The sequence below is a fragment of the Ammodytes marinus genome, assembly GCF_949987685.1.
Source record: "Ammodytes marinus genome assembly, chromosome: 17".
NCBI lineage: Eukaryota > Metazoa > Chordata > Actinopteri > Uranoscopiformes > Ammodytidae > Ammodytes > Ammodytes marinus.
In genome coordinates, this window is record NC_137221.1 from 6,618,665 (window position 1) to 6,679,612 (window position 60,948).

Consider the following 60,948-nt stretch of genomic DNA (forward strand, 5'->3'; position numbering starts at 1 on the left):
AGTTATTTCCACATGAAAATAAAACCCATAGCCGTGGTCAAGTTCATCTCATGTTTGGGTCAATGCTGCTGCAGTTTTGTAATTTTCCTTTTTAGGCATTTCTCTGTACTCTGACGAAGTTGTGCCAAATACACAGATTCTCTCGCGTCACTGCCCGAGCCTGCTGCACAACATTTCTGCTAAATGAACCTTTATCTCAGACTGAGATGATTACAGACTTTTGGCAAGAACATGTCACTTTGTCAGTTCATTACAATAATACATGACAGTGACAGATTTAGGACGTCAGAGGTTATTGTTTGGTATGTGGGGATGCGTGAGAAAGAGTGTGTGTGTGTTTGTGTGTGTGTGTCTGCACGTGTGTTTGTGCATACAGTAGGTCCCTGTGTGTGGTCGTTTTTTTGGTATAGTATCTCCGCTTACCACGTTGTTGGACCTTTTTTCCATCTCTTGTTAATTGAAGCAAACAAAAGCGTATTTCCTCAATATTGCACATGGCTGTGATAATTAACTATTTAACTTCAGAAATAAATAAAAACAACTCGTTTGATATAAACTCAGACCACATCTTAATTCCTAGAGTGGGGAATTCAGCACCGGATTTGATATAGCTTTAATCTGGCAGTTCAAGAACACACTGATGCACATGTATTTCATATCAAATTAGACATAACAGTTGAAACATTAAAAGTTGTCCAGTATAAACATACAGTAGGGAGAGAATGGATCAAATATGAATAGAACAAATATGTTAAATCTCGCTTTATTCAACATGTAGAATTCTAGATATTTAGTTTTGCACTTCTACAGTATTGTCATATCTATTAATCACATTTCTGGAAAAATTGTAACACAAAAAATTATTATTTTAATGAAAGTAATCAAATGAAAAAGTTCCATTGATATCTATAAGTTAAAATGTTACCCCTATTCACCTGCTGTCTTGCATTAAACAGGTATCTGTCACTGCCAGATGAGGCTGCTAAAGTGGCAGAGTTTTCCTCCCCTCTCTGTATGTCTCTCACTCTCTGCTAATCAGATCTGTGCCTCACCTCATCTGCTTCCTGATGTGATTATGTGTTATAAGCATCGGTCCTTCTGCCTGACTACGCTTCAAAACAAAAGAAGATAGTATTTGTTTAATGGATGTAAAGCTATTCAAAACCTCCCTGCTCTACACAGCTGTTGCGGGAAGACAAACAAATGGTCAATAGTCACACAAGCAATGGTGGACAAAGTACTCAACCCCAGTACCTACAGTATGTCAAGTATCAATACTCCTTGTCAAATATTGACACACATTTATGGAGGTGCTTATGGTGTAAAATAACATCTTAATCATCGTTCCTTGTATAAAATCTCCAATTGTGACAACATTGGAAAACTTAATTTAAAATATTTATATGGAGAGAAAAAATATACTGTAGGTATACTGTACCTCAACGTGCTTTTAATTTTGATGTTGGACAGAAGGTACTTGAAAGCATATGTGTTGTTTTGTTCGAGGTAAAACAGCTGACTTCAAAGCTTTGCTTAGCTTGAAAGTAACGAGTGACGACAAGCTTCCTAGAAATTAGGAATCAAAAGTGCGATGTTCGTCTTCCAAATGTAGTGCAGAGAAATGTCATAATTTAGAGAAAAAAAACAGATACTCAAGTACAATAAAAATACTCCAAAAATGTACTCAAGGAAGTACATTGTCATTACTGTCCACCACTGCACACAGGTAGCCTACACCTGACCTGTGAGACAAAGGAGAAAGAACATGTTAGTTTGAGAGATGACTGTTTTCTTTATTGCTTTGTGGAGAGTGCTTAGGGTGACAAATCTCTAACTTTAGACTCTAGATGAAATCACCGCAGCATGACTGATGATCAGTTGGTATTTTTCTTAATACAGGAAATGATTCGACTCATGAGTGTGATGGTAAATTAACACTGTGACAGTCTTGAGTCCCATCTGTACAGCATCATGTCATGGTACATTAATAGTATATTGATTCATGCATAGTATTGAAAAAAAAACCTTTTATGGTCTTTGGGTCGCGTGTTCTCTCTGTGTTGTTTGGTTAATGTTGTGTAGTAAGTAGGTGGCACAGTAAACATTCCTGACCTTAATGGTGTGTAGACAGTAGCTAGCACAGTAAACTTTCCTGGCTTAACTTTGTGTAGAAAGAAGGTGGCACATGGAACATTCCTGAGCTGCACAGTTTCATTACACACGTTTATTGGCACAAGAATCTACTTGTTTCTGAGGCACCGTATACTTTAGCACCTGAAAACAGTACTCATCAAGTTATTATTACATTTTAGGGGCTATACTGTGGCATTCCCTGTTCAAAACACATGTAAGAATCATGTGCCATATTTTGCACAATTCATAAACAATTTTGTATTTGCACATAAAAGGTGTGGACAAAAATAACACTTGATGTAACAGGTGCCTCACAACTTTCTCTCTCCTCTTCTTTTAAAGTTGGTAGGGAGATGTCCCGAATGAAAGATTCCATTTCTTTCTCGTTTATGGGACCTTCTGTCTGATAAAGCTTTGAATAATATTCTCTGAAAGCTGTATTCATTTGTGTTTGCTCATAGATGGCCTCACTAGTGCATTTACATAATGGAGCTCTGGAAAAAATTAAGAGACCATTCCAAATATTCAGTGTCTCTCGTTTTACTATGTATGGGCATACGTTTAGTGAACATTTGGTTTTATTCTACAAACTACTGACAACATTTCATTTCCATTAAGAAATGTAGAGATGTAGATTTAAGAAAAATCCAGACTGGTCTCTTAATTTTTACCGGAGCTGTATGTGAAATTGACTGACGATTTTGTAGTCGTTTTAACCTTAAGGCTTTTGCCTGCTTTGTCTCCATTTCCAAAGTATGTACGACAAAGTCTAAATAGTGCAAATGCTGTCTCCTCATGTATGATTGATTGTAATTCTACCTTACTGATCATCATTTCATTTTTTAATCTTATATTCTTAGGATCCCGCATATGCTGTGATTCTAATGTCTTAAGCTCTGAAGTTAAACTGTTTTTCTTCATCAGCATTCTTTTCTTCTTGGCTGTGGCATAGCTAATAATAATCCATCCTCTACAGGTAACCTTAAATGCTTCCCATACTATTTGTATTGAGGGCACTGAAGTTAGATTAACCTTAATAAACTCTTTTGTTTTCTCTTTCAACATGAACACAAACTCTTCATCCTTGAGTAAAGAGTTGTTAAATCTCCTGTTCTGAGAGAGAGAGAGAGAGAGAGAGAGAGAGAGAGAGAGAGAGAGAGAGAGAGAGAGAGAGAGGAGGGCTGACAAAGGGGTGGGGTCTGAAATAATAATATTGTGTATTTTGCTGTCAATCACACTCTCTACTATATTTTGAGATAAAAGTAAGTAATCAGTCCTTGAGTAGTAGGCGTGTGAGTTATGAGCATGAGAATAGAATGTATATTCCCAAACAAGGATTCACTACATGCATACGTATGTCAAACATTGCCAGAGATTCAGTTAATTCTTTAAATGCTACCGAGAGTGATCTATCAGATGTGAGTGGGCGGCTAGATCTATCTACTGCAGGATCGCTAACCAGGTTAAAGTCTCCACCCATAAAAATTGGATCGGCAGAAAATTGAGATAAAATCACATTAATCTAGATAGATATTCGGCCTGCCCTCCCTGTATTAGGAGCATATACTGCACATTCACCAAAGTGCACTTTATGTTTTGTAAGAAACCCAAAATAATGATATACCTGCCATCTTTGTCCGCTATTTCTTTGTTGTTGGATTATGTCAAACTTGATTTAAAGGTGGAGTCTGTGAAATCTGGAGAAATCTTGTTTTCAAAATCACTTTTTGTCAAAAATCAGTGAATATCTCCTCACAATCCGCTACCTGTCCGTATACTGTGTCAGTCCAGTGTCAATACACAGCCTAGGCCCTGTAAACAGGCATTTTGTACGGTGGACCCCCTTTGTGTACCCTTTGTTTACAAACCAATTTACAGAAGCTAGGCAGTGTATTAACACTAGATTTTTCTTTTCCAGACCACACACATAGGGACAGGTAGTGGGTCATGAGGGGATATTCATTGATTTTGACAAAAACTGATTTGGACAACATGCGTTCTCCAGAAATGCTTAATCCACCTTTAAGAAATTGGTCATTATGATATTTTTAATTTTATTTATTTTTTCGACAATTGCAAAGACAGTATGCTTGCACGCACTGTAACTTGAAACTGGAAATAACTCTGACTGGCATTGCTTCAGCAGAACATTTGAACCATCACAAAGGTGCAGTGATTCATTAAGAGGTTATTGAGTTGCATTGCACCATAGCGTAACACGATATGTTCCTTGTACATCTTGTACACCCATTGAACAATGTTTATTTGTTTTGTCTTTTATACTGTATGATTTATGGCCACGTTTACAAATATCACATCCACTTTTTATTCATATTCCTACTGTTTTTACATGTTGAGTTTGATATATGATACGCAGACATTAAACATGAGCACCACTTTAACATAATCCACTATAACTATGCAACTGCAAGTAAAGCTGGTCTACAGCACTTGGGCAAAATTAAAAAACTAAAAACTAAAATATTAGCTTCACTTGGCATTACAATGAGATGCAAATCAAAACGACAGCTTGTTTCACAAAATAATACCCTTTTGGACAAAAGCTGTAGTTCCTGGGTGATCGTTCCCAGCCAAAGGCATTAAGAAAAACTATATGAAAATAGCATTCTTTGCACTGATAGTCTCATTTGCTGTTGCATGTCATATATGATCACCAGAGGAAAAATAAGACTGTTTTAGAAATATTCAAAAGGTCCCTCGTAGCCACTGTAATCAAAAGACTGTTGTGTTTGATTTCTCCATGTTAGTGCAAAATGTTCACGGGTCCTGCTGCTCATATTTGCATTTAATCAATGATTAGTTTTATTTTCAAATGACTTTGAGCGGCAGAACAAGTGTCACTGACAAATCGATTTATTTTTATTTTTTAATAAAACTTATTTTCCCTCTTTTTCTCAACCAAAGATGTGATTTACATGTAGCTTCTGTAGGGCGACATGACACTGACAAATTTTTCTGACTCAGTGTTACTCTCTGAAATGATTTCACAACAAATTGAAAGGTAAACCATGGACCATGGAGTTGAGGGGTTGAGCTGATTGGCCCGCTCCTCCCTGCCTCAGGTGAGAGAGGCGGGACCTTGAGTTTATAAAGACTCGGTGCACTTTGCTGCATCACTCACTCAGACAGACGGACGCTGTCTTTATGAGCCACTGAGACGTTTGACTGGCAAACCGCGTTTCAGAGGTGAGCTTTATTCAGATTTTTAAAATCTTTGATTATAAAATATAAGAAAATGTTATTTCTTCACGTTCTTACATATTTTAGTAGTCTACATTTATCCAGAACATGGCTAGAATTCTATGATAAATATATAGAGATTTCGTTTTCCTAAATGGTGTTTTTTCGTTGTTAAATTATCTTCAACTCATGGATTGTAATGATTTTCTTTCAAATCACTTATCCGAGATGTATTTATTTAAAATAGGGACAGTGCATAGGCCTTTTGATCATTTATGCAAATATGCAAGATTATAACCGGTGGCTAATTTACATCTCTAGGCCTATAGCCTAACTCAATTGAATTATCAAAACAATCACAACATGCTGAAGTAGCCTACCTTCTCCCCCCTTATTTGTACTTCACAAACTTATTTAATTTCACAAACCTTGTTCTAACATATCGCTTTGCTGTTAATTGTTCCAGCGTTTCCAGACACCGGGACCGTAGCCCATACGACAGCAGACCGCAGCTGAGGCAGTGACACGCGGGTAAACCTCCAGGATGGAGCCGGCGGTTCTCCTCTTCCTCCTCCCCGCGCTGTGGACCTGCGGTGAGTAGCCTCGGCGACACAGGTGTATTGGCGAAAAGTGATTTCAGTCCAGTTATAGGCTATGTGTAGTAGGCTACAGCTGTTTTATCAGGTTAAAACAGTCATAATGTGCTAATATGCATAACGTTATGTCCGTTGTAATAGCTAAGTTAGGCCTATATGTCTATTTAAAACTTTAACTTTTTTTTGTAACCGCAAAATCACGTTTGCAGTGATGGATCAGTCATGATATTAGGGGAGACAGGGTAAAGTTGAGTAACACTTTTTGCTTCAGCACCTGTAGCCTAACTCACTGGATTTTGTAAAGCTAGATTAGAAAAACGTTTTATAAAAAATATCTACATTTGTTTACTAAAAATGCACCAATTCAAACATCTTAAAGAATGTCATAGACTAGCCTACATGATTTGATCTAGCCTTTAGTTCATGTTTGAAACTGCTGTAATTGACATGATTTATCGATCACTTCTCTATACAATTAAGAAATCAGGCCTATCTCCTTTGAGATCATCCTTATGAACATTATTTTACCAGCATATTGATTTTTTCATTCAAGTCAAATTGGCCTTTATAATATAACCTACCTTTCTCTATACTAAAAGGTTATTTCTGGCTCATCAAGGACTTGAGTACATTCACAACTGTTATATGGGACAGATTACAGCCCACCAAGTCCATCCAACTTGCTGAAATATCTTTTGAAATACCTTTTTTATTTGACTGAAATCACTTTTTGGCAGGCAATCACTTTTGGGCAGCACACACCTGTCACAGAGTGACCCAGTGACCTCATGCGTCACCACTAACCCACTGCCCTGCTCAGGGCCTATAGGCTCTTCTGTTTATTATTGTATCATATGTGTTTCAGGGGCTCAACGCATCAACTCCGTCTCTCCACATCGGGGAAGCTATAATGGAGCCACGCGACTTACCATTTCGGGAAGCGGTAAGACATTGAATTCCTCAGACAGGTTAACTTACAAGTAGTTTTTTTTTTCCAAAATAATGACGATTCAATCTTGTTATAGAACTTTGAATATTGTTTCTAAGTCAGCTAAGACACTTTAATCACAGTATGCGTCATAAACCAATGAAGTATTGGGAAAAAATGTTTTAGTTCGATACTCTATTGCTAAGGAGACGCAACTGAAGGAAATATGTTGAAAAACGTGAGGACATTTCCATTACATTACGTTTTCAGGAATCCTTCTGTAGAACTCATCCTGTCTGTTTGTCGACTACCTTGTCCAGATTTTTTAAATTGAAATGCTAAATATTTAAAAAATAAAAACATTTTTAATAGGTTTTGCCCAGGAAAACCAGTTCCAGCTGAATCCAAAAGACGACTCATTTGGTAACCATGTGACACTGGTGTCCGACAGCCATTCCGTCCCCTGTGACGTGGAGAGAGACTCAACACACGGCGACCAGATCATGTGTTACACCAGGTAGCAACTTAACAGTACTTAAAAAAAATTATCTTATTTTTATTTTTTTCTACTTTTTTTTATTTATGTTCATATTTGTTTATGTCAACACATATGTGTGTGTTTTTTTATCTTTATAAACTGATAAATAAAGAGTTTAAAAAGAAATAATAATAACACTTTAACAGTACATTAATGTAACTGTCTGAAAGAACTAATATAATGTTTTAACCCTAATCCTAACCCTAACCCTTTGTCCATGACAGAGCTATGCCGAATGGTCAGTATGTGGTCCATGTCAGTGTGGATGGTAATCCCATCCCCGACAGCAACATATGCAACGGCCACTACAAACACTACTCCTGCAGCTTCTTTGTAAGTTTGCAGCAATACACAGACACGTGTATTTACAATTTATTTAGTTTGATGCATCTTCATGAACATTTTCATTATAAATACAACCACACATACATACACTATTATGCACACATATTATACATTCATACACACATATGCATACACACGTTTTCCCATACATACTTCCACGTCCAAGTGTGTACACTCTCCAGAACCATCATAAGAATATAATGCAATGGAGAAAATAAATAAATAACGCTAATTATTAAGCATAATATGTGTTAAACCCATGGACATATAAAGAAAAACCCACGGTTCCTGCTGTGCTGTTTGTTACTTATTATGTTTTTACTGTGACTCTCCTCAGACTGTCTGGTGGCGCACGCCGACCATCACCTCCCTTACTCCTCAAAGTGGTCTCCCAGGTAACCAATTATTTTACGTATATATAATGCACTGACTTCACTCCAGAGTCCAGTTTAGCTTCATACCCAGATCAGGACAGGACAGGACAGGAGGGTGTTATTTGTTAAACTAGTGGTTGGTGGCTGGTATTACATGTATAGGTCCCAACCATTTCTTAACTCTGATTTGCTTATGGTGGGCGGCTGTACACTGAAGTGTGGAAACTGGAGAGGGGATTTGCGAAAAGACAAATTTAAATGTAATTGACTAATAAAGTAATTTAACTGAGCTAAGTACACAAACTAAATCCAGTTTTAAATATATATATATTTAACTTGAAAATCCCTGCAGGCACCTTGGTGACAATGCGAGGCATGATCTGGACCGACGTGTATGGAAGCAACACCGACAAGAGCTCCAACGGAAATAACGCCAGATTTCTGAGGTATGAAAATAAGATTTAAATAAACATAGATATACATAACATATATATATATATATATATATTCCAATATTCATATTACTTTAATGTTTTCTCTATCTCGACTAATTTATTTTTGTAAATGAAGGACATTTCTGGCTGTGGCTGCTTCATAACGATATTTTGTCAAATATCCCATATATAGACACTAGTCTGACATATGAGTTAAATTTTCACTGAAATGTATTTACTTGTTTAGGGTCAAATCTAAGAATGATATAGTTACAGAAGATATTTATTTGCTTGCTCGTTAACCACCCGTTTCAAAAAGTAGACTTTTAGATTCACACTCTTGTAATCAGTCAACGAAAATAATCTTGTTGATTACAGATCCTACATGGGAGGGATGCCATGTGAGATGCTGAAACCTGAATCAGATGAACTGTGAGTAGTTTGCCTGGATATAGATTGCATTTTCGAAGTCAAAATTCAATTAAAAACACAGAAAACTGCACTATGCTAATATACTGCTACCACTTATACTACTAATAATAATATCAATTAAAGTTTCAAAATGTCTCAAAGCACCTTCAGCTGAAGAGGATTCTCATAAGCGATTAAGTTGTGTGACATAAGACTGATATAATACTAATAAAAACTGTTGGTAGTTTGTACAGTTGTACATGTGGTAACCATAGGTAAGATATTACCTTATATGCCTGACAACGCCACATCCAATTTGATGGGCAGGAGGAACCCGTTTACATTAGCTATGAGTGTGTCGTTTTTACCGATGTATCTTCCCCTAACATGAACAATGAGATGGAGGTATGAATTGGTGCAAAAATATATCTTATTTATTGAATACTATAGATTAAAACCCTCTTAAGAGAGGGATGCAATAGTAGACGTCTCCGATGACAGCTTACTCTCCTTTTGGTATAAAAAGGTCTGGTCCGCGCGTGCACGCTGAATAGCCACTGTGGAGGACAAAAGAAACGAAAGCAACAAAAGCCAACACCAAACAAAAAGGGAAAACACATGCACTATCTACAAAATATGTAACATAAGAAGTAAATAATAAGAAATGTGCATTTAGCAATACATAAAGTGTCAAACCGTGCAGTCCCACCACAGAAAGCTTAGACATGTGTCGCCACGGGCCCAGCCTTGTACAGAGATCCCTGAAATGTAGAAGGAGAGTAATCTGAGTCACAAAATTCTAGCCATAAGAGCTACTAACGGGTTCTACCAAAATAAAACAAACAAACATAAAGAAAATATAAAAAACAGTAGAAAACAGTGGCTGGCCTGGTCCCTTTTAAAAGAACAAAACAAAGTACAATTAGTTGCCAGCCCGATGATATAATCAGCAAATATTGTCACCATGTAGATTAGCCTACTTTGTATGAGTAGCCTCAACATACACACTAGTCCTGCCTGTGGCCCAGCAATACAGGAAGGAGGGGTGAGGGACTTCCACTCTATGATATAAAAATAATATTATAGAAACCATGGCTAAAAGTAAATAAAATACAATAAAAACATGTGTGCTTAGTTTACCCGTAATGAGGCTTCTTACTGGCCACAGCAACCCTTCGTCACGTTCAGTGACCTGAAACAATACAATAAAAACGGGTGATATAAAACGGACATGAACTAAAAACAATGCAGTAGCGCAACAGGTTATAAAACAGGTGGTTAAAACACTCGGAATTACCTGCCAGAACTGGCCCCAGTTCTCTCCGTTTAAGAGAGGAAACTTATATCGCTAGGCAGCACAGGGGGAGAGCCGAGGTGCACACAGCAAAGTAGCGAGAGGGAGTGTGTTGACACCGGCAAACTTTTATTGCTTCCTGCCTAATTGTGCTCCGGTCATGTGACTTACTTCATGATTCCCACATACAGTTTGTACATATTCAAAGTTTTTATTTTCATATTTCTAAAGATATGAGCTACGACTGAACAATGAACGATCTTATTGGGGATACATGAGCTGCAAACCGACTTCGACTTATGTTGGTAAGATGGTGTTGTTCAGTTGCAACTTCTCTTTATATATGTTTTTTTTAAACTGTACACACGGTCATTTAATATTTATGTTTTGTTTCCAACAGGGCATCAGAACTTGAGTTACATTATTGATAATGACTGGGGAAGGTAAGCACATTGTTGAAAATGTTGATTAAATTCTAATTTCATTTTAACTACAGTTTAAGATTTGCATACAAACACCTTCATGGTCTCAAAAAGATCTGTAACATCTCTTATTGTATAAAAAACTATAACAACCTTTCAAATCTCCAGGAGTTTAGCAGATAAGAAACTGTACAAGGTGTCAGCTTTGGGCAAACTCTCCATGTTTCAGACCTATGCAGGTACGTTAGATAGAAAGACATTTGTTCACAATAACTGTGGCATTTTTCAGAAGTAGCTCTTCTGTAGTATTGATATTCTTATTACAGTGAAATGTTTTGCTTGATCTCTTGTTTTTAGAGGTGACAGGAGTCTCGCCTTCTAAGGGCAGCGTGCTGGGTGGAACCCTGTTGACCGTCCACGGACGTTTCTTCGACCAAACCGACCGCCCGGCGCGAGTTCTCGTTGGAGGTAAATCCTCATTATTTATTGGACTGGAGTCGGCGATTCTGGAGAAAGCTTGTCACTGAAAATCACCGCAAGATCCCTACCTGTGTGAACTGTGTGTAATCTGGTGTTAATACACAGCCTAGGCTCTGTACACTGGTATGCAAACAAAGGGTATGTAAACAAGGGGGCCCACCATTAGCTGGCAACATGTCAGTTTACAGAGCCTAGGCTATGTATTAACAATGGATTTTTTTTCTTCAATAAAACAAACAATACAGACAGCTAGTGTATCATGAGCGTTCTCCAGAATCACTGACAACACCTTTAATTACAGCTCTAGCCAGTATCCAGCACCATGAAAACTTTTCCTGTTATTGTTTTTCACACTTTACAAAGGCTTGAGCATTCGGCGATCAATGTGGTACGTCTTCACACAAAACAGAAACTCTCTGTGCAAAACTAGCATGCGAAGGTGATAATCCCTTTTACAGAATGTGCTCATACTTTAGGACACAACAAACAAAAGGCAACCGCAGAGTTGTCACGCAGCAGACAAAAGAAACCTCCGAAAGCTTAGACACTCAGCAGACCGTGACACACAAGCTCTTATCTTTGGTAACACTGCTTGAGCCATCTATCATGTTGTAAGTTACAGTACACGTTTCACAGTACAGTTTCACAATGCAAAGATGACCCTCACAACAGTATGATACAGATTGCAGAAAATACAGTATGCTATGAAATGACAGTACACACAAAGGCCTAAGATTTAATACATCGATTTATATAATTTAAGAGTTTTTATCTGACCTTCAATTCCACATTGAAATGACTGATAGAGTAGTGTAAATGTAAGCGTCCAGAGAAATCACAGAAAATACATTTACCCACCATTATCATATGACAGAGCTGCTTCCTATATATTTAATTCTTAATCTCTCAACCTCAATACAGTAGGACAAATTAAGAAATTCTACGACAGCAAAGGAAATTAATAAAAAATAAGCATTTTATAGCTAAGTAAAACCTAGTGAACAATATATGTTATGAGGATCTACGTTAGATTTATAGTACCTCATGTAGATGCACAGACAGTATTGCTGTAATTACTCAGAATTCCTCATGGAGGCAACAAAAGTTACGCACTATATCTTTAAGATAAGCTTTATGTTTTTGTGTAAATTGAAAAATGACTATTGTGAGGTTATTGGGACGCGACTTCAGTCACAGAAACTTGATTTCTCCTCAGGCCAGCCTTGTGAAGTCCAGAGTGTGGAAGCTGACAAAATAACGTGCAGGACTGCCAAGAATGAGATGGACAACAACAACACATCAGTCTACCCAGGTGAGAACACCAACACCTTTTCTGCCTCTGCGCTTTTGTTCTTTTGACGCGATATGACCAACGCCTGTCAATGATGCGTCCTGCGGTTTTGCCGTGTCATGATCCGAACTAAAGACATTGACATCCGTTGACATCTTGAAGAGCAGAAGAATTTAAGGCTTCTGTTCTACTTGTCAACACAGCTGTCTCCAAGATTGTGATTTGGTGATTATTTCGATGGACTTTGATGTGCTGTCTGCTGTGAAAAGATAATGTGTCATCTGACAAGAGCGCATATTTGTGATCGTACATCATACAAAGGACCGCTCATATTGCGTTGACGCCAGTTGTCTTGGTTTTTAGAAACAAAACAATAAGACCAAGAGCATACAGTACATTTCCTGCTTTTTGTATCATTTCAACAGTAAGAAGAACGCACGTTTCAGAAAAAGCTCTCCTGAGTGTGTGAACCAAACAGTCACATATTATTCTTATCTTCAGGTTAAAAATTCAAATTTGGGTTTCCGTTTTCATGGAGTACTGTCCAAAAAAAAGTTTTATTTCTCACAGTGCTATTGTTGAATCTTCTCTTCTCAGCCTCTGTCTGAAACGCTCTGTTTAAGAGCCTGTCTCTTTAAGCCCCGCCTTCCAAAAATCCCAGTCTGCTCTGATTGGCCCTACATCTGATAGCCGGGTGTGTCAATAAAATGGTGAAATGTTATGTTTTATAAATTTTGCGAGAACTCGAATGGAACTTCTGGAAGTGCCTTATTATACAACAAATTCTCACTTTTGAGCTGATCCAATATTTGCGGCTTAATTCTCTGCTGGCCTACTCATCGATCAATTGACTTATAATATCCAATCTAATTTTGATACACCGTAATCTAAACTTCCATTTTTTACTCCAGGTGGAAGAGGCTTGAAGATGGAGATGTGGAACGACACTAGACCCAGTTCCCTTGATGAGATCCGCGACTATAACCAAAACACAACGGGATACTTGACCCACTGGATCGGCCACACGCCATTCAAATTTTATGACGAAGTTCATAGGTTCGCTTCACGATTAACAGGCTTCTTCGTCCCTCCATCCAGTTCAAACTACACACTTTACGTCCTGTGTGATGACCGGTGCGATATGTACCTCAGCAACTCCAGCCGTCCAGAAGACAGGGTACGAACGGATAGCTTTAATTCATTTTAGCTTTATTTCAGTGGGGCGACTGTGGCTCAGTTGGTAGAGCGGGTCGGCCGATGATCAAAGGGTTGGAGGTTCGATCCCCGCCCTGCCACCTGTGTCGTAGTTGTTGTGTCCTTGGGAAAGACACTTCACCCACCTTGCCTCGTGTGAATGTCGATAGTTAGCCTGCTATCGGTGTATGAATGTGTGTGTGAATGGTAACGTGGGAAAGGAAAACAGGTCTCCCTTGAAAAAGAGTCTCCGGTCTCAATGGGATTTACCTGTATAAATAAAGGTTAAAAAAAAAAAAAAAAAAAAAAAAAGGGAATAACAACTACTGCTATGACTGAGTCGAAAAAAATCTTAAGAAATCATGTTTCAATTTGTAAAATCGAGATTTAGATTATTTCCTGATAAACAATTCCTCAATTAAATGTCCTATATCTTTCCTACTTATAATATGTTTGTTTTCAAACTCTTTATTCAGGCTAAAGTTGCGTACGTGCCAAGATACACAAGCTCTTTCACATCTTTCGCTTCTCAAAAGACTGAAGAATTGGCTCTGGAGGGAGGAAAACCGTAAGTACCAGGATTATAGCTAGAAGTAACTCTTAATAAACAAACTACAAGTCATTCATTCATAGTAGATCATAGCCTATACATTCATAGGTCTAAAAGCCCTTGACAATTCGTTTTTTTAAACTTTTTTTCTCTTCAGCTACTACTTGGAAATCCTGCATCAAGACTATGGCGGCCCGGGCCATTTCAGCCTGGGCTTGTTCCAGGGCGAGAGCAACTTCACAGAAGACCAAGTGAACGAGGCCGTCAACGAGATTCAAAATATCATCGCTAACTATGATGTGTTCAAAGAGGAACAGGTTCGTAGTTGCTGATGCCATCCTGATGCTAACATGTAGCTTTGTTCCTTTAAAAACAACAGAGAATGTAATCACCTCCCCTTAAAGGAGAGGTCTGACATTTCGGGAAATATGCTCAAGTTTTGCTGAGTAAGATAAAAGGTCCGTAAAAAACATTGAAGCGACAGAGATTGTTAGCTAAAGAAGCATAATAGACTCAAATAAAATTGTACCTCGGAAATCCACTTTAAACATTGAAAGCAGCTAATACCATTTTAGCATCAACTGGTTTCTGTCTTTTATAATTGAGGGCTTTTTGCTATCCTTTTTGCTGGCTTTTTCTAGCTTCACAGCTTTGTTGTTTGGCGTCAAAGACACTATTGAATACAACCACCTTACTGAAATTCAAGCTAATAATGCTAGCATGCTATTCGGCATGCCGCTAATGTTCTCTTAACTCTATTTACCTCACAGCCGCTTTCATGAAGAATGTAGTTAAATCGCTAAATGAGATAGAATTCAATTTAGCAGGTAGACGGAAGATGGTTATTACTATTCCACCTGTTGATTCAGTGCTTCTGAACTTCACCTTTGCTCATTGACACTGTTGCCCAGGTGATAACTTTCGAATCTTGGGCCAGCGACGTCGCCGTAGTCAAAGAGGTCCAGAAGGTTACGGTCAATAGCAGCTGTGCCGACTTCCTTTGTGATACGACCTTCTTCAGTCTGGGCTATGGAGACGCACAGACTGGTAATGTGTTTTACAGTATATTCATTTGCAAAACAAAAAACTTTTGGTGCTTTTTGAATCTTGCACAACAGTTGAGTTAACGGTGGAGTCAGCAATTCTGGTGAATGCTTGTTGTCAAATATCACTTTTTGTCAACATCAGTGAATATCTCCTTCACGATCCGCTGGAATTTTTTTTGTTCAGCACACACACCGTACGGACAGGTAGCAATGGTGTGGAGATATTCACTGATTTTGACAAAAAAAGTGATTTTGACAACAAGCAATCTCCAAAATCGCTGACTGTGATTGCATACATCTAACTATTGGTAGCCACAAACAGAACACCCCCCAACCTGTTGTTTTAATCTTATTTAACTATAGTAAATATTTGCCATTTATTATGTCTGTTCACAACAAACTTTATATTTTTCCTTCTTGCAGGACCAATTGCAGTGAGCGCAGCAGCAGATATCGTGGAAGCAGCTTTGAACAACCTCTGGTCCATCAAACCCGACACAGTCACGGTCACCAAACAGGAAGACAGCGACGGCTCTCACTACATGGTCACATTCAATTCTGACAGAGGTACGCAGAGACAGAGGGGCAGCTAGTCGGGGGAAATTTGGGTCCTGTTGAGTCTTAATTCAAATGCAAACTTAGGTAACATGATCAATAAATTGTCTGTCTATCTATCTATCTATCTATCTATCTATCTATCTATCTATCTATCTATCTATCTATCTATCTATCTATCTATCTATCTATCTATCTATCTATCTATCTATCTATCTATCTATCTATCTATCTATCTATCTATCTATCTATCTATCTATCTATCTATCTATCTATCTATCTATCTATCTATCTATCTATATGTGTACCTGATTGTAAATAACTTAATCATGTATATTATATTGTTTTTGCTGCAGGGGATTTCAAACCTCTTCACTATGAGGATTTCAGCTCCGTCACCAACATCACCGTTACCGAGGTTACAAAGGGGGAAAGCAACATGGCGTCCTTCACTCTGCTCTGGGGTGGGGTCCCTACCAAGCCCATCGCCTACAATGCATCTGTGTCTGAGGTTTGTAGGCCAATCATTTATCTGCCTGTCTTTGTGTTAACTATCAGATTGTATTTAAAGGTTCCTTGGAGCACCTTTAATAATATTACATTTCTTAAAATGTGTTGTCGAATATGATTCATTCAAGTTATTGCAGCCTGTCCTGTGCAAAAAAACAAAAAACAATATTCCGCTTGTGTGTGATTTTGTGAACAGGTGCAGTCGGCTCTTGAGGACATGATGAAAGCAGAGTGTCCCGGTGAGATCCTGACCTCAGAAGGAAGCGATGTGGCGTTCTTCAAAGACTTCGAAGGTGACAATTCTCAGGTCAGTGAAATCATTATTTTTGCACCAATTTTGGCAATAACCGCTGAAAACAAGCTAATTTAGAGCAATGAAACAAGCACCTTTAAATAATAAAAATTATAAAAATTCATACCTTGAAATACTACCAAATTAAAAGCATTGCCGTAATCTTTGTAATCTCACAGTTTTTCTGATTTCTTGCATCCACCAGTACGATACCGCAGACGAAGGGACTCCAGTGAAAAACATGGGTTTCTGCGGCTTGTGGTCGCTGAAGAACGCTATGGTGCTTTTCAAGGAGAGTTACGTCAAAGAGTCCGGTGGCAACTACGGAGCTATTTCATTGGACAAGTATCCTAGGGTAAAACACACACCTGCATTCTTTAGGCCTACTGTTTTTTATTTTAGCATTTTTTTGTTCATAATATAATATACACTGTATATGGACACAATGGACGCAATCAAGAAATAAAATCAAAAAAATTCCTCTCTTGCAGCTTTGCTTTGCATACAAGGGAATGTTGAAGAATGAAGTTGGGATGAAGTTCACTTTCAAAAACATTGACGGCCAAACCAGGACAGAGACGGCAAAGATCAGCACTGTCTTCGCCAACAGCCTCAAGTCAGTAAAGAAAAAAAAGACATTAAGTTATTTTTTATTCGTCATTTGATATGTGTTCTCAACAAAACTGCATCTTATAACTCTGACCATGTCTCAACAGATGGAGTTACAAATGCCTGGACCTGGAGACGCTCCTGCAGACAGATTACGTCGGAAGCAACTACAATCTTCTGGAGTTTTTCCTCTACAAAGACGCAGCCGGGGAAGATTTCTACGTGGATGCCGTTCACATCGGAAAGTCGCCCACTACCAGAAATGAAAACGGTAAAAAAGACGGATAAGTAGCTTTGAGTTTGGTGGAGTAACTTCCTCATTGTGGAGCGTGTAAAAAAACTTTCTATTTATTGAATTTGATATCGATGTGTAACAGTAGAACTGGGGCATATGTTGTTCACTTAAACCAAAAACTTATTGAATTATTGTTTTTCTTTGGTTACATTTTCCACTTTTATTTATTTATTTTTGTTTTACAGAAGTTTCCCTCAAGAGGAGGCCTCCACCTTTCGAGAGCGCCGGTATTTCCTTCGAGACGATCGCTGTCGACAACGACACATCCACCGCTTCAAAGATCAGCTACACCATCGTCGCTACACCAATGGAGTGTGGCTTCGGCTTCCCACTGATAAAAATTGGCTTCATGCAAGTAAGTGATCAACTGAAATTTATGTAACAATAACTGCCCTTTTTTTGACCATTCAAGGTGCACTTTGCAGTTTCAGGGGAAGTTTATTTGTACAGCACAATTCAGACACAAGGCAATTAAAAGTGATTTACAGGGGCATACATTACATCATCACTAGACATTAGAAATAGAATTTTAGAGTTGATAAAAACGAAGAAAATACATCACATGTAGGCAGTTTCAGTTTCAGTAGTGTGAACAGGAAAGTATCCTTTAGCTCAGGGCCATTTGATATGAGGCGCCACAATAATCCCCGTATGTGTTTCATGCCCTGACATGCCCTACACTCATCATTTGCCTAAACAAATTACAATGGTATCCTAGTATTGACCAGATGCTTTACCGGCACGGAAATGAAGTCTCACTGTAGTGTGTGGTGTCTGTTGTGACATGTGTTTCAATTTAATATGACAGTTGATCTGTCGCTACCTTGGCCTGAAATATTATGTAGTTTTAAAAAAAAAAAAATTATACAGTAGATGCCACTACATTTAGAAAAATTAAATTAAATTAAGACAAATATTGGTTGTTTTCTTTACTAAGCTGTTGGATTTATGTTTATTTTCATAGAATTTAGCAGGCTAGTCCAGCCACATACTGTAGGCTATTATATTTTACTGTACAGTATTGTGGTAAATTTCAAGGTGTTTCCGAATAGGGATTTGTGGTTAGAAATAACTCATAAGAGAGCGCCCACACATCTAAACCTATTCTGAGCTGAGTAAGGCAAGACACCAGATTTCACCATCATTTCATAACATTTATTCCGGGACATGATTCATAAATACAGTAGATACACAGCCCTACATGGACCTACACATGTTGCAACACACACTTCCCCAATCAAATAGATACACCACATGCATGACCTGCTACAGCTTTTCTCCTAGCTCAGACTAGTTATAGCCTGTGTGTTCCTTTATGAGTTATTTCTAACAACAATTACTTATCAGAACATTGAAATCTACAACAGTATTTACAGCTGCTAAAGTTAATTTGTTCATATATTATTTTATACCACCAGTTCATACCACTCCTTAAACAAAGACAGACATTTTCATCAAAGATATAGTTATAGAAAAAGTCCAGCCATAAAATATGATGATGTTAATAATAATCGATTGGATTTATATAGCGCTTTTCTAGGCACTCGCTTTACAGGGTTCCAGGTTCCATTCATTTACACACAGTCATACCGGTGGCGGAATCATGGCTGCCAATTTGCGCCTACGGGTCCTCCGACCACCACAAACATAAAGCAGTCATACACATTCACACGAGGCAGGGAGGGTGAAGTGTCTTGCCCAAGGACACAACAACCATGACACAAGTGGCAGAGCGAGAATCGAACTGCCAACCCTTCGATCAATGGCCGACCCGCTCTACCACAGCCACAGTTGAAAGCTACACATCCTATTTAGGATTGTGAGAAGAATATGGGACCATAATGTATTTATCTCCGCTTGTATCTCATAGATGTCCAACAGCAGTGAAGACATGTCTGAGTTCACGATTGGAGCAGCGACCAACGTCACCATCACTCGCCTCCACACAGCCACGCCTCCTCCGACCGGGACCTTCGATGTGGAGATTTACGGAGGCCGGGCTGAAGGTAGTTCACACACTGGGCATGTTGAAGTATTTGCATTGTCACAACTCTCAATGTTACTTGCTCATGATGGCTCAGGATTTTCAGGCCGACTACAACTATTAAGTTTGAAGGAAAACTGTCTAAATTTGAGCTAACTAATTATCTTTTGTTGGGATAACTTATAATTCATATGTATAAAAATTTAAAATGTTGAGCTTTACTTACATCCAACAATAACATTCATGCCAACTGATTCTCTGTCATTCCGATAACAAACAAAACCCAAGTCGATCAAAGTCTAGATTCAAACATTAAACAGAAACACTTTCTGAACAAAGAATAATAAGTTGGCTCAACTTTTACTCTTTGGAAGTCTAAGTATGCCAAACTCAAAAACTTGAAGTTTCACTACAAATACAATGGTAGGTTATCTCAACAGAAGATAATGAGTTGGCTCAAGTGTCGATGGAGCTGAAGGTAGCATGTTGCAGTATTTGCATTGTAACACTGTCACTGGCTGAAGATAGGATCACCCGAAAAGGTTAAACTTCCCCGTTGTGCGCCCGAGATGGAACACTGACTGTTAAATTACCCGTGTGACAGCGTTGCTATTGTACTGATGAGACTTTTCAATACAGACACGACAGCATCAAGTATATGGTATGTAGTGGATCTTTGGGCAGTTTTCAAGGTTCCTTAAATCTCACGCAATCACCGTTCCAATCAGCTACTGCCCTGAAAAAAACACAATGCAAGTAACAATGGCGGTAAAGAAATGGGTTCAGCAATGACTCAGGACTTGACAGCTTGAGATGCGATCAATCATCCAGTCTTCTTAAGAGGAGGACAGGGAATGATGGCGCAAATTTAGTGCTTTAATTTCAGGTGTGGCTTTTTCTCCCAAAATAACACCTAGATACAGTGTCAACCCTGAGGAATTAAACACTTAGTTTATCAACACAGAAGTCATTTAAGGAGAGATATCGCTCATGTGTGTTACTATTTAAAATAATCCAATTGTGCACTTGTAAAAACATTGCATGTCTCATACTTTTACTCCCAATGGAAGAGTGTTAATGAATATAGGTGCTCTCAAAACAAAATTAAAATATCATGGAAAAGTTCATTTTTTGCTGTACTTGATTTTTTTTGAAAGGCATTTTTTGTTATGATTTTGATGATTGCGGCTTACAGCTCATGGAAATCTAAAATTCTGTATCTCAAATATTAGAATTAGACATAAGACAGACAAGATTAAAATGATTTATAATACATAAATGAACTGCATCAATGCGGAGTGGCATGGAGGCCTGTGGGTACTGCTGGAGGCCCAGGTTCTTTTAATAAAATTAACTTTTCCATGATATTCAGAAACATTTTGATGCACCTGTACATTTCTGTGCATCTGTTTTTATCTTATATTATTATATATAATGCATTATTATTATTATTATTATTATTAGTAGTAGTATTATTATTATTATTATTATTATTATTATTATTATTATTATTATTATTATTATTATTATTAGTTGTCTGACACAGCAGTGTTTGTTCTCAGGTCTGTCTGTGGACATCAGTGCAGAGGATATGAAGTTTGCTCTGGAGGGAATCGACGGCATGGGGACGGTGCGCGTCCAACAGCGGGGCGACTGCACTCGCCCCAGGTGGAAGGTGGAGTGGCTCAGTAAGCCTGGAGATCAGCCCACCATACAGGTCAGAAACTATTTATTATGCGTTATTTTATAGTTTTAATATTATATAATATTCTTATATTCTTTATTTTTTAACTTCAAGACATTTCTTTACTCAACAACAAGATACTCATAATAATAAAAACAGCTTCACGGTTTTCACATCTCGTTTCTCTAAAACAAGACATGGCCGATATTTCTCTGATGCCTTTAAGAGCTTAATATCATTTCAAAATGTTTTGATGATTTATTAATCTGGACAAGGTCTGTTATTATCAGCTCTCTAATTTCATTTTATTTCATTCATATTCATATATATTTTATTGAACCAATTCATGTTTATAAAATGAATGTGTGTATTCTTACTTTTTCGGTCAAGTCCTCTAATTTGACCTATCACATCTGTTTCACGTCTGTGGTCTGTTTTAATGATATTTGCAGTAAAGTCAAACATTGAACTAAATGAATAGCAGTAGGAACAGTGGAAGTGCTGCAGCAGTAAAAGCACTAAAAGCTGTAGAATCACGTCGTCCTGATGTTGTACGAGTCTTGTGTGCCAAGCCTTCATGTTCCCACAGGCCTGAAGAGAACAGCGGCTTGTACTTAAGTTTTACTGTAATTGTGATTAATTGTAATTCCAGGTTAACGACTCAAAGGTTGTTGGCAACAACGTGGTTGTCTCTGCCAGTGAAGCTAAAAAGGGCGGACTGCTGAGGCGAGACCTGAATGGAGATTACCTCCGTGTCTTGGAAACCAAACCACAGGTACATGAATGCTTCAAAAAGCCTCTGGCGCATTCGCTCTTGGGTTTAACCATTATCTGTCCGTCAAACGTCTGCTTTGGCCCCTGCTGTGATTGAGTGTTTGCTACTATGATCCTGTCGAGCAGGTCCTATTTTTGTCTGTGGTGTTGCCCAATGTCACGGCTGCATTTGTATATTTCGTGCCTCCAGGCAGCTCTTAGTCTGCATGTTTGCATGCTATTAACTAAATGCTTTGAGTTGGAAGTGATTGACAGCCACTGTTCTCTATTGTTTTATAATTATGACAGCTGTGACAGTTTCTTTTCTTCGTGCTAGTAATTACACCAACCCCCGTGTGTCATTTTGATGTTGGGAGACTTTGTCCTTAACTTGACTTGTTGCTGTTGGCAGGTGGAGGTTTACATCAATGGCATTCCCTCAAAGTGTTCCGGCGACTGTGCGTTCGAATATTCTGATGACACGACGCCAATCGTGACTGGGATCAGCCCGTCTCAAGGTGTGCTCAAAAAATTTATTCAGCATTGTTGGTTATTTATTGATTTTTCGAAATAAAGCCTTCATTCATTCATTGGTCATTTATTGATTTTAAAGGCGTAATATATACAACTGATGTCCGTTATTCTAAAATAAACCAGTTGAAACTAGTGGTGTAGACTAATCAAAACTAGATATAAGATATTTAAGTTTTTAAGCACTAAATAACTGACAATTTTTTTTTAAATGTTTGTGAATTGTCAGCTTTTTTTGAAAAACACATTCAAATGTCAGGTTTCCTGTACATAAATGCTTTATAAAGATGGTGTTAGTTGTGAATGTTGTATTTATTATTAAACATGACTTTTCTTTCAGGTTCTATCGGCTTGGGGACTCTCCTGACTGTCACTGGGACCGGCTTCAGTAGTGAAAACGCCTCCATCTACGTGGGACAGGGCCGCTGCCATGTTGAACAGAGTACCGGTAAGGGAAAGGAGTTTGAAGAAGTCAATTGTGTATGTTGTTGTTAAAATGAAAGGGCTGTTTAACATGATTTTGTAATTGCATTTTTCAGCCACCACACAGGTGTGCAGGTTGGGCAGTGCCACTGCTGGGACCTATCCCGTGTTGGTCAGCTTCCCCTCTCTGGGTGAAGCCGTCTACACAGGCGACAGCGAGAATCAATTCACCATCCAGCTCATCGTTTCATCTTTCTCCCCGCAATCTGGAAGTGTGGCAGGTAAGACATATGTAAAGTGGCTTTGAGGAACTTAAAGATCTTGATAGTTCTAGCGCCCCCGCTGGTCAAAAGCAGCAATTTATTATGGACAACATTATTAATGGTAATATGACGATGGTGAAACAAAGTTAGCTTTCATTTGGTACCGTACATAAACGTAAGGCTTTTTACCGCTTGCGTGCCGTAAATCATTTTGTTTTGAGTTGAATGACAATAAAGGATCAATCTGAACCTGGTAATCTGAACAGTATTGCCTTATCATGTGATTGAGTGACTTTATAAAATGATTTGTCTCAAGTGGTGGGCTTGATCGGTCTTGAAATACGTAAAATCCAAGTCATCTTTGTCTGAGGCTGTAAAAAAGTCCGGTATCAGTCTTACCATAGCACTGCCTAAAACACAAAGCTAAAAGTAAACTGTCACATTTTAATAGAAAGTATAACCCCTCATCTTCATCATATTTTCTCTTCAGGCGGCACGATGCTGACAGTGACAGGTTTTGGCTTCGGCCCGAACGCCACGGTAACAGTCGGCAGTGAGGAATGCACCGTGGTTCACGCCACTCACACCGAGCTGAAATGCAGAACGCCAGAAGTAAGTTTATACACATATTTACCTGCGTTAGCTAACAAATCAAAAGCTTTTTTCACTTTTCACATCATTAAATTGCTACATTATATGCAAAACCTTAAACATATTATCATTTTTGGGGGGCATTGTCAATGCTTTATTGATAGTGCAGAGCGACAGAGATGAAATGGGGCAGAGAGGGTAATGACATGCGGAGAACGACCCGGGCCGGATTTGAAACCGGGTCTGCTTGGACCAACCTCTACCCACTAAACCACGAGCGCCCCCGAAATATGCTTTTTAGATCAAATCTATTGATTCTTTTACTTATGTACTGATGAATTTATTTTTGCATCACCTTTTCCAGGGAGCCGCGGGATCAGAAAGCGTCAGGGTGATGGTTGGAGACATGAACCAGACAGCCAGTAACTCCTTCACCTACGACAGTGAACTCGCTCCACTCATCACTGGCCTGAGTCCCCGCACTACCACTGTGTATGGTGAGTTGAAAAAGTCATTCAGTTATTTGCAGGGCTCATTATAAAACTATTGAAGTATTCGGTAACCTTTCATTAAAGTATGACTGAGATAGAGAGCTCCTTGAAGGTCAATAGAAATCCTATCTGTTTAGTGAAAGCACCAAACACAATATATATAATCTGCTTGTCCTTTGTATTTGAAAAGAAAAAGGATTAAGTCTGTAACTATTGTGTTCCAGCGTCATTTCTCATATCAATTCTCATCTGATTCTCTCTCCCAATAAAAAACACAACAAATATCTAGACGCACAATACGTTTGCCAATGCTGAATTGGTTCTATAACCTGCTTTTATTAGTTGGAAATCATAGAATATTTTTATTTATTTTTATTTAAAGGTGCACTATGTTACTTTGGGTGTGTCAGAGAAGTGAACATATTCCCAGGTATATTTTCATCAATTTAAATAAACAAACTTTCCACATAGGAAACTGTGATCCCTGGAACACTGTTTGAAATTAGAAGGCTTCCTGAAAAGTTACTGTTTTACTGTTTCTTATATTTGGTTCCAGGTTCCTCAAAAAAAAGCTCTTTTGATTTATGATGATATAATTATTCAATATTAAGAATTGCATGTAAAGAAAAAAAATTGTAAACTAACTGAAGGCTCTGCAAATGTAAACAAATTCCGCTGCCTGCAACGTGCACCTTTACATTTCAATAGGCTGTCACCTGTCTTATAAAACCCGATATAAAGCAGCTTACTAATACACTACACCATGACTAGTCCTATTAATATTTTTTCAAACACAAAACACAATGAATGGTATAATTGAGGTGAAGGGTGTGGAAATAGATGATTATAGGTCACCTGAAACTTCTCTATGAGGAACACGATTTATCAAATATAATTACACCTGTCTGAAGTGGGGAGAGGAAAAAGCATGGTGTTCTTATTTTGGTCGTTATTGTTCTAAACTTGGCTTGAGACTCCGCTGTCACCGAGGTTTCAAAGCAGTGTGTTGAAAGCTATTGTTTGTCACCGTCGTGTAATGTCGACTTGCAGGTTTTTTCTGTTTTTGTCCTGTTCCGCTTGTTAGAACTTTGAGAATTTGAGACTAGCGTGTGTGTGTCGATGTGCCCACGTAATTATAGTGGCAGAGTCCGCACGACAGCAGTGTGTGTTTATCTGCAGGATAATCACGGCTCAAGTATCTCTCTTCAAAAAAATAAACGCGGAATTAACCGCCGTGACATTGCTTTATATCGTGACACTTGAATGAAAGGAACTCAGCTGTGGAAAAAAGGTTCCAATGACGTTGCCAATTTTTATTTTATTTTTATTTTATTTTTTTAACTTAATTCATTTTTTCAGGTTTAGCAACATAATACAAATTAATTAAAAAATATATAAAATAAAATGTACTCTTGTGCAGGCGATCGAATTCTCACCATTGAGGGCGAGAATCTGGGAGAAGCAGGCAATGGCAGCGGAGTGCTCATTGCCGCGAAGGAGTGTGAGATCGTGAATTGGACATCTTCGAGAATCACCTGTCGTATCCCATTCCTGCAGTATGGCCTGTACAAGGTGCACGTAAACGTGAGAATGGATGGCTACGCCCAGATAAGGTAAAAGCTACTGTTGAAGACATCTCCACATCGTATCATTTGAAATCACCGTACCTTTCATTTCACAAAGGAGAGAGATAGTTTCAATAGTATCGAGATAGTGAAGTTTTTCTTATGTCACTATGTCATATGTAAGGATTTTTATCGAAATCTTTGTAACAATCATAGAGAACATACAATATGTTCTTTGATCTGTGTAAAATTGTAAACACAATGAGCCATATCTGATACAGTCGGCAGATCAAACACAAGTTATTATCTTTTTGTGTGTGTGTGTGTGTGTGTGTGTGTGTGTGTGTGTGTGTGTGTGTGTGTGTGTGTGTGTGTGTGTGTGTGTGTGTGTGTGTGTGTGTGTGTGTGTGTGTGTGTGCGCGTGTGTGCGTGTGTGTGTTTGTCTGACAGTATTTGTTTTGTTTGTTTAATGTATTTTCCTTGTTTCTCTTTTCAAATGAAAATGTAGATTGAAGTTTATTGTCCACTGCGTCTTACATTAAATATAGTTGGCGAAACAAAAGCAATTCAATATCGAAGATATGCAGAACAAAAGGCTTCATGCTTCATTATAATGGCCGTAAAAGATGTTTTGTATAAGAGAAATATACAGATGAAAACAGACAAGGTTTAGCAAAATAAACACCTTAATGTACTTTTTGGATCTTTTATTCATACAGGTATGAAAGAAGACATGTTATGGAAGCAACATAGGCGAAAGAAAACTCCATATTGACCAGTGCTTGAAAAAAATAATGTTTTTGCCTGCAGTGTCTCCACTTTAATAGAATTTCACAGTTATTAGAATAGACAATATAACATGATTAATCATTTTGCTCACATGGCATAAAACATGGTATAGTTGGTACTTAATTGGACTTCTTTGTTTCATAGCAACGGTGTGAACGCCACCATTGAATACATCCTGGAGGTCCACAGCATCTCCCCGCTGGTGGGCTCCTTACAGGGAGGAACCAGACTCACTGTGACGGGAACTGGCTTCAGCAGCAACACCTCGGACAACCAGGTCTCCATTGGTAAGGCCCCGGCAATCTCAACTATGCTTTAGATTTTTATATTTGTATGTCATTCTACAAAGACACCCACTCTCGGAATAATAATGTTTTTTGTAGATTCCATGTACAATTTTCTTGTTCATGGAATCTCATATAATTTAATAAAAACATATACTGAATCGTCCAATTTAAGGCTCAAATAAAGTGTTCAAGAAAACATAGCCTTTTTTTTCATAGCCTAAAGACATAAACGTGGGAGTTTCTGTTGATTGACCCTTTAGTGGAATTGGATTTCAGAATGTATGAAAGCTAATAGGGGTTCTGCTAGTTTGTCGTAATCTCCTGTGATGTAACCACATGCAAAATAGGGGAAAAGGCCAGTGGTGTAATGCAACTGATTCAGGTCTTGGTAAAAAGATCTCACTCGTGTTTTTGTGTTGTTTTTTTCTTGGGTTTTGACAGGGGGAGCTGGGTGTGACGTGACTGTGGCCTCGGAGAATGAACTGCAGTGCGTTATACAGTCGGAGGAAAAGACACACGTCGTCACCAACCAGGGATCCGACCGCAGTAGGTTTAACGTTTCCAAAACCCTTTTCTGCAGGTGTCAAAATAAATCTGAGTAGCCCAAGAACAGCACAAGAGAACGAGGATTAACTTACTGAAAAACTGCCTAAAGCATGGAAGCAGTCACCTGTATACAGATTAATACTGACTGCACCTACAAACTGTTCCAAAAACCAGTTCCACCAACATATTTCCATAAAAGATAAAAGCCGTGGATTTGCAAAGTATTTAAATTACATGTTTGGCTAAACTTCGCAGAGTGCATTCACCTCTCTGTGTTTGTGTGTGTGTGTGTGTGTGTGTGTGTGTGTGTGTGTGTGTGTGTGTGTGTGTGTGTGTGTGTGTGTGTGTGTGTGTGTGTGTGTGTGTGTGTGTGTGTGTGTGTGTGTGTGTTTTTAATTTAGTAATAAGATGCATAACAGGGTAGACAAGACTGTACACAAGACAGAGGACAATACTTTGGGTGACATGAAAAAAAAAATTGCATTTTACATATTAGGTATCTCAACGCAAGGGTGTGTGTGTGTGTGTATGTGTGCGTGTGTTTGTTTTTATAAGTGTGTACCGTTTGCATGTGTATGTACATGTCAGTCTAACTCCACATTTGTTTTCGTGCTCCACCAGCTAATGGACAGGGCTTTGCGTGGGAGCCTGCCTCTCTCACGGTGTTTGTGGGAGACACAGTCCAGTGGCAGTGGGAGGCCCCAGCATTCCTGCCGGTCGGCTACCGAGTCTTCAGTGTGACCAGCCCCAGTGGCAACACCTACGAGGAGGGGAAGGGGTTCAACAGTGGAGACGACAAGTCAAGCAAAGGTAGAATACTGACTCCACAGGAATTACTGTATAAGGAGCCCTTTCATTTAATATGCTTTGACAGAGGAGAAAAAAGCACATACAAATCAAATACACATCTGTGTGTATATACAGTATATATACATCATATCAATACACATACCCATATATACACATCATTGTAATAGTGAAAAAGGGAAGATGGAGCAGCATTAAACAAAACAAAATTTAAATTTAAATTTAAATTAATAGGTAATAGGGCAAAAAGACGATAAAAAGAGCTATCATCACAAACACTGTTCCCTCAGTGTTATTGGGAAAATCCTCAATTTGTGATGTGTTATGTTGTTTGGCAGGTTTGTGTTGGTATGCTCTTCCTTTATTTATTCATCGGATTAAAGGGAAATGAGAGGAGCTTAAAAACAGGCGGATGACAGTAAATTCATTGCAAAACAACATAATACAGGGTTCCCACAGGTCTATAAAATCCTTGAAAGATTGCGAGAAAATAGATAGATATAAATAGACGTTGGACATTGAAAGTTGTTTTTAAATTAAAGTTAGTGAATAGGCTATGTGCCTATGTCCTCCATTTTCCGTGATTCCTTGTTACACAGTGCCACCTACCTGAGTGGTTAAAGTTGAATAATGTCGGACTCGCCTTTGAGCGTTTGTAAATCTGCTAGTTCTCATTTTTTGAATTCTCACTTTCATAACAGTAATTGACCTCATGACGCGTGTCTCAAACTATACCATGTTGGGTCCTTGAATTGGATACATGGTGTTCTTGGTTGTTGATTATTTGCATGAATGAATGAATAGACAGAACAATAGTAGCAGTAGTGATAGTAGTGAAGCCGTAACTGCAGCTCATATTTTCTTGTTAATGGCCCATGTTTGTCCTTTTGTCTTGGGGGAATAAAAATGGCGGCCTCTTCCTCTTCACTGTTTTTTCTTTTCACTTTCTTTGACGTAGATGGTTCTCGTTCTAGATAATTTCCCTCAGTTCTTCCGTAGCTGTACTTGATGCTTGATTGCGACTTAATGATGCGTGACATATGGTGACATATGGTGAATGCCTTGTTGAGTTTCACACCTTTCACGCACGTTGAAATGCATGAAAGGGAAATGCACGTCCAAGAATGTTTTCCATGATTTGATGCTGAGGTGTGATGTTACTTACTACATTATATACTAATAGTCCAATACAGGCTATAATAGTAGAACAGTCCCTTTTACTTTTAATACTTTAAAACTTTAATTTTCCTGATTATACTTAGGCTACACATTTCTACTTAGGTAACATTTTCAATGCAGGTATTTATATACTTTTTTAAAGCATTATACATTCCATACGGGCCAAAAACCCGTTGAAACACTGAATACTTATACAATCTGATATTTTTGTACTTTTAAACAGGTTGATAGTAGGTGAAGTAGGTGACTTTTAACTTTTAACAGAGTACTTTTTCTAGTAGAGTATCTCTACTCTAACTCAAGTATGGTTTACATATGCACTTCTGATTTGATGTCCCATATTCACAATCTCTCTCTCTCTTTCTCCCCCCTTTCTCTCTCTCTCCCTCAGGGTTTTATGGCTACCGTTACACTACGCCCGGTGAGTATTACTACAGCAGTGGCTACGTCGACAGCGGCAACACCAAAATCCTGCAGGGAGTGGTGAAAGTCCACGCTCGGGAGGATAAGAGCAGCAGGGTCTCTGTCAGAGTGGGAGGCTTCGAGGCCAAGCAAGTGACAGGAGGTAAATGTACAGATGTGAAAAAAGTTAATTATTATTATTATTTGTTTATTTTTTAAGCATGAAAAAAAATAGTTTTTGTTTTTACCGGGCAATTATTAACACTGGACATGTGGGGGGATGAAACAAATCAGGCCTTTCAATTCAATAATAACCACACAGATGCAGCTCCAGGAGGAATAAGTTTATTGTTGAATATCATTTAGATTAACAGTACGAAAACTCGACATCCAGCAGAGTCCAACTTCTAGTCAAGACAATTCAAAGTTTGTAAATAATCGTGTTAAATGGTAAAAAAAAAAAAAAAAAAAACATTAAAACTGACCAGCATAAATTATATGAAAAAGTAAAAAAATATATTAAAATAATAAAAAAATTCAAAAATTCAAATAATCACTGTGTTAAATGGTCTCCCCCTTGTAGGTTCCCCTGTTCGCGTGTCCAGAGAAACCTCTCAGTGCGTGGCCACTCCACAGTGTCCCCCCACCGACCAGACTTCAGACGGCTTCTCCTTCAGCTCCTCCTCCTGCTCCACCCCCACCGTCCACTCCATCTCCCCCAACCAAGGCTCCTACCACCAGGCCATCCATATAGAGGGCAGCGGCCTCAACGACATCGCCTGCGCTATTGAGGTTGGCAGCGCTTTTATGACTCATAAAAGTTTTTATTGACACAGCCTAGGCTATGTTAATAAAGGGTATTTTAAAACTAGTAGTGGCTGGTATAACGTCTACTGTTCCCACCATCTGTACCATTGTGTCCTTGAGCAAGGCACTTAACCCCAAAAATGCTCCAGGGGCGCTTTACTACGGCTGACCCTGCGCTCTGACCCTCTCCGAAGTTGGTCACTTGTTATTTTGAATCGCACAGAATTGCCGCTCCACCTTTGATCAAAGTACATGCTGGTTTTCACTCTTCTGTCTCTCTTGTCTCCCTCAGGTGATGGTTGGTGATCAGCCCTGTCATGTGATCAACAGCTCTGCCTCTGAGATCAACTGCCGTCTGGGCCCGGACAGCACCCTCCCGATCGGCATCCCTCTCTTGGTGGCCGTGCGTGTCAACAACCTGGGCAGCGCAATCAACACCGAACCAGACGCGCTCAAGCGGCATTTTGTGGTTCTTCCCGTGGTGGATTCTGTCTCTCCTCCAATCGGCAGCCCCACCGGCCACACAAGGTTACTAGTACGCGGCTCGGGCTTCACTGATGGACTGGTGAGAGTAGCTAGCGAACAGTGCACCGTTGTTTCAATCAATTACACTTTGATCACATGCGACACCTCTCCCGCTCAAGAACAAACCGGTGATGTCGTCTATAACGTGGGCCGAATCCGAAGCTCCTGTCAATCAAACTGCTCCTTCACGTACTCATCCTCCGTCACTCCCATAGTTATCGCTATCTCCCCCGATAGCATAAGCGGACCCACCAATATCACAGTCGGAGGTTCAGGGTTCGGTAGCAGCACAGAAGACGTGGCTGTGTTTGCCGGTACTATAGAGTTGGAAGTCACCGATGTGAATGACACCACATTTAATGTGGGAGTCGATGCCTTGCCCGCGGGCGTGCACAAATTCACAGTGATTGTGAGAAGCAAAGGCCTTGCGTCCGGTGATTTTACCCTGAACAGCCTTGCCCAGGCCGCCCTAAACCCAGACGTGGGTAGCCTGGCAGGAGGGACTGAACTGGTGTTGACTGGAAATGGTTTCGTGCCCGGCTACACCAGCGTGACGGTCGGAGGCGGGGCTTGTGACCTCCAGGAAGTGACGCCGGCTCTGATTCGCTGCCTGACGCCGGCGCATAGCGAGGGAGTGGTGACAGTCAACGTCCAGGTCCTATCGGTGCAGTATCCTCCAATCAACTTCAGCTACTCCACTGCCTACACTCCAGTCGTCAGCTCCATCAGCCCCACCACTGGTATGCATGGCCCTCTGGAGTCTGGTGTAGTAGTGTTAACGTTTATTTTAACCATTTTACAGGGGCTTCGTTTTTTAACAGACCAGAGCAGCAAAATAGAAAAAAACAAATAATCCAATCAGAGAGCGAAAACATTTCTTTCTTTATACTCTATATTTGTATCAGAACCACCTAGGCTTATGTCTAAATCCTCTTTTTTTAACCATTTGTCACCATTTGAAAGCAAAGCATTACATATGTGTATATATCAGAGATTACAGAAGAAAAGTTCCATCCATCCAGTCCTGTGTATAACCTTCCTCTCATGATGTCATGGTTACCCACAGGGCCGAGCGGTCAGGTCATCACCCTCACAGGTTCCGGATTCGGCAGCGACGCAGCGCTCGTCTCCGTCGCCATTAACAACGTCCCCTGCAACGTCTCCGCGGTTACCGACTTACGGGTGCAGTGCACGGCGGGGGACAACCCGGGCGGGGCATTCCCCATAACACTGTTACACCGGGTCAAAGGTCGCGCCCAGTCTGATGTCATGTTCAACTATGAGCTGAATCTGACCAGCGTACAGCCCAACCAGGGTAAGGCTCAACCTACTGTTTAAATGGTTCTTGTTAAATTACAGGTTAATTGACTTTGCACATACAACAGTCAGGGCTCTCCACATCAAATTCTTTATAGAGTCAAAAGCTCTGGTTTATATAAATAAATAAATGATTGCTTTTCTTTTTAAACCTTTATAGCTGCATGTTGCAAAATGTTTTCAAGCATAAATATAATAGATGAACAGGCCCAGTTACCAGGTACCAGGTACCAGGTACCAGGTACCAGGGGCAATACGCATGTCTTTATATAATAAGGGGTGAGTTAAACAGAGTCATGTTACATGGTCAGAAATGTAATCCATGTCATTGTCTGCCCCTCCACCCAATGTGTGTGTGTGTGTGTGTGTGTGTGTGTATGTGTGTGTGTGTGTGTGTGTTTGTCCGTGGGGAGGAGGGACTTTCCAAAGCGTACTTGTTGCTTTACACTCTCGATTTTCGCAGATATAACAGACGTGTTAATCCCAAACATTAAATTCAAATGTCCTAGTTCTGTCAGGCTGTATATTGTATATTTTCTTCTTGAATGTTGTATCAAACCCTGTATCGCTGCTATCTCGAGTCACGGCTCCCTTCGAAAAATAGATCTTGCAATGTCACTTGTTTAAATAAAGGTTTAATAATAATATTGATAGTTCAAGTTTTATATCATCTTTTTAAATTAGGTTTATTTTTTTCTTCTTCTGTGGTTTAGGAAGCTTCGGCGGCGGCGCTCTTCTGGCTGTTCAGGGTTCAGGGTTCGACACGCTCAACTCCAACGTGACAATCTGCGGAGAGACGTGTGAAGTTCAGAGAGAAATGTCCTCAGCCACCCGTCTGTACTGCCTGTCTCCAGCCAACAACAGTAGGTTTAACTTTACTGTCACCGGCAACGTTTAGAGTCCTTTCATGTTTGCATTCCTTTTGTTTACTAGAGCTGATTGTTGACATTATGTAGCAATGTGTATGAGTGTTATGTTAGTGACTACACCAGGATAATCCAGCAAGATAAAGCAAAACATTAATACATGTCAAACAGTCGGTTTGCTGACAGGTTTCAAATGATGATGTTTATAGATGGTAAAAGTGTAATGTTCTCGATTATTTAAATACAATAATTAAGGCTATTAAATAGAAAGTTTATTCACAAAAAAACAATAAAATACATTTATACAAACATATATATCAAAGGAATGCTATGACGAATATTAATGGTAGCTAAATCATTTATATAGTACAGTTTTTTTCATGCAATGCACCTTACTGAATGAATAAATTAACTTTATTGTCAATATACACGTAGTACAGAAATCTAGTCAAGGTTTCTCTCTTCTAAAGTGGTTCATATAAAAGTCAGAATAAAAATTATGCAATTCAAAAAGACACATATATACATTGAAAACAAAAGGTTGCACCAACAGTACAGTCAATGCTAAAAATAGAACAGTACAGTGAGAATAGCAGCAAATATCTGAAATGTCTAAAATGCTTGTTGTGGCAGGGGTGCGTAATGTAGGAAATCGCTCTAGGATAAAAACGGTTACACAAGTTATGATGAACAAAAGAAAAAGCGACTTCTCTTCAGTTAACAGCTCCGCTTCATTGTAGTAACGGTGAACACATTCAAGTGTTCTCAGTAAAGAATGTGTTCCTTCTGGTTTGTGATATTTTTGGGTTCTAAATGGTGCTTGACGCATTATAACAAAACCAGTTCTGTGTAAAGTTGAACTTTAAAATATGTTTTAAGCCTTTGAAAGTAATCGTTCTGTCAGATAAGACCGGAACATGTCACAGACAGCTAGACATGTTAAGCTGATGGTTATCTGCCCCAGGGCAACTGTGGCTACTATCGTAGTTTACCACCACCGGTATGACTGTGTGTGAACGAATTGAACCTGGAACCCTGTAAAGCGCTTTGAGTACCTTGAAAAGCGCTATATAAATCCAATCAATTATTATTATTATTATTATTATTATCTCATTATAACATGTGTCTTCATTCTTCATGCTGTTATGACGCAAAGGAACTTTATTTGTATAGCACATGTTGTACATAAAGGCAACTCAAAGTGTTTTACAGATTTACAATAAAACATCAAATCATACAGTTTAATAAAAAAAATAATATTATAATTAAAAAAAATAGTTTACAGTATGCATGAACGTACTCCAACACATTAAAGAGAGTTGAAAAAAAGACATGAAAGACAAAACCATGTAAAATAATTCAAAACATAATAATAATCTGTCATGTTTGTGGTGTGTTTTCTGCTCTCAGGCTCAGGGTCAGAGGTGAGCTGTGCAGTGTCTGTCTTTAACCAGCAGGACAGCGTCAACATTTCAAACGGCTTCACCTGTAAATCTGAGCTCACTCCAGTGATCACGTCCGTCTCTCCGCGCAGAGGGGGAACCGCTGGAGGCACCAGGCTCACCATCACCGGCTCTGGTTTCAGGTGCAGTGAGACAGAGACAGAGATAGTGAGACAGAGAGACAGATAGAGAGAGAGACACACCCAGATATTATGCACCGCTGGTCGGGGATTTAACGCTAATTGCTTTATGACGTGTTTTTAAAACGCCTTTGGGACATTTTGTTACTTTCGACATGTTCACAAACCTTAAAGTCATGCAGTCCTGTCAAACGGAAGATGGTAAAAAGTTTTATATTATTTATGGACATTTATCATCAGTCAGATTTTTGTAAAAGCTTTTTAAGACCCCCAACTTTGCTATCGTATATTGATTTTTACTATTTTAGACCAGGGTTCCACAGGCTTTAACAACATATGAGGGGGATAGGGAGAAGTGTCACCTGTTTTTCATATAACAAAACATTTCCTTAGTACCACTCATACTACAGTACATACCATTAACACATTATAATTAACAGCACACAACAGCATATGAATTATATCATATAGTTGGAATAATTACTATTAAGATACAATAAAACATAAACATACTGTACTCAGATAGTGAAGTATATATGTATGTATATATATATGTTATCCAGCATGCTATTGTATTAAATGATCCTGGATCAAATTATATTCAATACTTGTGTGTGTGTTTTAACTGTGTTATATATACTAGAATATTGGTACATAATGGTAAAGTGTCTCATTTTATTTCATATTTTACCATATAGATATCTTATGTCACAAAACAATCAAACCTTTTCTTTCTATGGATTCATCTATTTTTTTTTATTAAAATTGAATTGAATTTTTTATATAAATCTATTTGTATTAATCTGTTGTTTTTCTTTCTTTCCTTACAGCACTGACATGTCTGAAGTCAACGTGACCATCGCAGGTTCAGTGTGTGACGTTCAGTCCTCCGACAGCACAACCATCGTCTGTGTGACCAACGCCCAGCGACGATCTCAGGAAACTAAAGTCCGAGTCAGCATCGGAGACAGAGGCATCGCCAACATGGTGAGAGAGGAACCGTCCGTCATGTCTGCTTATACCAAACATCAATTAACTAATGAATGAAATCTTTATTTACAACAATTAAAAATATTTTTTTATGAAAAATGACCAAAAATATAAAACTATATCAATTAAAAAAAATCAAAAGTTATTTTCAACATGATACACACACCAGACCCGTACCAAAAATATACTAAACAGACAATTTTAAATAATATACAAAAATAAATCTTCAATCAAGCGATTAAGTGAAATAGAAAAAAACTACAATAAAATAATAAAACAAGCCCCACATCAATGATACGATTAAACTGAATTCAAACCGTCATAGAGTACGTTTGTCTTGATCCAGTGTTTGTCTCTTCTTTTAGGATGAAGCAGATTTCTTCTACATTGACGTGTGGTCGTCACGGTACACGTGGGGCGGTCTGTCTCCGCCAGAGAAGGGCACGTTTGCTGTTATCACTAAAGGCCAGACCATCCTGCTGGACGAGAGCACCCCTGTGCTCAAAATGCTCCTCATTCAAGGTACAAATATCACAAATATTACTCCATCAAGGGTATTTGGAATGATACAGTATTTGGTTCACCTATTTATTCTATAGGATCAAACTAGCTGTAGTCAGTATGTCATTGGTGTAACAGAAAACCTAAATAACTTTGTTTAAGTGTGTAACCCGCTCTGTGTTTCTGTGTGTGTGTGTGTGTGTGTGTGTGTGTGTGTGTGTGTGTGTGTGTGTGTGTGTGTGCTCTTAGGAGGTACTCTGGTGTTTGATGAAGCAGACATTGAGCTGCAGGCTGAGAACATCCTGATCGTAGACGGTGGACGGCTGCAGATCGGCCAGGAGGGGGCGCCGTTCCAACACAAAGCCATTATCACGCTGCACGGAAACCTGCGCTCACCTGAACTGCCCGTCTATGGAACCAAGACACTGGCTGTGAGAGAGGGAATACTGGACCTGCACGGTATGAACACACACACACACACACACACACACCCACTCACTCACTTACAAACACAAACACAAACACACACACACACACACACACACATACACACACATATTGCAACTAGTTAGCTTAGATCAGCATAAAGACTAACAACGAAAACAATATTGTAAAACTATGATAATGTGCAAACTGTTGATGATTTTTGCTAGAAATAAAATGTCATGTTGCAAGTTTGTTATAATCGCATAAATACATGATGACACATGTCCAAACATAGAGGGCAGTATTGTGCTACTTACTACTGTCGTTTTGCTTTGGGGATATATAAAGTGTGCTGTCTCTATCCATAGGTATCCCTATCCCCGTCACATGGACACACCTGGCCCAGACGGCGGCTAGCGGCTCAGTCACTATCACTCTGATGAAGGGTGTCAACTGGAAGGTCGGAGATGAGATCGTCATCGCCTCAACGGGCCACAGGTAAAGCCACACCTTTAAGCACAAAACAAATTATGTATTAACCAAATATTTCACCCAAAAAAGTCATTTCTTCCTGAAAGGGAAACAAACATGGGAAGAAATAACATAAATAATAATACAATAACCTTGTACTACACATTTATATGTCTTATTTTTTGTGATCATTGTAAGTTATGTGTTTTTTTGTGTGTCATTTATATGAATTATACTGTCATTTTGTTTTTGGGATAAATACAGTAAGCTATCGATCCATATTTAGTTATTGGATTATGAAATGCCCTTTTTTCAATGCCAGTCATCTCTACTGTTTTAATTTACATTCTATAGATTGACACTGATAAAAAAAACAAATGTGTGCAGCTGCAAGTAGAAATAATTGCTGTTTGTTTTCTAGGCACAGCCAGAGAGAGAACGAGGTGAGGAGGATCGCGGCGGTGTCAGCTGACGGCTTGACTCTGACCCTGACCGAAGCGTTAGAATACCAGCACCTCGGGGTGTCCGTCACCCTGCCTGACGGGACAGTGTTCCAGGGCCGAGCCGAGGTGGGACTGCTCACCAGGAACATCGTGGTACGGGGCTCACAGCACCAGGAATGGGACGACACCATCGAAGCCTGCCCCGAAGGATTTAACACAGGTACAAAGCTGTGTAAAAGTTTTTTTTTTTTTTACAATAAGACAAATACATATACACACAATAGTCAGTAAGGACCCGTTGCCTTAAAGGTGCACTATGTAACTTTGGGTGTGTCAGAGAAGTGACATTTTCTAAGGTATATTCTCATGACTGAATAAACAAACTTTGTATAAATGTTTTTTTTCTTTGTTTTTACTATTTCTTAAATGCGATTTCTAATGTCTAATCTTGACACAGGGTTTGAATGGCCTTGTGTCTGAATTGTGCTATAGAAATAAACTTGCCCTGCCTTGCACTAACATGTATCATGTATGTTATCAAAGGAGTACTATGCAGTCTTAACATCTTTCTGTCCTCTGTGCTGCAGGTGAATTCTCCACTCAGACCTGCTTCCAGGGACGCTTTGGAGAGGAGACGGGCAGCGATCAGTTCGGTGGCTGCATCATGTTTCACGCTCCCAGACCCAATGAGAACCTGGCCATCGGCAGACTGGAATATGTCGAGGTGAAAAGCTTCAGAATTCTCCTTCTAACTTATTATTTACAGCTAATTATATACATCAGATTACTTTTACTCTTTTGTAAATTGTATAATGTATTCATGTTTACACTGTCTTAATACGGCGGGCACTCGTGGTGTAGCGGTTAGAGCCCTCATCAATAGAGGCTCAGTCCTCAGAAGCAGTAGACCATGAGTTTGAATCCGGCCCGTGGTCATTCTCTGCATGTCATTCCCCTCTCTGCCCCATTACATCTCTGTCTCTCCAAAACAATCCAATAAAAGCATTAAAAAAAATCTTTTAAATCTTTAAAAAAGAGAAAATAATAAAACTCCTGTAACCTTAAATAAGTTGAACCTTTATCTTGAAATAAACTATGGAAAAATGAATTATACTCAAGTCTAAAAAGTTGTATGAACTCCTTGTTAAGTCTTTTATGCTCTTTATGCCACACAGGTCTACCACGCGGGCCAGGCCTTTAGACTGGGACGTTACCCCATCCACTGGCATCTGATGGGGGACGTGAACTACAAGTCGTACGTGAGAGGCTGTGGCATCCACCAGACCTTCAACAGAGCCGTCACCATCCACAACACACACAAGCTGCTGGTGGAACACAACGTCATCTATGACATCATGGGCGGGGCCTTCTTCATCGAGGACGGAATCGAGACAGAGAACATCCTGCAGTACAACCTGGCTGTGTTCGTCAGACAGAGCACCAGTCTGCTAAACGATGACGTCACTCCCGCTGCCTACTGGGTTAGTTGGTTATTGTGGTTTATTTCCATCACATAGATAGTTTATTTCAAGTATAGTTCTTGTTGTTTACGTACTATTTTGTGGTTACGTAGTTGATGTGCTTTGTCCTGGTTTTGTGAACTTTTTTTGGATGAATTTCATGCTTGCATCTCTGTCAAGCACTTTGTAACTTTATTTTGAAGATGTTTAGTATTACATACATAACATAACACGACAAAGGTGTCATCTTAAATGACACATTGTCATCGTTTATATCTACTTTTACTGACCGAAAAGGTGTTGAAGGTTGAAGCATTTGCTTATTGCACCATAACCCCTTTTTTTACATTATACTTTATTTTATTTGTTTTTTTCCGTAGGTCACCAATCCAAACAACATCGTGCGACACAACGCGGCGGCGGGGGGCACCCACTTTGGGTTCTGGTACCGAATGCATAAGCACCCGGACGGGCCCTCCTACGACGCAAACATCTGCCAGAAGCGGGTTCCCCTGGGGGAGTTCTCCAACAACACGGTGCATTCACAGGGCTGGTTCGGAATCTGGATCTTCCAAGACTACTTCCCCGTGAAGAACGGAGGGTGCCGCTCCAAAACTCCGGAACCGGCCGTATTCCGTTCCCTCACCACTTGGAACTGTGAGAAAGGCGCCGAGTGGGTCAACGTGGGCGCGGTTCAGTTCGAAGGCTTCGTTATGGTAAACAATGAGAAGGTAGGCATAGAGGGGAAGCGTATATTCCAGTGGGCCGTCAGTGGTTTCGGAGAGGAGGGAGGGGCGACCGTGTCCAACAGCATTATGGTAGGCCACGTAGATGAGCTGGGATTGGGGGAGAACTACTGCACACGGAGAGGTATCCTAACGCCTTTTGACGACGGCTTGAGCGTCCTTAACACCAAGTTCATCAACTTCGACCGCGGCTCCTGCACAGCCTTTGGGGTGACCACGATCGACGGGACCTGTTTAGAGAAGTGTGGAGGCTGGGCAGTGAGGTGTGGGGGCATACAGTACTTCAACTCCCCCAACAAGGCCCGCTTCAGGTGGGAGCATGAGGTGCAGCTGGTGGACATGGATGGCTCGCTCACAGGTACGCGGTCTACAATAGCGAATTGGGAAATGTTTATGAATGAAATGCACATGTTTATCAAGTTGTCAAATACATGGTCTGTGTGTTTCTAAACACATCTTTTAAAGCACAACATCTGGCTTTTCAGAAAATATGTTTTATTAAAAGAAATTCAATTTTAGTCTCCCATGAACAGGCCAAAACCAATGATACCTCTTATATCTCGTCGGTGGCATTCAGCCCTTGACCAATTGATTCTTATTGAAGATGTAAATATGTAATAGTGGCTCAAAAATATCTTGTTTTATATTTTCAGGAATCACCATAAAATTACATATATCAGTTTTTCAAAAGTCTCTACGTGTGTGCATCCAACCTGACTTTGTGTGACCCATATTTTCCTTGTATTCAGGAAACGTCGACCACAAAGTTGTGCCCATGAACGACCTGCTGGACCCGGCTCACTGTACGCAGAGTGCAGAGTGGAGCGTGGGGGTCCCCGCCGCCGTCTGCGACAACACAGTCAACTTCCATCGCGTGTCATTCAACAACCCCACCCCCACCACTCTGCAGGGAAAGGATGCCGTCTTTACCAACGACCACGGTATTCAAACACACAATATAATTTAAAAACAGTTATGGGGGCGCTTATGGTGTAGTTGTTAGAGCACCCAGTCCTCAAAAGCAGCAGACCATGGTTTTCGAATATGGGCCGTGGTCGTACTCTGAATGTCATTCCACTCTCTGCCCCATTTCATCTTTATCTCTCCAAACTGTCTTATAAAAAATTTAAAAATGTATTTAAAAATGCAACAACAACAAAAATATTAATTTAAAAAAATATAAAGTCTTTCTAAGAGAAGCGTTAAAGTAGTAAGTAATTATGAAAGAACTTTAAAATGTTAGTTGTGGATAAGGGGTTGTGTTAAATTAGTATATTCTTCTAAATACTAAATATTTTTGGTTCATTCACTTTGTTTTATTAACAAAAAATGTTTTAAATAAATTATTAGTGTGCTTCTATTTTCTTCTATAGGAATAAAAATTCTTGTGTTAGAGGAAAAACTATACTAAATGAACCATTGAAATGTCTGTACTTGTGTATCTGCTTAAGAAAACATTGTACAATGACTGTTTTGTCTTGTTATTTGTATTGCTGAAGTGTTGTGTTTTAATGTCACTATTACAGGCAGCAGTTTCGTCCCCTATATGAAGAAGAGAATGACTCATAAGTTGGGCTGGATGGCCTTGCTGCCGTCCGGACAAACCTACAACTGGTTCTTCAAAGACATGGATCACATCACCAACATCACGTATGACGCAAAGTTCTACGGCTTCAAGGTACATGAAAAATCTTTTATACGTGATAGTTATATATAGTTCATAATAGTGATATATTATATGATATATAGGATTCCCACGGACATGAAATTCCCGAAAAAAGTTATAACATTTGAAAAAAAATCACTGTTTTCCATGCCTGGAAATGGATTAAAATGGACAGAATGTTTTTGGAATTCATGCTTGATACCGCTTCTGTTTAAAACATGTTCATAAAAAATTCCCAATATTCATAATAGAAGTGCTGCACCTGCTGTTTGATGATTTAAACTTTACTATGTGATACCCATTGGGGATGCAGCTAGTTGGTTAGTTGTTCAGACAAAGTAAAGTTAGAATGTAAGAATGTACACTCATATTTTTTTTATATATATATTTGTATTTTTCCCCCTTAACTCAGACGGATCAATACGTGATCATCAAACACAACTTCACCCAGAGTCCAGACAGATTCAGAATCACAGACGAGAGAAACGGCTCATCCACTCCTCTGACCTTCAGCAATAACACCAACGGAGACTGGTACTTTGACGACGCAACCAATGACCTCACCTACCTGGGTAAGACACCTATCTATCTATCTATCTATCTATCTATCTATCTATCTATCTATCTATCTATCTATCTATCTATCTATCTATCTATCTATCTATCTATCTATCTATCTATCTATCTATCTATCTATCTATCTATCTATCTATCTATCTATCTATCTATCTATCTATCTATCTATCTATCTATCTATCTATCTATCTATCGATCTATCTACCTAGCTATGTTAGGCTTTACATGTAGCCTACACACTAGATAAACCTGCCTGTTTATTAGCAATGTTATTGTTATTGGTCTAAATCCACAAGTTATATCACAGTAAGACATTCTATTTTCGACAAATAAATATTTTCTACAAATACAATGGAACTTGAGTACCGGGTTTAGTATAGTTAAGTTGATTCACTGCTAAAATCACACAGGAGCATTGAGAAACTGTCCGCTTAATTTGTGCTTCTTCATTCATTTGACATTGTTTATGTGTCCGCAGTCTCCGGTAAAACGAGCCAGCGTCGGCGCCGTAGCAGCGTGGACCGTTCCATGTCCGACACCGCGGTCAGCTTGAAGGTTTACCGCTGCTTCTATCTAGACTGCATCGAGCCAACACCTGCACCTCCGGCCACACTCGCCCCAATACCCGACACCCGGCCTGCAGACTTCATGTACGTTTTAACCCACAATGCAACATGTTTCTCTTCACCAAACTAATTCAAACTCACTACCTGCTATGGTCAGACAGCAGTGTTGTCATTTATGTCCTCTGTCTGTTAACCCTTACTTACATACTATGGCAATGTCAAAACTGCTTTTTCAAGTTAAAATCCTGCTCTAATAAATGTTACTTAAGTAAGTATTTGAGTATGAATAGCCAAATGCACTTAAAGTCATCACAGATCAATTTGGTTTCCTTAGAACTATATGTGATAATGTTGACTGTTTTGGTTTCCCTAACACTATAATGTCCTGTGTGTGTCTCTGTAGTCGCTGGTCCGATGCCTCTTTCTGGGAAAGTTCAGCTGAGAATAATTTCACTGCACCGGCTGAGGGCTCTGATGTGGTCATCCCCTCAGGTGACTGAAACAAACATTGCATTGTGTAAAGGGGATATGGGCGATTTTCAGAAAATACTTAGAATAGGATGAACAAACTTAACGCATTTTAATATAAAGTCTGCTGGAAATGCACCTGTTGGAAGACAAAGAAGAAGTACTATAAAATAAACAACTAAATACATCTTCTCATCACTTGATATTGTGAAAAGACTTGAGGCAGTGGTGGATGATGCCATCTTTAGTCATTAGCTTCTTGTCCTTTAAGGCCACCGTTGCTTCTGTAAATTCTCCCAAAAGGACGGATAGACATACGGAGCATAGCAACCTAGATTTTTCCACTCTAGATGATGCCAGAATACACATTATTACACACTGCACCTTTAAAGTTCACAATAATACCACCATATACTGTCATTGTAATACATTTATTTCTCCGTCAAACCAAAGGGAAGTGGGTTGTCTTGGACAGCAACACTCCTGCTCTCAACAAGCTGACAGTGGTTGGGATTCTAGAGGTTCCCGACACCATGGAAAGCTCTTCCTCCAGAAAGAGACGGGCTGAGCCAGAGTACAACACAGTGGTGGTGGACGCTGTCTACATCTCCATACAGGTCCGTGAGTCAATACTATGTCCGGCCCCAATGATTAGGATTAAATGCTGGCGTAGTAAAAACACTACCTCATGTGTCTAAAGGGGGTGCAAGAATGAACACAAACCTTTAATATCACTCTTAATGTTGCATACGTAATGGTAGAACGTAGTAACCTTATTTTTTTATTCACAACTAAACAACATGAATATACTGTACATACATGCATAGATAAATAAATATATTATTTAACATTACATAAGAAATCCCTTTTACCCAAATCCAAATGAAACTATATAAGAAAAAGACTCATTCTTAACTCAATAAAAACTTTTATTTATGTTATTTTTTATAATGAAAATGCATTTCAAAAGCACGTTGTCATCTTGGACTGTCTTTGGCTGTGTTCAGGGCGGCAGGATGATCGCGGGATGGAAGGACCAGCCGTTCAGAGGGAAACTCCAGATCAAACTGAGAGGAACACACAGCACCCCCGACTGGCCTCTGCCCAACGGACCCAACCAAGGCTCCAGGGTCCTCGGTAAGAAAACAGATAGATGGATAGATAGATAGATAGATAGATAGATAGATAGATAGATAGATAGATAGATAGATAGATAGATAGATAGATAGATAGATAGATAGATAGATAGATAGATAGATAGATAGATAGATAGATAGATAGATAGATAGATAGATAGATAGATAGATAGATAGATAGATAGATAGATAGATAGATAGATAGATAGATAGATAGATAGATAGATAGATAGATAGATAGATAGATAGACAGACAGACAGACAGACAGACAGACAGACAGACAGACAGACAGACAGACAGACAGACAGACAGACAGACAGACAGACAGACAGACAGACAGACAGAGATGGATATGGATAGATCTATTTTCTTTTAAGAGCTGCCTTCCTAACAATATATTAAACACATATCATCTTCATTTCTTAATAACATCAGGGAAAGTATATTACATCATTTTATTCGTGCATTTTTTTTTCATTGTTTTAAATAAATCGTCCTGAAACCTTTTTTTCAGATTGTGTGATAAACTTCATGAAATGTTTCAACTGCATTTCCCTGTTGAATGTGAATGTACAATTTGTCCCTGACACAGGCATGATGTAATTACATGATATTCAATGATGTGGTCCAACAGGTGTGTTTGGTAAACTGGAGCTCTATGGGCTGCCTCACAACGTTTACCACACAAAGCTCTCTGCCACGGCTGCTGCTGGATCCAACACCCTGAACCTGGCACAATCTGTCGACTGGCAGGTCCGTGCTTTCACCTTAAACAGTGTCTATGTGTTGTATGCTATGATGGTTTTCCTTATATAAAACTGGTACTAATACAACTACTGCCTAAGCTTTTAGTCAGTCATTTTGTTTACATTTCTGTGTGTGTGTGTGTGTGTGTGTGTGTGTGCGTGTGCGTGTGCAGGTTGGAAACGAGGTCGCCATCTCCACCACCAGTTACAGCGCGTGGGAGACAGAGAAACGTCAGATCACCGCCGTGTCAGCGGACGGCCACATCCTGACCCTGAACCAGCCTTTGACCCACACTCACATCGGTCAGTACTGGAGTCGTTTGTAGTAACATGCAGACACGCCGTACAGTTGTTCTGGGCCCTGGACTAAGGGGTGACGCCAGGACGTGGGTTGTTCTAATATTTTAAGGGCCGTGACCATTCATTCTCTCTCTGTCTGCAGGTGAAACCCACTCTGTCTCCGGTGGGTCTCTCTCCTACACGCTGGCGGGTGACGTGGGTCTCTTGACCAGAAACATCCAGATCATCGGTGAGGAGTATCCAGAGATGATGCAGGAGTCTTACGGAGCCAGGCTGCTGGTGGGAGTCTACTCCTGGGCAGGGATCGACTATAAAGGTATGGAGAGTAAATCATGTGTATATAAAGTATGTTTATTATTGCTGAATACTGTCTTCAACTGTATATGTTGGTTTATGAGCTCTAACCACTACACCACGGGCGCCCCTCATCAAAAAAGTTTGAACCAAATCCATAGAAAAACAATTTGTTTCTGCCGATACTTATTATTTTCATAATTCATTCATTTTTGCATACAAGGCACATGTAGTGTGACATGTATTAGCCATACATGATCAGCTGGTTCTAGTTATACTGATTATATTTTCTCTTAAATTAAGATCAAGTTATTCATGATTTGATAGTTTTATTGTGATATATTAAGTGCCCAGATGTATATGTGTATATTTACATTGTTTGCACATTATATTCATATAAAAACACATTTAAACACATCATGGTTTGATATGTTCTCTATATAGGCACAGCTCAGATCAGGAACGTAGAGTTCCACCACTCCGGGCAGGAAGGCTGGATCGACGAATCCGACCCGCGTTACTCTGTGTCCTTCCTCAACCTGGGACAGGTACGGAAAAACACACACACTCACACTCCCATGCAATCGCACAAACACACACACACACACACACATTATATTATATTATATTATATTATATTATATTATATTATATTATATTATATTATATTATATTATATTATATTATATTATATTATATTATATTATATTATATTATATTATATTATATTATATTATATTATATTATATTAAACTATGACTAAAAAACTATGAAGATAAATTCAAATTGACGCCCCCCTGAATTTGAGAAATTAATTAATCTAGTAATGTGATGGTGGACATGTCCAGCACACTTGTATTAATATAATTGAGGATTTGATTTGATTTGGTGCTATTTGATGAAATAGGGGGAGATGGGAAATATATAAAGAGGGGAAATTATGGCTCTTAATTCAAAATAAAGGATGGAATATAAAATGAATCTTGTTATCTTCTGTGTGTTTTCAGGTTTCAGGTGAGGACACGTACGTCCAGGGCTGTGCATTCCACGACGGCTTCTCTCCGGCCATCGGAGTCTTTGGGACGGAGGGGCTGAAGGTGGACGACAACGTGGTGCACCACACTGTGGGAGAAGGTACACACCAGCGCCTACACACTCAATAGGATTTACTAATGCTATACAGTGTACACATTTGGCATAACTTTCTCTATGGTGCTACAAGGAATTTTTAAATATTTCTGAAACATTCTAATTTTTCCTCTGATGATCATGAATGACATGTAACAGCAAACAAGACTATCATTTTAAAGAATGCTATTTTTATATAGTTTTTTTTAATGCCTTTGTCATGGGTACACTCACCCAGGAACACAAAACACTACTGCTATTGCCCAGGAATCAACACAAACTGAAAGTTTTGATGTGTCCTTGTTTTCAGGCATCAGAATCTGGGGCAACAACGTGACGGTGAGGAGGAACCTGGTGATGATGTCACTGTGGCCCGGATCCTATCAGGACCGAGAGGAGCCGTACAACTATGCCTGGAACGCCGCCATAGAGGTGTGTGCTCTAAAATATTATAAGATCAACCACTTCTACTGCAAATATCTATTCATATCTTAATGTATTTATATAATTTAATAACTATACTGTTTGAAATTAGTTTTTGTTTTGTTTTTGTTTTTTTGCATTTTTCTTTTGTAAATTCTTATGCAAATTGTTCAATATAACAATAATTGAAATTTGGTTTTTTTAGGTCAATGAGGGAACAAACGTAGTGCTGCAGCATAACATCGTGGCCGGTTATGAGCGAGTCGCTTATCGCATCGATGGTGAACCGTGTCCAGGTAACGGGAAATGATTTGAACCAAATAGATTTTTAGCTACATTTACTATTTGTGACTCAGAACTAATGTTGTCACATAAAAGCAACCCCATTCATTAGAAATTGACATACAGTACATTTTCCAGAATGCTAAGACAGAGGAGAAGCAAGGAATTTGACTGCTGTTGTCATGTTAAGATAATAAAATGAATATAAAAAAATGTAATAAATATAAAAATTTAAAGATAGATTATATTATAAAAAATTAAACATGTAAAGTATGATCAGAGAAATGTTTGGACTTTTTCATACATAGTGTACATAAAAGTTCCTCATAGCTCCTTTAAATAAGTTTGTTTTTTCCTCCATGACTTTTGCAGGTTCTCCCAACGCCAATGAGATGTGGCTTCAGAACGAGGCTCACGGGGGAATCTACGGAGTGTTCATGAACAAAGACGGTTTGCCCGGCTGCAGCCTCATACAGAACTTCTTCATCTGGAAGTGCTTCGACTTCGGCATTTACTTCCAGGTAACCGATCCACCTCTGTTTTCTTAAACTTATCTTGATTAAGACTTTGGCTTAGCACAGGTAGCATTTTATGAGCAGATATTCACTGTCAAAGTAATTCCTCCAGAATCGCTGATGTAAAAAGTTATTAAAGTCTGGTCTTAACAGGCAAATATTTGAACTGAATTTAGGATTTATTTAAATAATTTAGATTTGGGTTCATAATAACCGAATGTAACTCCTCTTCTGCAGGTCAGCATGAGTGTGATGATGTCCAACCTGACCCTGGTGGAGAACGGGATGGGTGTCATGCCCATCATCTACTCTCCTGCCTCCGTCACACACAGATACGCTGATAAGACCGTACAGATTGAGGTGAGAGGGGCTGTTTTCACTCACTATTGTCTTTTCACTTTTAACTATCATCATTTAGTTTCAAAGTATTTAACAATATTTCAAGATTGACCTCTTATATACAAGAATTTTTGTTTTGTTTTTAATTTATAGTATGCTAGTGTCTTAAGGCTGTTTAAAATGTGTGTATTTAATGTGGTCTGTATGCAATGTGTCTGTTATGCACCAACCTATCATGGTATCCTGCACAATAAAATGACAATAAAGGCTTTCAATTCTATTCTATTCTATTCTATTTCACGTTCCACATTCTCATCTTTCCATTTTTTACCCAGAATTCCATTGTAGTTGGCAAAAGCCCGAGCTTCAACTGCGCAGACACTTTGCCCGCCAGCGACTTTAATCTTAAAGGAAGCAAAGACCATCGAGCTGCGAGACCGCCCAACGGTACAGTAAACACTACCTGCTGCTATGAAATTAAAAAATATATTTTAATTATTTTCTTTTAATGTAGAGACACTTAAGCACTAGGCTGGAAAAAAGTGGCTTTGAATCAAGGCCTTGTACTTTTCTTCAGGTGGTGGCAGATCTGGAATCTGTTGGCCCAATTTCTTCTCCAGTCACAACAGTGGTCCAGAGATGGGATATTCTCTGCCCACCAGCTACAACGCCATCAAGGGACTGATGACAGTCAAGGGTAAGTTCAGGCTCACTCGCAAAGTGATTTTATAAAATGTTACGATGTCGAATTGTAACTATCTTTTTTCACTGATTTGAAAAAGCAAATGTATTCCTCTCCTCCTTATTTTCCTTGCTTATTTTTTCCAGACACGACGTTCATCGGTTTCAATCAGGTTTGCTCTGGCGAGTCGGACTTCATGTTTATGACCAACCCGGAGAACGAGGACCTGCAGCACCCCGTGCACGTCTCAGGCATCAAAGTGTTCGACAGCGCCGAGGATAACAAAGTCTTCATTCACAGGCCCGACGTTAAGTAAGTTATTGTACAGAGAGATATACCAGACAAAATCATCAAATAAAGTGCATGAATTATACATTTTGTATGATAATGAGATAATTTATAATAATAAAAAAAAAAACTTGAATAAAAATAAATTTGAGATTTGAGACGCCTATTGAAAATTATACATATAGATACAACTACCTACAATGAAATGACAAGAGCAGGGATTTTTTTTTCATAGCTACAGTGCTTAACTTTTTCATATAAATGAATGTCGGTCACATTCAAGCCATCGCCGAACGAGTTGACACAAAGTTAGCCTATCAGCTCCACAAAACTCTCTGCATTTCTCAGTATGGCAGTCTCTACAAACTGGTGTCGCCCCACACCAGACACTGGCGCAAGAGCTCAGAAAAATCCCAAGAAGCGCCCACCAAATGTTTCAGTTGTTGATTCTACTGCTAAGAAAATATCTGGACGTAGAGCAGAAGTTATGTATGTATATACGTTTAAGATGGCTAACTTTGTTTCTGTGCATTAGGTTAGCAAACCCGTCGGACTGCGTAGACATGGACTGCGATGGCAAGAAGAAGGCCTTGCTGAAGGACCTTGACGGTTCCTTCCTGGGTGCGGTGGGCGCGGTGGTGCCCCAGTCTGAGTTTGAGTGGGACGGAGACGCCAGGAGGGGCCTGGGCGACTACCGCATCCCCAAAGTGATGCTCACTTTCCCCAACGGCAGCAGAATCAACATCGACCAGATCGCTCAACACAGAGGTAACTACACCAACAGAGCAGAAAGAAAAAAGATAGAGACACTTAATATGAACTTGTACGGTAAATGTTAAAGCAGTGTGTTCATACTGTCAGCCTATTTATATTAAAGGTGGAGTCAGCGATTCTGTAGAATTTTTGTTGTCAAAAAATCAGATCACAATCACAGTCATTGGATATCTCCTCACGGTCCGCGGCTACCTATCCATACTAAAATGCTCGCTGGAAAACAAAATCCAGTGTTAATACACAGCCTAGGCTCTGTAAACTGGTATGTCACTGTAGCTAGCGACATGCCCTTTTAGGCTGTGTATTAACACACAAAATTCACTGATTTTGACAAAAAGTGATTTTGACAAAAAGCCTTGTCCAGAATATCTGACTCCACCTTTAACAAGATAAATAAACCTTATTTAACCTTATATTTTAACACATCATTGAAACACCATTCTGCTTCTTCTGTCTCTAGGTGTGATCAGGAAGAACTGCACGTACATGAGTTCGTGGCAGAGCTACGCATGTTTCGCTCTGAACTACCGTCTGCTGGTGATAGAGAGTCTGGACGCCGACACAGAGACCAGACGTCTGTCCCCCGTCGCGCTGCTAGGAGACGGATACTTGGATCTGATCAACGGTACAGGACCAGTGCTGCAGTCGTGATGTTCCAATTCTTTATTTTTTTTAATTTAGAGGAAAAAGAAATGTAAATGCACCTAAAAAAAACTTAAATTATTGATAGGATGGGGACTCTGATGGATTGTGGTTACTGTTTCCACTGAAGATGATTACATATCTAAATCTACATTATCTCTAAAAGAAAAAATGGAACTTTAAACAGTACTAATGTGTCTTTACCTTGTCCCCCAGGCCCCCAGGATCACGGCTGGTGTGCGGGCTACACCTGTCAGAAGAGAGTGTCTCTGTTCCACGGCATGGTGGCCACCGCTCACTCCTACGACGTCTTCTTCAGCAGCGTCAGCCCGCAGAAAGTCCGACTCATGATGCTCAATGCAGAGCCAACAGAGGTCAGTATATGTGAAGCCTACATTAAAATAGACGTTAGCTTTATTTAAAGGCGCTACAAGGAATTTTCATATGTGTTCATTCATGGACAAAAGTGGTAGTGTTTTTACTATGCCAGCTGTAGTTCCTGGGTGAGTGTATACCCATGACAAAGGCATTAAGAAAAACTATATAAAAATTGGATTCTTTGTGATGATGGTCTCGTTTGCTGTTACATGTCATTTATGATCGTCAGAGGAAAAACTAGACTGTTTCAGAAATATTTAAAAAAGAAATTTGCGATGCGTCGTGGATCTAAAAATCATCCAGTTGGACAAGTTTACAATTCAAAAACAACACCAGAAATATAGTTTTTTTTTTTAGAGAAACATGGCAAAATAATATTTGCTTTTAGTGATAAAGAGTGAACTTAAATGTATAAAAAAATATGTAAAAAATATAATATTTATTTTCGGATTTATTATTTATTTTCCTGTTTCTTGTAGCCAAATTGTATTATTTTTTCACCTATATATAGATATAGGTTTTTAGTTACATCTTCGTGCTGTTCTGCATAACGTTGAAAACAAAGCAATAACATGCCCTAGAATACACTTCAGTTCAGCTTCACTTGAGTTACTTTTCATGACTCACACACCTTTTGTGTTTGCAGAGCGTGGTGGTGTCTATATTCTTCTCCAAACCTCAGCGGTATGATGTTTATGTCGACAATGAACTGGTGGCTCCGACTAACGCCAAGTGGGAAGATGACAACAGCGACTACACACTGAACAAGCCCACCTATGCAGGTAACGTGACCGTAACATATAAAAAACATATTCTTTTATGTCGATTAATATTGTCAATTTCTTTTTAAGTACATAGGCTTCACTGGCAAATAAAGCCTATTTTAATTGAATTACAGAATACTTTTGACAAAAAAATTGACAAATACCCATAAAGGGTAACGATATTACAATTTATCTGAATCGTATTGGAAATTTCCCTACATATTAAAGATGCATTTATAGGGGGAAATGTTTTGATAAGTGAATCGGTAAGAATGTTTTTATTTTGTACATTTTCTAGGTAACAGATACAATAAAGCTTTTTCTATTTTTATTCCATCCTTCCAGGTCAATACGTCCCCGAGCTGAACGCCACTCAAGGCACCAACTACTTTGACCATGAGTTCAAGATGCTCAGAGTGACGGTGAGAGGGTCCGGGCCAGTGGAGATCCGCACCGCGCCGGTTCTCTTCATCTCCTTCGAGCTTCCCGCCATGACAGAGGAAGAGTTCTTTGGACCCGATCTGATTACCAACCTCGCCGCGTTCCTCAAGGTTTAATATTCTATGTTTTTTTCATATATTTGAATAATATTATGAGCAATCTTTAAGCATATGAAAAGATGGAGCACTCCGTCGCGTAGTGGTTATAGTGAGTACCATATTTGCTCAGGTTTCGTCGCGGGTTCGAGTCAGACCCGTGGACCTTTACTGCATGTCATCCCCCCTTTCCCTCCACATTTTAACTAGATAATGAGACAATATTATTAAGATGAATAGGTAATTGTAATGAATTTCAATTATATTGATAACAAATGTATATATTTGATAAGGATTATTATATCAGTGATTATGAAGCTGATAACTCATTATGGATGAATGACTTTGGGGGAAAGGGTGAGATTAAATCAATTCTTCTTAAATCTTCTTCATTTCAGCCCTTTTCGAACGGGTAAAGCAAGTGTTAGACAGTTTCTTTTCATTTGTGGTTTACTTTGTTTGTATATATTACTTTATTATATATGTCAACTTGTTTCATCATTTTATTTTATTGTCTTTCTTTTCCTTTGTTTCTTTTTCTTTACTTAAATACTAAAATTTTATATATACTACCGTAAAATATTTTCAATTCAATATGTTAACAGTTATTTTTCCCTCAAGGTTCCCGCGAATATGATCCGCATCACAAGCATCATCCGGGAAGATGGCCGACGCAGGAGGAGAGACACTGGAGGACTGAAGGTGGAAATCGAGATCAAGAAACCTCCAGTACAAACGACCAGCAACAGCACCAACGGTTAGTCTAATGTCAGGGCTATCAGACTGCCAACACGTTTTGTATTATTACTGTTTTATTTATCTACTGTAACTCTCTGCATTTCATCAGCCATCTCTTTGCTTCTTCTCGCTTGCACACACAACCGGAGTTACCGGACTCTTTCGCTACTCAACTTGACTGACACCGCTACACTACGCTACTGCTACCGCTCGCTCTCCTTTGCTCAAACGCACGCGCACTAACGTCACTAATACAACACACCTGCCATTCTCGCTCTCACTTAACGCTACTCTCGCATATCAGGCCGATGACATATGGAAAAAGCAGTGAAAGCATCTGGATTGCACGACTTTTTATGATACATGAATTAAAGATGAGTTTCGACAGAATCAGCGTACCTGATTGTACATAAAAAATATATATCTGCGCATATATACGCTCGTGGGAGGTTTTATTTTTTTTAAACACACAAGAATTGTAAAAACTATAGTGAATGAAGAAGCTATAATGTTAATACAGAGATCATTTCTCTGTATATTTTAGCGGAGAGACATGCACGTCTGGCGGAAAATGAAACGGACTGGAATGGTGAGCTGAATAGTGTCGCTGCCGACGGGCGCTGTGTGGATTCTCTGGTCTGTTAACACGGGATAGATTATTCCTCTGTAAATTTAAGAGGAGAAGCGCGATCGTCTGGCGAAAAAAATAAAAGGCGAGACTCGTGAAGTGTTGCGTTGCTGCCTGCGCGCGCTATGTGACTGCTCCACAGTCTATATCAAAGCTACTCTAAACTGTTAACATGGGCGTCAAAAAAAATAACAAGCGCAACATAACGGATCCCTTCGCATGGTTCACATTAACACTCACACAGCCGGTCTGACTCGATAGCAGCACCCTGCAGCAGCGACACACACACACTATGTATAATGTAATTCATTTTTCTGTTAGCAATAATTCAGCTATGAGACATTTTGACCTTAAAGTAGCTATGAGGAACTTTTAAATATTTCGGAAACAGTCAAATTTTCCCCCAGATGATCATAAATTACATGTAACAGCAAACGAGACCATCAGAGCAAAGAACACTATTTGTATATGGTATTTCCTAATGCCTTTGTCATGGGTACGCTCAACCAGGACCTACAGCTGGCATAGTAAAAACACTACCGCTTTTGTCCGAAGGGGGTGCAAGAATGAACACAAACTGAAAGTTCCTCTGAGCCACTTTAAAATCAAAAGCACGTTCTAATGTCTATTTATTACCAAATCATTTATCAGTTGGGCCTAATATAGTTCAAATGGGAAAAAGATGTGAATAATTGTGTTTTGTGTTGCAGGTCGATTGAAGGTTTGCTCAAAACATTTTCTGCTTGTGCCCTTAAAAATGTCAAGCTTTCAATACATAAAAAAAAAATGATTCTATCGCCATAAAAAAAATGCAATATTGGACTATACATTCCGATCTAGTCCACTAATAGCCAACCTCTCTCTCTCACTCTCTCTCTCTCTCTCTCTCTCTCTGTCCCCTTTGTCTTTTCAGATGAGGATGACTTCAACTTCTTGAAAAACGTAGCTGATGAAATTGGTCAGGCTGCCGTGTCCGGGAACCTCAGTCAGAGCATCGGCCTCAACGTGTCATCAGTGGGCGTCGTCGCCCCTCCTCCACCATCCTCTGACCCCGACTGGAACGCCGTAAGTTTAAGGCTTTTGCACAACAACATTTAGCTTATTTAAAGGTGCATTATGTAGTTTCAGGGGTGGGAGATTTGTTTACATTTCAAAGGCCTGCAGTTAGTTTACTAAACATATTTACTCTACATGTAATTGGAAGTATTGAATTATTCTATCATCATGAATCAAAAAATTATTTCTAGGCACCTGGAACCAAACGTAAGACTAGAATATGTTTGCAAACTGAACTATGTGCCCTGTTGCCGTAATCAACAACAAAAGTGAAACAGTAACTTTTCGGAAGCTTTCTAACTTCAAACAGTGTTCAAGGGATCCAATTTTCCTGTGAGGAAAGTTTTGTTTATTCAGTTATGAGAATATATCTTATAAAATGTTCACTTCTCTAACACGCCATAGTCCACCTTTTAAATCAATCTATATTCACATTTGTCAATTCAACACAAACTTCCTGCTTTTCCGACCCCAGGAGGCGACTGCGGAGGTGACGAGGGAGGAGCCTGAGGTGAGCTACGTGTCCAGTGTGTCCGACCTCATGCTGATGGTGGAGCCGCTGGTCGGACAGTTTGTTGGTCCTCTGCAGCAGCAGCCCAGTCTCATGGCCGTGGACGAGCAGGTGAAGATTTGATCTCTGTCTGTCTGTCTGTCTGTCTGTCTGTCTGTCTGTCTGTCTGTCTGTCTGTCTCATAGCCGTAGATGAGCAGGTGAAGATTGGGCTTTTTTTTTCCTCCTATTTTTTTTTCTTCAAATTTGTTACATTATTTGTTACAAAGTTTACCAGCAGCTGCTCTGTCTGTATTCTGACCTGTGGTGTCGTTTCCAGGGTAACTGTGTCTCTGTTGGTGTGACGACGCTCACGGTAACCGCCAGCCTGAAGAACGCCAGCGGTGCCATCGTGGGCGGACTGGAAGGAAACACCACCATGTTGTTTAAGAACTGCTGGGCCAACTTCACCGACCTGGCCATTACCAACAGCGGTACGTGCTACAGGCTTATTTAAACAAAAAATAAATACAATTTATTTTTTTTACTTTTTAAGCGTAGCTATATATTCACTAATTTAGACAAAAAGTGATTTGGACAACTTTCATTCTCCAGAATCACTGACTCAATTTGAACCGCACTAACATTTCTTCCTCTCCGTTTCCAGGCGAGAACCTGACCATGGTTTTCACTCTGAAGGATTGGGGCGCTCGCTCTCGCTCCTTCTCTGTCAAAGACGCCCCGACAACACAGTCCCCGGCAACCAGCGGCAACGTCACCGGGGCTACGGTAGAACCGGACGTAACCACCGACGACAACAGCGTCTTCTGCTCCGGTTGCTCTGTGTCGGCCGGCAGTATGTGTCTGATAAGTGTCATATACACTGTGGCCTGTTGCTCCGATGGCATTTCCACATGCTAGAAAAGGTTCTGTGAAGTTTATACCGGGTTTTATGAAGGATACACCGCAACACGAACAAGTCTGCTATTAAGAAAACTTATGTTAACGTGGGATATATCACACAAAGGTCTTTTTTTCTCCTACTTTTAAAAAAACACATTCATTAAAGGTGCTACGAGGAACTTTTTAATATTTCTGAAACAAGTCTAATTTTTCCTCTGATAATAATAAATTACACTTTTTCAGTAAAAAGACCATCAGTGCAAAGAATGCTATTTTTATATAGTTTTTCTTAATGCCTTTGTCATGGGTACACTCACCCAGGAACAACAGCTGGCGTGGTAAAAATACTTCCGCTTTTGTCAAAGGGGGGCACTACAATGAACACAAACTGAAAGTTCCTCTGAGCATCTTTAGGATCTGAACTAAAATATTGGGATTTTTGGGTTACATAGGCTATATGAAACAATGTTAAAAATGTATAAATACAGGAAAAGCTCAAAATGAAAGCAGCCCTCCCCTCTCTCCACAACCTCCCTCCCCTCTCTCCACATCCTCCGGTGAAGTCTGTAATTTTCTGTCTCTTTTGGAGTTCTTTGGTTGTATCATGTGTGAATGTATGTGTCACGTGATCACTCAGAAGGTGTAAGATGCATATTTTTCTATGTTTAAGGTGCAAAAGGGTTTAACTTGAATCTGTTGAGAGATGAAGGAAGACAGGAAGTTTGTATTTTCTTGATGATTGTTTGAAACTTTATTCTCTTTTTCAATAAATTCTATTTTTCATTGATAAACACATCTGTATTGTGACAGTTCATTCTTCTGGATTGCTTGGACACGCTTTATGAATGAGTGAAACTGGGATCCAACTTGATTTTCACCATCAACTTCTCACCACAGCAAAGTTCTTTACAGTTCCAAACAGATCCCAACGAGAGACATTGAAATGGTTTGGATCAACTATGTTAAACTAAGATAAGATAAACTTTATTGGAAATGTGTCTTGGGCAAAAGTGCTGGCCACAGCTGCTGCATACATACAAACAGTAGTGTAATGACTGGGGGGGGGGGGGGGGTTGGGACAGAGGTGCGGAACCAGGGGCTTCTGAAAGTTATCCCCGGAGGGATAAACACTAAATTGCTAATGCAAATTAGGAGAAGGGGAGAAAACAAAAAACACAGAACTGTAAGGGCCACACAGGCTACCTTTAATATAACACACTAAACAACAAACTAAACCGCCACTGCCAAGCAGCTGAAAGAACAGACACATAACTCAACAGTTATCTTGGAACTCTAAACACAGAGAGCACTCAGAGAGAACCTCTCACTATCCCAGAGGGCGAGACAATGAGCAGCACAGAGCACTGGGGTCTCAGGGCATATATAACCTCCTCACACCTGGGCTCAATCAGCCAATCAATGCCACACACACCTGATTGCAGTGAGTGAATCAGTTACCACTCTCACGTAGCCGAAAGATTCCGTGTCCTCACAAATAGATTCACAGTAGACAGTAAAAATGTCTCTTAAAAAAATACTTCAAAAGGGAAATTTTTGTCTTTTTATCCACAGACTTTTCACTTTAGTCTAGTCTGTTTCTACTGTTTGGAAACCGTCAATTCAGAATGGACGAAAGCGTTCAAGAAAATTGAGTATAACTAATCAAGCCAATTATTTGCTAATGCTGAACGCAGCAGACTCTGTCCATGGTGCTGAAGGACCATGATTGGCTGAATGTGCTCGTTTCCTCTTTAGCGATATGTTCGCGCGTCACTAGAGGGCGGGAGACTCCGTGGCAAAGAGTTATGCTGCACTGAGGCTCAGTTACTGTGACGTTAATAAAAAGTATTTCTTGACCAGGTGAACACTTTTAAAAGGACAAAAAATATATATAATTTAAGTACTAATTGTTAACATTTTGTTTTTGTGTTCGAAGCTTATAGTCGACAGTACTATTCGCACCAGGAGTGGACTAGCGTCTTTTCAGCGCACATCTGCCTCGCCTGGGACGGGACGGGAGGGAGGAGACGGCCCCGACAGAGGAACAATTAGTTTTACAGCCTTAATTTGCGCCCTCCATTTAGCCTTAAGATAACGGCACAATGTGGGCGTGTTTTCCTTCTCGCCCCCTTTCTTAAACTTTTGCGCCGCCTGTCCTGCGGAGCTGTGTGGAGCAGCAGCCACTTGATGCTGCTTGGAGCGGATCGCCCACCGACCCGTCCCGGCCACAGCTGCTATAGGCGCGCTAGACCGTAGGATGGATTTCTCCCAATTCACTTTCCTCTGCGGAACTCTCCTGTTTGTTTGGGAATTCCCCTGTTTTCACACTCTCGCTATCCTCCCTCGCGCTGTCCCAAAGAGCAGCAAAGTGACGAGGATCTTTGACGCGCAAGAATCTTCCAAATACTTCAAGGACTTTTACGCACCGCCGCCGCCGCCGCCACCGCCACCGTCGTCCATAGACAGTCATTTTAATATTAAAGCATTAACATCTAAAGACTCGGTCGAGCCCCACGACTACATGCTGTCCATTTACAAGACTTTCTCCACGGCCGAGAGACTGGGACTCAATGCCAGTTTCTTTCGCTCTTCAAAAGCTGCGAACACTATTGCAAGCTTTGTAGATATTGGACAAGGTACGTGGAGTTTCTGTGTGTGTGTGTGTGTGTGTGTGTGTGTGTGTGTGTGTGTGTGTGTGTGTGTGTGTGTGTGTGTGTGTGTGTGTGTGTATGTGTGTGTGTGTGTGTGTGTTTGTGTATTTATGTATGTTTGTGTATGTGTGTGTTTGTATATGTATGTATGTATGTATGTACGTAAATGTGTGTGTGTGTGTGTGTGTGTGTGTGTGTGTGTGTGTGTGTGTGTGTGTGTATTGTTTGTGTATATGTGTGAGTGTGTGCATCCAGGTAGGATTTTATTAAACACCTATACCATGACTCATACTTTTAATCCAGTGCAGACAATAGTTGGAATTTTTCCCCTTGTTCCCAGATTCCACCTCTCTGTGTTTTTTTTTTTTGCACATCATCATCATCTCTTAAGAATGCGTCTAGTGTTCTGACCCTCACTATACTGTATTGTGTATTTTAATGCGTTCCACAGATGACCTCCCACTCTCGCCTCTGCGCAGACAGCAGTATCTGTTCGACGTCTCGACCCTGTCCAGGAAGGCGGAGGTGCTGGGGGCAGAGCTCAGGATTTACACCAAAGTGTCTGGGAATGTCAGGATTTCATTGGAGACTGCGGAGCCCGTGGACGTCCAACTGCTCTCCTGCCACGACCGTCAGCTGCTCCACTCCACCACTCTGGACCTGCAGGAGTCTCACCGGCCCAAGTGGGAGGTGCTGGACGTCTGGGAGATATTCAAAGAGCAACAGCAGAAGCATTTATCCAACCAGGGGGGCAAGAAGCAGAAGACCTTCTGTGTGGAGCTCCGGGCCATGCTCGACAACCCCGAGAGAGAGCTGGACCTGCAGCTCTTGGGCCTGCACAGGCACGGCCGGCCTCAGCAGAAGAAAGCTATTCTAGTGGTGTTTACCAGGTCCAAGAAAAGGCAGACCCTGTTTAGTGAGAGGAGAGAAGGTAAAATGCTCCTAGGTCTAGACAGGACTGCTATGAAGGAGAAAGGCCAAAATGGCGGCAAAGCAAGTCGGAGACGGAGGACCGCCGCCGCGTCCAAAAACCGCCACGGAAAACGACACGGCAAGAAGTCAAAGTCGAGATGCAGCAAGAAGCCGCTGCACGTCAATTTTCGAGACCTGGGTTGGGACGATTGGATCATCGCCCCGTTGGATTACGAGGCGTACCACTGCGAGGGCGTGTGCGATTTCCCGCTGCGATCGCACCTGGAGCCGACCAACCACGCCATCATACAGACCCTGATGAATTCAATGAACCCAAACAACATGCCCCCGAGCTGCTGCGCCCCATCCAAACTCAGCCCCATCAGCATCCTGTACATCGACTCAGGGAACAACGTGGTCTACAAACAGTACGAGGACATGGTGGTGGAGTCCTGCGGATGTAGGTAGTAGGGCCGGACAGAAAGGCAACCATTCATTGTTTTGATTGTAAACCATCCGATTCCGATATCTGGGTATTATGGATATCAGACGATAACGATACAGTCCGATTTCATGATTATTATTATTATAAAAAAAAACTGGTTGGTGGTGATATTACACAGCACAGCAATTCTAATTTAAAAGAGCAACAAAATAAACACAAATATGCAAAGAGGTTTAATTGTATTGGAACCCATTTATTGTAACGGTTTCAAAACAGGAGATATTTCAATTAAAGCATGGAAAACAACCAAATTAGTTAAAATAATTACATAAAAAAAAAATTATAATATTTTGATCGGTTTGTGAATCTGTGGCATCAGTGCGATATCCGATAGGTGGACTGCAGCCATATGGGACCCGTTACTGATAATGGATCGTATTGGTCCATCCCTAAGATCTGACAGATGTCCTGATTCAGCCTTACATAGTCGGAACTGAACAGCTTTACAATCTGGCTGCACCTAAAAGAAACACCACCTGCTTTGTTTGTTGGGATGGATGAAAAATGCCTCTAACCATGCACCCAACCAGGTCATGTGTATTACCTCAAACATTTTCTGCATGTTCCTGTCTTGAGAAAAACCTTTCCGGCAACTTCAACACCACAGTGACTCTGTATTAATGGAAATATGAATA

General features: G+C 39.8%; 2 protein-coding genes across 2 annotated transcripts; both read left to right on the forward strand.

The window, feature by feature from the left end:
• Positions 1–5,878: 5,878 nt before the first annotated feature.
• On the forward strand, positions 5,879–56,879 carry pkhd1l1.1 (PKHD1 like 1, tandem duplicate 1; the record flags this gene model as incomplete). The annotated part of the gene is made up of 78 exons (XM_080045811.1): positions 5,879–5,927; positions 6,796–6,873; positions 7,231–7,375; positions 7,621–7,729; positions 8,079–8,136; positions 8,468–8,561; positions 8,928–8,981; positions 10,486–10,559; positions 10,655–10,697; positions 10,845–10,915; positions 11,034–11,144; positions 12,373–12,468; positions 13,359–13,624; positions 14,118–14,209; positions 14,349–14,508; positions 15,103–15,238; positions 15,661–15,804; positions 16,149–16,303; positions 16,499–16,609; positions 16,800–16,949; positions 17,086–17,210; positions 17,311–17,474; positions 17,684–17,853; positions 19,369–19,504; positions 21,045–21,199; positions 21,819–21,941; positions 22,332–22,437; positions 22,791–22,898; positions 22,990–23,154; positions 23,627–23,748; positions 24,092–24,224; positions 25,639–25,831; positions 26,717–26,859; positions 27,301–27,405; positions 28,027–28,215; positions 29,783–29,956; positions 30,377–30,585; positions 30,893–31,865; positions 32,192–32,440; positions 33,156–33,305; positions 34,719–34,893; positions 35,721–35,877; positions 36,246–36,402; positions 36,631–36,840; positions 37,176–37,305; positions 37,700–37,941; positions 38,309–38,445; positions 38,897–39,202; positions 39,562–40,285; positions 40,677–40,868; positions 41,454–41,605; positions 42,006–42,165; positions 42,648–42,819; positions 43,139–43,227; positions 43,657–43,820; positions 44,211–44,340; positions 44,975–45,093; positions 45,260–45,389; positions 45,529–45,702; positions 46,125–46,228; positions 46,688–46,814; positions 47,119–47,240; positions 47,437–47,527; positions 47,886–48,034; positions 48,266–48,388; positions 48,703–48,814; positions 48,945–49,064; positions 49,196–49,361; positions 49,873–50,105; positions 50,572–50,736; positions 50,970–51,127; positions 51,778–51,913; positions 52,241–52,446; positions 53,053–53,188; positions 54,711–54,862; positions 55,329–55,475; positions 55,683–55,836; positions 56,010–56,879. The coding sequence occupies 78 exons, from the start codon at positions 5,879–5,881 to the stop codon at positions 56,261–56,263; spliced, it is 12,663 nt and encodes a 4,220-aa protein (XP_079901937.1). The 3' UTR covers positions 56,264–56,879.
• Positions 56,880–58,502: 1,623 nt separating this feature from the next.
• On the forward strand, positions 58,503–60,276 carry gdf6b (growth differentiation factor 6b; the record flags this gene model as incomplete). Its single annotated transcript, XM_080044985.1, has 2 exons — positions 58,503–58,881; positions 59,348–60,276. 2 exons carry the CDS (start codon positions 58,503–58,505, stop codon positions 60,274–60,276), a joined length of 1,308 nt encoding a protein of 435 aa, XP_079901111.1.
• Positions 60,277–60,948: the final 672 nt, after the last annotated feature.